Genomic DNA, 72,089 nt, shown 5'->3' on the forward strand with positions numbered 1-72,089 from the left:
AAGGTAGTATAAAGACAGTCTGTGTAAGGAGGCAGGTTGGGGTGGTGGATGAATATGTTACACCATGTTTTTACTGTTTTTACTACCAAGGTAGTATTACTTACTGAAACCTAACCTATGTGACTTATGTACGTAACTTTATTATGTCATTCAAAGGGCGCTTAATTGTTAGATATCATACGAATCATTGTATGTGCATTTTCATGTAGATATGAAACAAATTGTTCTGTGAGGATAAATGGAGGTTCGGAAAAATGCAGGCAAGTGCCAAAAACTGCAGTTCCTCAAATGGCCACTTGAGGCTGGCTCCAAAAGTGAGTTAACGCTTCATGTTAAAATGCCCAACTTTACAGCAGGAATAAATGTGTTCACAGCCTGGTACAAAAAACAGTTTTGGTTCCTTTAGCTAGTTTACCTGTTTGTCTTTTAGTCATTGTTCATGACTAAAATGAACAATGACAGCAATATAGTACACGATGACCAGCGCTAAAATCAACCTGCGTAGTTGTCCCTCCATTGTGACATTAGGAAGTGTCACATTTATCTTGCAAGTGTACTCTTCTTCAGCATTTTGTTAACTTCCTGGATTTTTCCTGCATGGATATTCTGACCAATCAAGAGCAGCTTTCTCATGCAGGAATTTAATTTGGTCTGCTTATAAATGCTGAAGTAAAGGAATGTGTTTGTGTGACCAGTTTTCAAAAATGTAGTATTAAACTGCAGTTGATGTTACCACAGTAACCACAGGTGTCATTAAATACTGACTGAAATATTAGGGGTTGCGACTGTAATGATCCTTATGAATTCATGCCTTTTAGGGGTTTTCCTCCCACAAACACACATCATTTCCATCTGGCTGTCTGTTTGTCTTCACGTCTGTCTCCGATGTCCACAGAGCCACTTTGTAAAAATTCAATAATTGTTCCCAAAAAGTTTGGAGACTGTGGCTTTCTCCAGGGCTTTGCATCCACTCCCCTACCCTCCTCTGCGGCTGCTAAACCACTGATGCAACAAATAGGCAATCCACTCCCTGTGGCCCAGGACAGCTCTGACTCTGTAGCCTCTGCATTGAAGTCCTTTCCCACTGCTCACAGAGGCTTCCTCTGTCATAGAAAATAAAGACAGGACTCCGACATTCAACAGCATCTGAGTATCATGAGAGTTTCTATTCTGGGGGTAGTTTTCTGGAGGATGTAAGCAGAAACAACCATAAAGTCATAAATCACCATTTTCCTGAGAGTCGAAAGTCTTTTTTCAGTTGAAACACAAGTATTAATTGGTCTGTGTTTAAAGGGAAAAAAAATCTATACCTGAAGCATTTAACACCAGTGAAAAACTACTAATGTCAATGCATTGTATTCAAGTCATGAGCCTAGTTTGCTGGAGTAATTTTCTTATTGACTGGCCAAATGTGGACAACATGACCTCTAGTCAAGTAATTACAGTGCAGTCGCAATAAAGAGTTTAATAGTAGAAATTTCCTCAAACGCCTAAAATGTCAACATCAGGTTTGGCCTTGGTGCCAAACAACTGCATTGTAATTTTGTAGACAAACAATTTTGCTCTGAACCTAAACAATGACACAGGGTGGGGGGGATTTATTGTTAAAAAGAAAAACTTACTGTGTGAATATAACAAAATGAAGACACAGGACCTGTCCTGAGTAACTGGGCTTCGTTAGCCTGGGGACTATATGTACTGGGGCTGATGATTAATAGGGAGCAGGTGTGCAGACAGGTGACAGATCAGGAGATGAGTCGGAGCCGGAAACACACTGAGAACAGTTGGTGGGCAGGTGAGGAATAGTGAGGTCTTGAGCCACAGGAAGTCTTAGTAATGCACTGGAAAATAGAGCTGTACTGTTGGAAGAGGATGAATCATGAAACTATGACCAAGCTTTTAGGTGGATTTTGTCTTTCAAAGCCCTACACAGTCATGATGCACCCACACAGGTGTTTCCACTTGTTTCGCCTGATTCGACCTCCTCCCAGGACTGTGTGGGCATGTACAGACTGTGATTGATTGGCATCTGCCTCGCTCTCCTGTTTTGTTGCAGCTGTCAGGGTGAAGTCGCACTTAAAACAGTCTCTGTGAATATTCACCGTATCCTTCTTTCACCTCGATTCATGCCCGTGTGACCAATTCGAGAATGAGTTTCCTGTTTGGTGCGAGCTCAGGAGACTCGTCAAAGTTCACCCTTTGTCCAATTCTGACCTGCAAATTTGCACAGTTAGCCAATAAAAACAGTCCTGCCTGCATATTGTGTGTGAGAATGGAGAAGTCACTCTGTTTGGTACGATTTTAGTGAGTGTTCTCTGCTCAATATTTCTTTATTGCTCACGTCAGACTCATGGCATTTTGAGAAGCAGAGTGTGTGGAGTTTGGTAACGTCATCTATTTTCCTTCATAGCTGCACCAACCTGAGTGAAGGTCTAATTGGACAACTCAAAATATCTGCATATGTGTGCTTCAAGGAGCTGACAAATATTCCTACCTCTCCATGTCTAAAAATCCAGTCCACAGCCCACCAGTGGCTAAAGAAACCTCAGCTGGTAACTTCCCCGTTATCTTATTTTCATTTTCTTGCATTCCAGTAAATCAACTGCTAAATTCATATTTTTATTTTACAGGAAGAGATTGACATTTTGGGAAATACGCTCAATTGCTACCCTGTCAAGAGTAAGATGAGTGTGGAATTAGTTTTGTGCCAAAATAATCAAAAACAAAACTTCTTTAATATCAATCAAATATAAGAATTTGACAGAAAATAAAACTCACTACAGCAAAAAAGTCATATTCAAGATGAAACTTTCAATTTGCAAACAAATTGTTTGTGTAGCCTAAAGGCTCATTCATGCTCAACGTTAAGATACAGAGACAGACAGAGCCTTCTGTCCATACTCTATGTTCATGTTGTCCATATTTATAGACATTTCCTGAAAGCTCGCAGACATGGACGAAATGGAGCAGTGCAACTGGAGATCGTGGAGGCAGTGTAGCTTAGTCCAAGCGAGATACAACTGTAGGAGAAGATGAAGACATTTAAATAATGGCGGAACAGAAGGAATCACACTATAACGACCTCCTCCACCGATGCCTAATTTGTTGTGCTAAACTTTTGACATTGCCCTCTAGTGCCATCTATTGGCTGTATCTATGGGCAGTAACGTTTACAACGTTTGAAATGGACAAATCTGTTTTCGTACGTAAAAGGAGTATAAATGAGCCTTAGCTGTGTAAACTCTTGCTCTTTTACTTCTTTTGTTAAAATGTCCTTTTTCTTAAGATTCCCTTTGCTTCTTTCAGATTCTTCTTTCTGATCAGACTTTTGCCCTCCTGTCAGGCTGCCAGCTCTCTCCTTTGCAGTTCTGCTACAAACTCTCGCGTCTCATGTTTCATGCAAGATAAATATCAAGCCTGAACCAGAACACTGTCCAAAAAGTGAAAAAAAAAACCCAGCCTAACAGCACCTCTAAAGCCCACTAATAAATAAATTGATATCAAATAGCTCTCAAAAGACACGTTAAATAGTGCATCCTCATAAAATGAGAATGTGGTGTTTTACCTTTTATTTTTTCTAATTAATAAACACAAGTTTATGTGTTCCATATTGACCTTTAGCACCCACTTTCAGTGTTATCACTCAATTGAATGGGTGTTATCAGTGATTAGAAGCCTTATAGATAAAGGTCAGAAGGGGCTTGCTACGTCTGCTAGCAGGTACCAATGGCTCTTCATTGGAATCAGTTCTATTAGGTTTCACTTTTAGTTTCATTAGGTTTAGGTGGTTAGCTTTAGAAAAAAGATCATGGTTTGGGTCAAAACAGTGGTTATAATTTTTTTTGTCAGGCCCCTCTTTGGGGTAAGCAAAATGTTCACGCACCCTGCCCCACTCCTATCCCGACAACACACAGACACACTTTTTTACTTTGGACGCTGAATTGATTTTCTAGAGTTATCACAGTCATTTACCAAGTCATACTGGTGAGAAATGCTGGGTTAAAATAAGTATACTATTGACATAAATTACATCACACAATATAACATGACAAAATTACACGCATCAGTTAAAATAAGTCACCATTGAGTTTTAGTTTCACATGGGCCATGAACAACTGTCTGCCAGGTGAAAGTCCTGTGTTTGTTTGACCGAACTATTATCCCTAACCTACTCTCTACCTGGACTTTATACTATTTCAAGAAACTTACTTGTTTGCTACCCTCATACAGCCACTAGAGGTTGCCACCTGATTATAAACACAGGCATTTAATGGGCTGATAATGGCCTTCTGAACCCTGCTAAAGTATGAGGCTGACAACCACTGATAATGCCCATTAAACTGAGGGGTAACATTTGAAGCAGTTGGCTTTAGAGGTTCTGATCGATGAATGTTTGTTTTACCATAGAAGAGAGTCAGGCTAGATGTTTCCCGTTTGCAGTCTTTATGCTAAGCTATGCTAAGCTAAGCTAAGCATCTCCTGGCTTAAGCTTGTTTAGCGATTAAAAGTTATCTAACCTTGGCAAGAAACAGAATGAGTACCTTTCCCAAAATGTCCCACTATTCCTTTAACACAAAAACCATTTGGTCCGTGAGCTTTGGCCTGTGCTCACATCTGCCAACTTCAGTGTGAAGAAGAGTAAAGTGCAGAGTAAGGGCAGTTTTGTCCTAATGATGAAATACATGTTGATGACAATGCTGTTATAGGAGCTGATACAGCATACAGCTTCTCTATACATATTTCAAAAGGGAGAGGACAATCAGCTTCTGCTTAATCACCCATTTTAACACTCGCCCTTAGCTGTGATCAAAAAGCACTTTAAGGGTGTGAGCGCGAACTGTAAGTGTACTCCCTCCATCAGTGAGCTCTTTTGGAAAATCAATGCAGTCATGCCTCAAGTGTGGACTCAGAGGAAGAATATTTCAAAGTTTTAATAATTGGGATTCAACTGATCCCAAGCTGCCTCCCTACAGTTTCAGCTCTTCACATTTCTAAGAGACTCTTTGCATAACTCGGCATGATTGGTTGTGATTTCTCAAGCAGAACCCTGAGCGCCTGACAAGCCTGTGCGACATCGTTGAAAATGTCACAGCGGGTCAATCAGCACGCTGTCAAATGAAAGCTACCAATTACGTCGCAACCAATCACACCGCATGCAGGTTTGAATGCAGATCAGCCACAGTGGAATTTTTTTAAACTGCAAATGTTTTATTTTTTATTTATTTTTTTGCTGCCATAGAAACTGCATGGGCTCTTGTTAAAGGCTGTAGCCCTACTGTCATTGCAGGGAGCACTGAGTTCATTTCGCTCCCTTCCATATCTAAACACAGTTGTTTGGCTACTCAGATAGAAAGAGAGATAAATATTTGGCTATGTCACACGGATGCTCCGAGTGAAAAGGACCCTGAGAGGAAAAAAAATGCGTGAGAGTGCATTATTCGACACATCACAGTGCTAATAAATTCAACGCTGTGTGTGTGGTAAAAGGAGAGTATCAGAGAAAAAGAAATGTGAAAAAGGAATGTGGAAACGCAGTCCAGCAGGAGGCCACTCTATCACGCTGTCGTAAACCTCTATTACAAGGACTGCTCGGCATTGCTGCACATATAAATCACTTCACTAATATGACCGTAGCATGGTGGCTGACCACAGACCCCGACTACTAACCACCGCCACAAAAAAAGAAGAAGAAGCATAAAAACACTTGCACAAAAGCAACACCCTCCCCCCATCCCGCGGTCCAGTTGTACTGACCCGAGAGGCGGAAAGCAATTTCAGCCGAGAGTACAAGCATTATTACAGGTCTTGATGGAAATGAATGGTGGGTTGGAGAGCTCGACACGGTAATGCCTCACATTCCTTGTACCTCTTTCTGGGTCAGGCGTTTCCTTAGATTACCTGGTACATGAATACGTGGCATACATGCACACACGCGTGCTGCTCGGTGTGCGGATACAGTTATTTGAGTTTGTATTCTGCGAGTGAGGCCATCACATGGGTCGTCTAAATTCATTATCGACTGATAATAAGGCTGCTGGCAAGGACGACTTGTTGGCAACATCTTGCCTCCTCGCCACATGATACAGAAATATGATATAGCCTCTGAATTAATTAACTACCACAGTGAGACTATGGGGAATATGTTTACAGGCCTTTAAAGAATGCCATTGGAGATGTCTGTGAGAGATATTTTATTTTTCCTGCCTTTGAAATGGGGGAAATCTGTTCATCAGTCATTAGCAGGCACAGTCTCTTTGAGCAAAAGGACAATAAACACTGAGCCTGCAGTGCTATTGACTGGGCTGGAAATTAATTTGTGTTCCGCTCAACATTAATTAATCACTTTTAAGAATGGTACCTTTAGCCAAACTACACAGGATGTTTTGACATTGGTAGTCCTCAGAACATCCTCGTGTCCAAAAAGCGTCCATTCAGAAATTAATTACAGTCTCGCCGTGGCTGCGCCATCACTGCGAGTGCAAGCTGTTTTAATTAGCACAGTGAGAGCTTAAGTTATTCAGTCAGTTAATTCTCCGTAATGCAGCACAAGCCAATAAATGTGCACACAGTTCACCCGAGTGAAGTGTATATACAGGGAAGGGTTGGTGCATGCATGTAAGCACACACAACCCTGTACACACGTGCATGCACACCCCCGCAGTGTGTGATATACACACAGTATGCAGTGCACAGCTGGAAGGGACACAGAGGAAGAGCAGTGCCAAAAAGACAAGAACAAAAGAGGAAGAAAACGTTGATCACTTAAGTCGTTTCCCGCATTGTTAACACTCAGTTTAAAGAGGTTGATGCGTTCCGCAGAGATAGCTAACACAGCCGTGTCTTTTCAGTGCCTGTGCGTGTTTCCAAATCCCCTTCCCTGCTCTGAGACAATCAATAGAAAGCTTTTTCGCAGTGGACGGCCTGGAATACAAAGGACCCCCGGGTAATAAAAGTCAGTCCCCTATGTCACAACTTCAATCCCTTAGCCGCTGGTAAACATCATTGATGAGTAAATAAAGAAAACATGCAGCGGCCCCGGCAGCCACTTCTGTCTGCAGGTCAGGACTGGACTTTCATTCATCTTCTCCTGTTTGTTAGGAAAAAAAAAACACAATGAAAAGATGTGTGTCTCACCTCAGTGGACATTAGCAACGAGCCACAGGTAACAAATGTGCGCCTTATCGTGACAAGTTGAGGGGAGAGTGGAAAAATTGCAACAATATTAGAAACATAAACTCTGGATTTGCGTCATACGGTGGACTATGTTGTCATTTTTCTTTCAGGCGAGCGTCTTGCCCTTCACATTAAAAAGAAATACAGACTACTGTACATTCAGAAAACAACAGCTCAGAGACATTTGTTTCCCTTGTGACCTGTAACTCTTTGTCTTCTATACAGTGGTGCAAGAAGCCAAGGAAGCCAAGACGTATCTGAGCATGTCAACCAGTGCTCCATCTAAATCCGTCATGTTTAATTTGAGACTTTGCATTACTGTAGGACATATGGCAAACCAGGGCTGCTAAAAGAAGCAGAGATATGCATGAAAAATGACTTTCCAGGGCTCCAGTGGGGATATACATGGTGATACACATGTTAAAGATACTGTACATAGCTCAAGCACAAACTTGAATTATTTATAGCTTTTTACCCATCTCTAATATCATGCAGTTTTAGACAACAGTAAATGAAGCAGCCCTCAGCATGCATAAGGCTTCCTTCACTGATATCAATAGGATTTCTGTTTTCTTATGTCTGCTAAAAAAAAGACAGCATCTGAAGGTCACTCTTGCATAAATTCTCAGTGCACAGATGAACACGCATCATAGGGTAGCCATTTCCATTTGCTGTTTCAGTCAATTTATTGAATATGCATCAGGTCATGATTTCTAATGCTCCTCCAGTCCACGCAGAGGTAATTAAACCGAATATGATCAACAGCCGTGCGTTAAAACAGCTCAACCTGAAACGGCGGCAGAGCAACTGGAGGTGAAGCCGCAAAGAGGAGAGGAAGGCCAGCAGCAGATTAACGGTCAAGGAAGAAGGTAATCAAAGTGACCTATCAAGAAAATTATAAAAAAATAAACTGTTCGCATAACAGGCGGTGTCCTTGAAGCCGTCGTTAAAGCGCTGCCACGAGGGCTGCTTCAGAGAGGTTTTTAATCCTCCTCGGTGTTTTGAATAAGAAATGATTCAATTATTCAGACAAACTTAATTTGTATAGCACATTTCGTACATTAAAATGCAATGAGCCCTTCAGGTGATGAGACAGGTTGACTGGTCTCATGCTTCATTCATGATGATCAGCGGGGCAATTAATAGACAAGCTTCTTTGGTTCATTTCCCTTTCTAGATGTGACATCAGGACATGCCTATTGTTTTGATTAAAACAGGCTGTTATTTAAGAACACAGATGCTTTAATATTCTTACCCAGTGGCAATTAAAAAGTTCACCATGGAGGTAATTCTGTGGTGGGGAGTGACTTTTCACATGCAAAGGGGTTACAGCAGTCTCAATGCACACAGATTAAAATATTCAATTTAGAATAAAGGACTTTAGTCTATGAGTTGGGGTATTCATTTTACCCCTCTTAAAGGGACGGTCCTACATTTTAAATAGTTTGCTTTTCCCCCAAAGTGTCCAAAAATTCAAAATCAAAGCAGCAGAACTAGAGATATCTTTTTTGATCTATATATTCCTTCTCCTTTTCAAACCTAGTGGTCACATTACCCATGATGCAGCTCAACCACCAACAGTTCAAATGGAGATTTGGGTGTGTTATACTACAGTAGCATCTTATTTAGTCTAATGCCACCAGCCTCAAGCAGAGATGAGGATCAACTACCAAGGTCTGGTAATTTTTAAACTGGCCTCAAGTGACATTACTTGAGGTAATTCATCAGCCTTCATGCAGCTCTCTCTGGAGCCACAAAAGGCTTTGTACACCTTTTTCACACATGTAATTATACTAATCAATAACTGGTAACAGAGTCTGATGTGTAAACTTGGTTAAATTCCCCTTTAAATACAAAATTAGAGCCAGGAGATGGTTAGCTTAGCTTAGCATGATGACTGGAAACAGGTGTAAACAGCTTGCTACCCAAAGGTTATGAAAACAACAACAATAAAAAAAAGATAATTAACTTGGTCCCAAAAGATAACTTGTTACCACATAACAATTAACTTGTTCCCACAAGATAAAAATTTGTTCCTACAACATAATAAGCTGACTTGTGCATACAAGAAAATAACTTGTTCCAACAAGGTAATACCGGGATCCTACAACATAATAGAGTAACTTGTGCTATAAGAAAATAACTTGTGCACACAACAAAATTAACTTGATCCCGAAAGATATCTTGCTCCCACAAAACAATTAACTTGTTCCCACAAGATAATAACTGGTTCCCACCAGATATAAACTTGTTCCCACAAGATAATAACCTGTTCCCATAAGATAATAACTGGTTCCCACAAGATAATAACTGGTTCCCACCAAATGAAAACTTGTTTCCACAAGATAATAACTGGTTCCAACCAGATAATAACTGGTTCCCACAAGATAATAACTTTTTCCCACAAGATAATAACTGGTTCCCACAAGATAATAACTGGTTCCCACCAGATGAAAACTTGTTTCCACAAGATAATAACTGGTTCCAACCAGATAATAACTGGTTCCCACCAGATAATAACTGGTTCTGACAAGATAGTAACTGGTTCCCACCAGATAACGTGTTCCTACGAGATAATAACTTGTTCCCACAACATAATAACTGGTTCCCACCAGATAATAACTGGTTCCCACAAGATAATAACTGGTTCTGACAAGATAGTAACTGGTTCCCACCAGATAATGTGTTCCTACAAGATAATAACTGGTTCCCACCAGATAATAACTGGTTCCCACAAGATAATAACTTGTTCCAAGATAGTAACTTGTTCTCACCAGATGAAAACTTGTTCCCACAAGATAATAACTGGTTCCCACAAGATAATAACTGGTTCCCACCAGATAACGTGTTCCTACAAGATAATAACTTGTTCCCACAACATAATAACTGGTTCCCACCAGATAATAACTGGTTCCCACAAGATAATAACTTGTTCCAAGATAGTAACTTGTTCCCACCAGATGAAAGCTTGTTCCCACAAGATAATAACTGGTTCCCACCAGATAATAACCTGTTCCCATAAGATAATAACTTGTTCCCACCAGATGGCTTGTTCCTACCATATAATAACTTGTTCCCACAAGTTAATAACTTGTCTCCAATAGATAGTAACTTGTTCCCACAAGATAATAACTTGTTTCCACAAGACACTTAGCTTGTGCACACACAACTAGCAACCAGATAATGTGTTCCCACAAGATACTGTAATAACTTGATCCCACAGCATAATTAAATTGTGAGCACAAAATAAAGAATATCACCTTTTGGGACATTAGGGGCGCTGTACCTCTGGCTGTGTGAATGCTGTGTATCAGTGCTTATCTGTTAGAAACACACACAGTTATATACAGAGGGGAGTTCACTGTCACTGTTTGGCAAAAATGTCACATTCACAACCTGGATAATCAAATACATAATTCTCTTGTTCGGGCCTACTGCTAAGTCACCCAGTCACCCAAGGGTAAAATCACCTGTTTTATTTTCAACTGTATGTCATGCTAATATGGACTACCATTACTATTACTTATTGTTTAAGATCCCAAGATAAAGATATCATCAGATTATCCTTTTCTCACTCAAACAAACACACAGAATATTCAGGTTTGCATATGTGTCATTGACTTGTACAAACACTGTACACATACAAAATCCAAAAAAAGCCTTTTTCATCCAGAAGAGAACAGATGGACTCAAATTGTAGTAACAGGTACTTCTTCACCTCCTACCACATCACCTGACAGCCACAGTCTACTTTTCTCTCTGTCTCTTTGTTTCCTCTCTCATCCGTCTCTTTGTCGTGCTTCCTCTCTTCCTCACTGCCTGCTCCTCTCTCTTGCTGCTCCTCCCTCCTCAACCCCCGCTCTTTCTTCTTTTCTCTGTGAATTTCTCTCTCTAAGCAGTCACACTCCAGCCAAAACAGATGAGTCTGGAATGTTCCCTCACTGCACCCAAGGATGGATGACAGCAGCCCTCAATGGGATTGTGTGTTTTCTTGCCTCTATATGGGAGTATTTTCTCATCTTTTCCCTCCTCTCTTCTGCAATTCATTTTGTCTCTTGTTTATGTGAGCACCTATGCAGACACAATCTCATGGTCTCCACAGTGTCTCGCTGCCTCTCTGTCTCTATTTTCCCTCTGTTCAGGGACATCCAGTCATCTGCCTCTGAATTAGGCTATTCCATGCCGTTGCCCAATTGCCCAACAGCATGAGGCTCTCTGACTGCAGCAGTTCAACTGAGCGAGGGCCTCAGCCTGCCCTTAAATCCCACAGTAAAACCCCAGCAATGCCATCTGTGTGGACATTATAGCATCATTCTTTCAGCATATATGTCCTGTGTGCTGGGTGTGTGCGGGGATATATCTGAGTGTCCCTGAGTGAAAGAGTGTTTGTGGCTGTGTTTGATCACTGAAGGACAGGTGAACTCTTTACTCCCCCTGTTTCACTCTGATACACAGCCATGGGCACACCTGCCTGCCTCCATCCCTCCTCCATCTATCTTTATCCATCCTTCCTCCTCTCTGTCTCTGCCTCTTCCCTCTTTCTCCCATCCCTCACATTTCTCTTTCCCTTTTTTAGGCTGTACAGTAAAAGCTAGAGACGTACAAGCTGTCCTCTCTTTTCTCAACTATTTATCAGGTCATCTTCGCTTTCCATTCCTCAAATTTTTTGCCCCTCTCTCTCTCTTCCGTCACTTCACTCGGAGCCCGGCTGGCTAACATCGTGAGCCAGCTGTGAGGCTGCAATCAAACGAGCTCCTGCTGGACCCCCTGGGGTTCTGCTGACACTACACACACATGCGCAAACACAAAAAAAAAAGGGATATGTGTGCATGTTGTTGTACGTGCACGCTCTAAAATGCATGTACACACACACACAATCCCTAAACCAGCAGGTTAGGGACACCAATAATGAAGCCTTGGCCAAAATTGTGCATAATTTTGGTACTAATTTGGCTTTGGCTCTGTTCACAAAAGGATTCCCTTATTATTCAAAGCACAAATTAGACTCAAATCTCCTTTAGGATTTTCTCTGCCTCCGGGGAAAGGTCATGGAAGAAATTCTGAACGTCTCTTGCGCTGAATGGATACACACACACACACACACACACACACACAAGGGTACACCTGTACAAGACAAACAATTGCCTACGAGCGCAGGAGTAAACACAACCCCTGATAAACATGCAGGAGAGCAAAAGACCTCTTGTAAATCTATCATCTTGTGAAGCAGCCATCCCTTAATCCCCCTTCAACCCAACCTTTCTCAATGCCTGAGCTACACTTAAAGCTAGCTGACTGCTTGTTACAGGCAGTAAACAGGTATGTCTTCAGTCAGTGCCTGAGTGCGTTGTTATGTCATGGTTGAGAAGAGACCCCCAGTGCGGCTCCATAACCCACTTACCGGCAGTCAGACAGACTGAAGATCGGAGGAGCAGGCTTAGGTGAGTCATGCATCAGCACTGCATTAGCTGGAGAGAGAATTTTTAAGGCGGGATGGGAGTCTATAGAGAGACAGCACAGGGAGCTGGGCCAGCTTTCTGTCTGACTTCAAATTCTGCTCAATGAAGGGTTTCATAAGGACATTCAAACATTGCACAGAATAGACGTATCCATTCCAGTCTAGAACAATCCACCTATATCCATCATAACATACAAGTTCAAACAGTGCAGGTTACGTCATCTGTAGGGCTAAGTGTAAACCTAGTGCTACCTCTCAGCATTATCAGTTTTATAAGATTAAAAACACAGGATGACTTAGACATTTTCAGAAATACAATTATTGGCTTTCTTGCCGAGATTGAGATGAGAACCTCGATATCACTCTCAGGTTTGTAAAAATAATAAAAATGTAGCTAGCTGCAGCCCACAGCCAGTTCGTTTAGCGTAGCATAAAGACTGGAAACACAGGACAACGGCCAGGCTGGCTTTGTAACAAAATTCATTTAGGTAACAAAATGCACCTATTAGTAATTCTCTGGGTAAAGCGGATTTCCCAAAATGTTGTGCTACTCTCTCTATTTTGGCTCAACCCAGTCTCACTCCCAACTCGTCAAACAGACATTTGATAAGTGGCCCTCCGCTAGTACAGGTACCTGATGTACCGAGGCACCCTTTATTGGCATTATGAGACACACTGGACAGCAGCATTTTTTTGATGCTCCGAGCAACTGCTGTCATATAAAGAGTGAGACGGACCACATATGGGGAAGAGGAGTGGAGGTGGATGGGTCAAACAAACTCTGGATTTTCACCTGGGATCCTGCTGTTTTGTCCCATGTGAAACCAAGTCAGTCGAGTTATTTTAATTACAACATAGTGTGCTAGTATGTGTAGCATATTTCGCTAATGACGTATGTCCTCTGACGTTACATTACGTTAGTGACAAACATATTTATTTTAAGCCAAACTGTGATGTTTTTTCAAACCTAACCACAAGGTTTTGTTGCTTAATCCTAAGGAAGTAAACCTAAGCGATTGTATGCATCGACGGCCGTATGCATTTAACGAGCAGAAATTGTATATTACCTGTGAGAACAGAAGTTTATTTTGAAAAACAAAATGCGAGAATAATGCATAACGATAATAAAATGATACACTGTCCCTTATGGTCTAAAAGTGACACAGGAGGGGTATCTAGTTGGTATTGTGTTAGTATTTAACGAGGTGTGAGTGACACTGCATTGGGCTCTCAGGCTAGCTGTCCCTCTTGTTTCCAGTCTTTATGCTAAGCTAAGCTAATTGGCTGCTGGCCCTAGCTTCATACTCATAACACAAGAAAGCAAAAAATTCCCAAAATGCCAAACTATTCATTAAGAGTGATAGACTGTATAATAAAGATGGACGACATAGCAGCTCCTCAAAAGTGAAGCCAATACATCTCGATCACCCCCTGGTTGGTATAGGCAAAAAAATCCTGCCCCCCTTTAAGTTAGTGGATAGGACATGAGCTAAAGTATAAACTCTAAGTACATGACAAATATGGTTTTCCCAGAGATGGTTTCTGTTATTTTAGGTAGTTCTTATCACACTGAATTTTGTTCAAGTGATTGTTTTTTTCTGGTAGCTAAGTTTGGTTTTAACTAGCTATTTGATGCTATAAAAAGGGGGTTTGTTGTTATGTTTGACAGCTGTGCATGTCAATTAGTGTGCTTGCTGTCAACAGTGTTGCTCGCAATTGGTTGGACAGCGGGAACCTGATACTGCCGACATGGCTGCTGTGCAGAATCTGGCACAAATAACATCACCAGCACAAAGTGACAGTGGCCATATTCAGGATTTTTTGGCTTAAGTTTTGTACAGTGGGAGGGAGTGGAGACACATCATCAGTCTTTATATATACAGTCAGTATTAAGAGTCTTTTGTAAGTGCATTTTTTCTGAAGAACTCTTGGTTTAATTTTCTAAAAGGTAAAAGAAATGTGAAAATGAGAGTAGGCTGAGCAACCTTAAGAACCATTCTTGACATCACATCTAAGTATTTAAACTCTTATCAGCGCTAAAAATTTTTTTACCATCCTAATCCAGCTCCCAGGTGACAAGACATTTCCCCTGAGCAGGACAGGCCTGCTTCGGCTGCTTCAGTTATGTCTGGGATCCCCAGTTGTGAGATCAGAATAGGAAACTCATCTGTTTCACAAGCCTAGCTCAGCCTAGCCCTGTCCCATCTCAGCCCAACTGTGACAACAAAGCTAATTACCGAACCTCCAATCCCACAGTGCTGACAGTCTTGTTAGCCTCCGATTTACACTTTTAATTGAATCAAGCGTATCGGCATCATCTGGCTCATACTAAATATATTTGGCTGCTTACAAGAGCCAATATCCACAGCAGTTCAGTTTGATTAAGAATGAGTTTAAAATTAGCAATCCATACTGATGGCACACCTGGATAGGGCCCTATTCACACCTCATATTATGCAATCACATGTCATAGACCCTGACTCTCTCCATCTATTCACATACTGGTTCCAATTGATAGCTGCATGCATCTACATTCAGCATTATCCTCTGTTTTTTATCATCCAGAAAAGAAAATGAAGGGGTTTTATGTGTTCATTGGGTCAAGATAACAATAGAACATGGCCGTTCAGATGTCCGCCCACACAATACTCCTATATTCCTTTATCCTGCCATAATCTTGACCTCACTTTGCAAGACGGCATATGTGTAATGACTGAGGCTACAAGGTCTGCTTGGCCCTACCCCCTTTCTGCATCAGCTCGTAAATCCTTTCCCAGAGTAACTCCAATCCTTGTACCATGAATAATCTCTTCGAATCTCTGCCTGGAATTTGAAATTCTATACATTTTAGCTTTTCTTGACAGTTAATGTTGAGGGGATCAAAACTTTTGCCCTCCAGTTAAAGCAGTTCTTGATTCCTGCTGGAAAAGTCTGATCATGCTCATATTCACTAGAAGTGTTTCAAAACTAGTTTTTACTTGCATTTTTGGGAAAATGGTTATTCACTTTTTTGCAGAGAGGCAGTTAGAATTATTTATAATACACACTCTCCTGTCTGTATGATTAATATGAAACTGTAGCCAGCACAAATTATTGACAAGCCCAAACAGCTAGGCTTCTGTGTCTAAAGGTAACAAAATCTGCCAGCTAGGACCTCTAAAGCTTACCAGGACTTTATGTCTTGGCTGTATAATGTGGCATAGTGGGGCAGTGATTAGCATTGAACCCAGGGTGGGAGGTTCAAACCCCAGGGTGGGGGGAGCCCTTCTGTTTGCATGTTCTCCACATGCCAGCATGGGTTTTCTCCGGGTACTCTGGCTTTCTCCCACAGTCCAAAGACATGCAAGTTAAGTGGTCACTCTAAATTCACCGTAGGTGTGAATGTGAGTGTGAATGGTTGTCTGTCTCTATGTGACCTATCCAGGGTGTACCCTGCCTCTTGCCAAAGGTAAAGTAGGATCGGCCCCAGCCCCCCGTGGCCCCTAACAGGATAAAAGGTTACGGAAAATGAATGAATGTTTAATGTGCACAAAAAAAGGAAACACAAAATTTTGCGACAATTTATGGGGGGTCATCAAGGATGTACAAGGTAACTGGATACAGCGTTGGAGGGCCCCGTCCATTCCTTTAAAAGTTGCTCAGTGGAGTCCACAGCCACAGTTCACACTGTGAACTGAGCTGACAAAAGTTTTCATAATGTTTGTGTTATGAAACTTGCTGTAACTGTCATCAGTTAACCTAAACCTGTATGTATTTGGACTGTGGGAGGAAGCTGGAGTATCCAGGGAAAACCCACACTGACACAGGAAGAACATGCAATCTTCTCACAGTCGACTCAGTTTATTGAATTATAAACTTCCGACTTGCAATGGATTGTAGCAATAAAACCAGGCTTGATGTTTTACTGGTTCCAGTCTTTATGCTTAGCTAAGCTAACCAACTGGCTCCAGCTACATATTTACCAAACAGGTAGAATGAGTGCTATCAATCTTCTGAACTAATTCTCAGCAAAAAAGCAAATCAGGATATTTCCCCTAATATCAAATATATCAAATTATTTCTTGAGGTACTATTCTTGAGCACTGTTTTCCAGAGTACTGGAAGTAAGATACAGGTCCAAAATGGCCTCATTTTCTTTTCCAACATCCTGGCAGGAAGTTAATTATGTACAGTGTCCTGCCTAATAATGTAGTGTCTGATGCAAACTCTATGATATAAAATGGCCATATGGGTTTCAGCGTTGAAAGAGAAGCCTAAAAGCTGTGAAGATTTTGGCAGCCTCTTCCAAATGATTGTCTGCATAGTAGGGAGCGTTGCACGGTTAAACAGCCACTAAACGCATGCTCAGCCCTTGTAATTTGAGATAATGGCTTTGACATTTCAATGTCGGACCTACTGCGAGCCACAGCAAGCAGGCCTCCTGAAAAGCAGGGCACAAAAGTTGGAACAGTGCTGCTGCTGAATCTGTAATCTCTCATCCCATTACTCCTTGTGTTCCAGGAGAGGAAGAGAAAAGGGAACATTCAGCATTTATGTATATATCTGGTTCTAGTACATTTAGTCTAAAAGGGATGCCTGCGGGATGTCATTGAGTTGTAGAAGTGATGGAGGATGCCTAGGTTGAAAAATGCCAGCACATTAAGCTCATTTGAGATTTGAAATCACAGAAGGGTAATTACATCTTATCAAACCAAGACTTCCCTGCAGGGTTCAGACTATAGACTGAGTAAAAATAATGGACGTAGCCACCGTGATGTCACCCACTGGTTTATGGACTCCTGTTCTGAACATGGATGTATGAGACCTGGATAATGCATTGGAGGCCAGACTCTGTTCATTTCTTGAAAGTTGTTCAGTGGCACATGAAGCCATAAAACCTTTATGTCTACGGCATGAAATTACCCTGATCTTCCGCACTGTGGGGCCCATAGAGCAAGTGCACTTGAGACTCAGGTGGCCAATCACAGGCAACTTACAATTCAGAGCTCCACTAACTTGGATGGGAATGACATGAATTAATCAATCAATGAATGAATCTTGTGGGTCCTCTAGACTTTCCAAATATTACCTGACCTGATAGATCAAATTCTGAGAGTGAAAGTCATTTCGCAGGGATATTGTCTTCAAGGCCAAGCACTGTTTTGGGGGGCTTGGTTTTGAAGCCTTGATTTTGGCACTTTGACTTGCGCCATCTTTGGTTTTTAAAGCCAGAAATGACCATATTTGGATGAGAGGGTAGAGATAACCCTACTGCTAGCTACTAGCTTGGTTTGCACATTAGCACATTAGCATTAGCTGTAACAATGCTAATGCTAACTTTTGCAAACAAAGAGGCTAAAACCATTAAAAACGATACTTACAGAAAAAATGGAACATCTGAATCCATAGAGCAAGGTCCTTAGTGTTTTCGGGCCAAGGACCCCTTAGCTGACATAGAGACAGAGACATATATTGTATGAACCAGGCAGGTAAAGGTTGTCAGGGAGAAGGCTGTATTAGGGTACACCCACCTATTTTTCTGTCCGTTTACAATGTACCCACCTATTTGCCCAAAGGCGTTGGAATATATATAGGAGAGTATACCCACTTCCTGGGTAACCTACCCATGTCCCTAGTAGTGCAACCACTTCATCAACTACCACTACACCACTGTGGCTGTGCCTATACTCTGTGAATCTAGGGTTTCATCATGGTTACGTTACTTAACCAACATTGTTGCCATGGTAAACACTTGTCAACGGACAGCACCCACCTGTCACTAAAGTAGCCTTGCCCTTACTTATGAATTAACTTTAAGCATTAATAACATTTGAACGAGACAGTAGACATAGAAATTAATCCCCCATACAGTTTTCATAAATGGGGAAATTAGCCATAGAGACCAAATCTCTTTTTTGTACCAGGCTGTAAACAAGGTCTATGGAGATTGACTTGCTCTTGGAGCCGGCCTCAGTAGCCATTCAAAGAACTACAGTTTTTGGCACTTCCATCTTGGCTTTATTTTTCAGCCCTGGAAGTTACCACTTAGTTCAGACACCCTTTATGATGATACTAAATTGACCATTGGTTTAGCACCAAACAACTGGCTCAAAACATGGTTCAAGGAAGTTAAACTTGCATTTAGAAAAACGCACAAAATTGCCGGCCTCCCACTACGCCTTCAGATGGATTTAAGTAAACAATAATGGAGCAAATGTATTTGCTGCTCCAGTCCTTCTGCTAAGATGCAACTTGGGCTATAAAAGCACATTTATTTTCCCAAATAAATTGCAGGCGAGCGTCAGACACATCACTTTGCCTGTATTAGAAGGTAATGCCCCATGACAGGCTGTAATTACCCACAGACGAGAGCCTCAGCTGTAGAGAAACAGGAAAGCAGAAAGGCAGGAGAGAATTGGTGTGTGTGGTTGTATCTGTGCATGTATCTGAATTGATGTGTGTGTTTGAGTGTGTGCGGCAGGCTCTGACTCAGCACATCCTCACGGGCCTCAGAGGCAGCTGACTCTTTTATTACCTAATCCAGTTTAGGAGATAAATCCGGCCCGTAATCTAATATTCGCATAAATGATTCCCGCTATATACATGAATCCCTGACTTTAGCTATAACCACAGCTCGCAGACTACGGCAATGAAAAGAACGCCCACACAAGACGGCATTTATACTTGTCTTTTTTTCCACTAATTGCCACTGTGAATACTCATCGAATAGTTCATACCTGCCTAATGGTTTGATATTTACAACGCCTAAGCACAGCAAGTTTAGAGTGGTGAAAGGTTGCTCTGGTTCATGCCATTTTCCTCCTTTGCTCTCCCTGTTACGCCTTATGGGTGAAAGCCAATATGAAACATGGCTTCCAATGTCAGCTTTCATCTTTCCAAAGTCTCCCCAAACCTTGCTCTGTACCTAATAGTGCCCTTCAGGCATGAGCCAGGCCACAGCCCTGCTCTCTGAGACCGGTGAAATACCCAGCAGCGCCTTGGACACATGTCCAGCCAGGCACCGGGACTAACTGAGGTGAAAGCTCAGTGAACAAATCCCTCAGAGATACTGTGTCATGTATCGTTTCACTTTCCCTTTACACTCTCATTTTTCTTCTGCTCACAATCCTAATATTTGCCAGGCGATGCTAGCGTTTCCACAGAGCAGTCTGTATTTGTTCAGTGCCTGTAAAGCCAGCCATGTTAAATGAGCCGGGACGATTGTCATCCACCATGTCTTGCTTTCTCCTTTCAATTCCCATTTATTGTTTTATCCTTCTGTTATTTCCATGGAATCAAACTGGTATGTGTTTGTATTCCCTCGCTACATTTCTCATTTATCAGACAGCAATGTTTAATCAGTTTATTATCCAAGTTTAATCTTGACATTGTCAGGCGTAACTCAAATGAGGCACAGGGGGAATAAAGATGTGGAAAATGCCACTTGACCTCTTGGAAACATCACAGTGAAACACAAACTGTAAGGCAGCAATTCACTCCAGAGATTAGGGTTGTGTGGGAGAGAGATCCAACACAGCAAATAAAGTCGGAAATAAAGGATGGTCAATACGAGTTCTTAAGGTCAGTGCACCAATAAAAAGCATTGCGAGCTTCTTGAATTGTCGTTTTGCATGACAAGTCCCTTTTTCACAGCGTGGCAAGGACAATGGCTACAAAACCTGACTGCTGTGTTTGTACAGAGTAAATGACTTCTTCAACTTGAATTAATTTATGTAAATAAACAGGATGAGGCACAATACAGGGCCACTGTCTGGTGATTATATACTTCCTCCCAGCCGACGCACCTGTCTTGCTTCTGTTTGGGAGTAAATGCTTATCTGAAGTCTTTGAAAGTGTTGAGGAAAAGATTCGACAGCAAGAGTGGCAGGTTGGCGTTGTGGTTAGATGATCCTGTAACCAGAGGGTCACTGAGTTTGGCCCCACAACAGTCTTTTTGTCTATCTTGTTGAAAGTCTTTTGGAAGACACTGAACGCCTCCCTGCTCATACTGCAGAATCCTCCGATATAAATAAGAAGCAAGGAAAGGCTATAAACATAACAAAATTAGGCATCCACATTAAAGATGATCCCAAATCCATCGTTGAGGCACATTAAGGCACTAGAAAATTGACAAAAAATTTCATTGTATAACAAAAAAGATAACCAGTAAACCTTTCCAAAGAAATAATTATGCAGTAATGGCAAAGTAGTATACAAAACCATAATATGACACTGCCCCAAAATATAATTAACTTGTACAAAAACACACAATTTGGTCTTTTGCCTCATTATATACTTAAGACATACTTTCCTCACAGAATGACCATTTGAATATCAGTTATTCATGCCATGTTAGCTTGAAAATGCGAAAAAAAAACCCGTTATTTTTCTCGCATGCCTCCGTGGAAAATGGCGAAAATACTGATTTATTGATTGACTGGGGACCACAGCAAAACTGTATCAAAACATCCGTTATCAAACTCAACAAAATGTGCAACATGAGCAAGTGGTAACCGAGTGACAAAAACTGCAGTTCCTAAAATGGCCACTTGAGGCTGGCTCCACAAGTGAGTCAATCTCCATAGACCCCCATGTTAAAATACCCAAATTTACAGCAGAAATAAACATGTTTACATCCTGGTACACATACGGGTTTTGGTCTCTATAGCTACATATAACCCAACTTTTATAACTATTTTTTTTATGGCTTTAGGTCTCATCCAAATACGGTCACTTCTGGCTCCAAAATGCCAAACTCAAGACTTCAAAACAAGTGTCCACAAACCAATGGGTGATATCACGGTAGCTATGTCCATTATTTCATGCAGTCTGTGAGTATAATCCAAGTCTCATTTATCCAATCATATGCTCAGTACTTCCAAAACATGCATTTTTGGCTAAAAACTTCAACAAAAACTTCTTCAAAGCAAGACTCTAGCACTAAGGTTTTAGTGACAATGCATGTCATTAAAAAGTTCTGAGCATACGACTAGATAAGTGAGACCTGAATTATACTGCATGAGTTGTGAGAGCTTGTAAACAGATATATTGATACAGTTTTGCTGTGGTCCTAAATCAATCAATAAATATACGTTTGCTAATTTCCATGGAGGCATGCAAGAAAAACAAACTTTTACAAATTCAAGGTAACACGGCATGACTAACTGATCTACAAATGGTCAATTGTGGGTGAAGAGTTCCTTTATGAAACCATAGTTATGTACTTAATATGGTTTTATCCACTGTAACTGTGGTTGAGAGTTTACTTTCTACTGTTTTTTCACTCCCTAATTTTGGGTCACACAATTTAATATGGAGCAAGCATTTTGCTATGTAACTGCAAGCACATGTCTGCTGTACAGCAATTGCACATGATACAAAACCTAATTTGGGAACAGCTGAACAACCCCTTTGACAGAAGGTCATATCTTATCATGGGGTATAACCTCTGTGCATGTTTGTGTATACAGTTTTATAAGTACAGGAGTATTATTTTTCCTTTCTATTATCACCTCGTACCCAGCAATTAAAACACAAACAGTCAAAATTTGCGTGTCCACTTCCCCCATCATCTAAGAGTGCACCAGTTTAATGCCCTGCCCAGTGTCCAGTATAGCTGGTGGGAACCATGCTAGTTTACACCTCCTGAAGCAGCGCAGGCACACGCTACATATCCAGAACAGGTTGAGGCCACAACACCAGTTGGAGAGATGCACCATGGGATACGTAGCTTTGGGAAAGTGGGTCTTCCAGTGCTTGGCCACATCACTTCCAGTGGGCAGGTGAAGTGTGTAGTCGCTCCAGCGCTTGGACACACCGTACACGGCCATTACAGTCCGTCCCTTTTCTGACCACTGGGTGTTGCTGTCCGGGTTGCAGTTGAACTCCACCCATTCGGCAGTGAAGTCCCCGAGGAGGGGGATATCTCCAACCTCTGGGTCCACCCTAGTGACGGACAGCTCAGCTCCCTGCACGGCTACATAGATGCCCTCAACCCGGCGTATCTCCTTCACCCAGGGGAGGGAGTTTTCAGTATCCAAGACAAGGATGAGACGGGAGCAGTGGCCGGCGTTCTTCTCCTTCCACAGCTCCAGCAACTGGGCCAGGTGAAGACTCTCACCTCCTGCAAGAGATGAGGTTAGATATTGAGATGGAGAAGGGAGTGAGAGAAAGTGTTGGGAAGAAAGTGTTTGAATCAAAGAGTGAGGAACAGGAAAGAAGAGAATGATAAATCCCTATGTTTAGTATTTTAAAAGTCTTTTTGAACTACACAGTGTCTCTGTAGAATGAGCCAGGTTCATTTTTATGTTTTTACATAGCTAAAACTCTGAACCAGACCCACTTATAAAGATATAAAGTGGTTATAGAGTCACTATTGGTTCAGTGTCGTGTTCAAGGACATTTCAACAGGACACATGGCTGTTGATGGACACAGTGGCTTTGCATGGATCAATCATGTCAACTTTCACTTGCGAGACTGTCTGTCTGTCTGTCTAACTGCTGTCATGACAACCCCCACAAACTGCACAAAGACTCTGTTTTCCAGATGGCAGCTCCAAAGTACAAAGATCAGAGCTGTGGTACCTCGCCAGCAGATGCACAAAATTATTTCCGTTACCCCAAAATCATCATTTACTCTAGGAAAAGTGCAAAGTAAGTAAATAAGAGCCGAGGAGAAAAATGACTCCTACTGTTGGCCACAGAGCAACTCAACCAAGGCCGATGATTTATATTTGGATATGAAATTGGGTTCTTTCCACATGGCTAAAAATCTACAACAAGCCGATTTAGAGACACTGCCGTTGCATTACTAAAGCAATTTGCAGGCATGTATCCACCGTGATAACACCAGTAAAGACAAACTGCTCCTTTAATGGATTCCTGTATAATTTAGGACTGGACAACACTGCCACACTAAGTCTTTATAACTGTAGTGAAAACAGCATTTGAAATCTGCGACTGTTCCTAATTGGGATCTCTGCCAAAACAAGCCCACTTTTTCAAAATGTGTACAATTATCCCCCGAACAGCGACTGAGAACGTCCCTTCAGGATGGTGACAAAGGGAAGTGATTATCTTTTCAGTGGGGTTTTTTTTTTCTTGTTTGCAGCAGTACGCGGAGATAATGTGTCAAGTAATCTTTGAACAGAGGCGCCGGAGCTGACACGGTGTTAACCTGCTGTGATTCTCATTTCTGTTGAGGGAATGCTCGTGTCACAGCAGAACGTCTAAAACTTTCACAGAATCTTCTCTACTGGAACCAAACTTCTGTGCTGAGTCCTTCACAGATATTCTTTTTCCTGTCTCATTCGTCTGATCTGTGCAAATCGGACTCTGACTGACAGAGAGGAGGGGAAATGAAAAGAATGGAAATCAGACTGTAATGCAAATTCAGTTTGCAAGGAGAATACCATATCTACCTAATGCCATCAAACGGCAGCTCTGCAGTAAATACTGCCTTTTTTATTCAATTTTTGTTGTGTTCAACTCTGAGTCAAGTCTGCAGTAATTAGTGTGAGAGCTGGCACAGATCTCACACTGTTGTTATCCACTATTCATTTTTATTTCACTATCTACTTCTGTACTGTTTGTTGTAGAAACTTTATTTTAACAACGTATGCTAATGTCTTTATTCTATGAAGTTTCAGTGATTTTACTTTTTTTTTTTTTTTTAGCAAAGAAAAATACACAATAGCAGAATATGGAAGGATTTAAAGTTCAACTACAAGCGCAAAGGTTACGTGATGTCAGATGCCCCATCTGGAAATGCTTACTATATTAAAACATGGTTCCAACAACGCCACCATGTGATAAGTAACATGTCTTACGTTTTGAATAGTAACTCATTAACCTAGAGGCGTAGCAAAACAATATTTGCCAATGTGTTCCTTGGATAATGCCGGTTCAATGGGTATAGACCAAATCACAATGTTACAGTAGCTTCTGGGTTGAGAACCGATGCATTTTGTACATAAAATCAATTTCCACTGAGCAAACGCCACCTGAAAAAGGCCCAACTAAAAAACATGAATATCGGTGTACGCTATTTTTAGAATATTTACACCACGTTACCTTGCTGTTTCACAGCCTTTCTTACGGGGAACCGAAGTCGATATCTCAAGGCTACCAGACTTCATTGACAAAAACGTAACATTTTACTTCGCAGAACACAACCGGTCAACCGCTGCCTCAGTTGGTTAGTTTGTACTGTAAAGCGGCGAAAATATTCCAAATACAGTGTACACTGCTACTAGTACTGAGTTTTTTAGGTGGCTAAAATATGTTTTGCTTTGGTCCCCATCCACAGCAGTACATTGCTTTGCTTCCGATAGATTTGGTTTATCAAATAACAATGATAAGTTGTATTTTTATAGCACTTTTCAAAACAAATTTACAAAGTGCTTTACAAACATAAAAAGAAACGGGCAAAAATTAAAGAAAGACACGAGAGGGAGTAGAATAAGTGAAATAATACAATAAGGGAATGCCTTTGTATATAAATAGATTTTAAGATATGACTTGCAGATAAAAGTGGGTTCAGGCCATTAACCTCGTGAAAGTACATTTATGAAAGTGTGTTTTTAAGAGGGATTTAAGAGAGGATAAGGAATTTACAAGTCTGATCTCCTCAGACAGGAGGAGTGGTGAAGAGTCGGGCCCCTAAGAGAAAAGTCGCCGCCAACCTTGGTCAACTAACTAGCCTTGATTGTGGAATGGCCAGCAAAAACATTAGCAAAGCAGCACCGTACATAAAATAAGTAAAGCAGACACGTCAGCTAGGTCAGGCCACTATGACAGAAATAAACAAGTTTGCCGATTTCACATATCTCTGAGTTTCTCTGAGTTTGTTTTGATCACTGACTGTTTGTCTGTAATTGGATACCAAACTTCTAAAGGCCTAGCATGATGTACTTAACTGGCCATATCTCCTCTGTGTTAACCTGAATTGCAACCAGATTTGCTAATGTTGTACGTACAGTCAAACTGCTAAAGTGTGTAACATCTCATACAATTCAACCCACAGAGAACATTACAGTAACATGAAAACCTGACCTACAATTTTGATGACTTCAATCCAATCAATCTTGGATCTCTCTATTAGCATGTGCATGTCCCACCTTGTAGCCATTAGGAAAGCACCACTATACTACTTATTAAGTACTGTATCTCTATAATGTAATATTCCAGGGTAACCAAATTCAGCAACACTGTACAGATACAGATGCTGAAAGAATCTGTAGCGTTTCATACAATTTCACCTGTTGGTGGCGCTAAACAACTTGAAAAACTGCTATAGTAGCAGCAGCCACAGCTGAAAGCAGCATCAGCCAACAGCGTCTAGCGCTCACACGCATTTTCTTCAGGGAATGCACATTCTGTATACTGACTGTTGATCTGTGTTAACTATTTGCCAAGTCTGAGAGATGAAACTGATATCCATCTTACAGTTCACTGTGATGATTGGCAGTGTTAAATATAATCTTTTTTATAATATAATCTTTTTTGTTTGTTTACAAAAGCTGTTTTGACCTGAGGCCACTGCGTGACTCTTGGCATCCTACAGGGAAGCTTTCATAGACAAACCTGCTGTGAAAAATGCATCAGCAAATGCCAGAATAAATTATTCTTGTTCTACATGGAAGTTAAAGTAACTGTGCTCATCTTCTTAATTGAATTAAGATATCAGGAACATGTAATGTTCAATAATAAATCATGATGCCTATTAATAAAGCAGAGTTTTTTTAGGGAGCTATTATTGTATAATAACACTGCGCTCCCCAACTTTTGTTTGTCTGATGTACGTTCACTGCCCTGTCAGGTCACCTTGACTACCCCTTCATGGACACCACCCGTCATATTCCAAGTGTGTTCATTTCAGTGAATTTTAAACTGGAGGTTATTTAACACTGTTAACTATGCAAAAGTGGAAATGTTAGATTGTTTTATTCAACAAAACTGTAAAGGAAATGTTTAGGTGTTGCACCTGATTCAATATGCAAGTATTTATTTTAACCAAATTGTAATCTACACATTCCCTAGCAACTGCAGAAGTACCCCTGGTTGACAATCCCTGTAATTATAGGTCAACTCTACAGGTGGTGGAAATGTAGCTTGGAAGAATGGTTTGGTTTGTTTATTGGATGGCAGGTGTTTATCAGTGTGGGTTGTATTTATTATAATCTTCTGTTAATTGTCGCTGCATGCACTTTAATGTGACGCACATTGTGTTAACCTATAACAAAATATGCTAAATATGCTAGCATGCATCTGAAGATCGTATCCTGAATAACTGAGGGGATGTAACTGTGAAGACTTTTCATTTTTCACAAAGGTACAGAATATGTGGGGTTCTTACCAGCCAGAGCCCAAGACCCGGTGCCTTTGTGTGTGTGCCCACTGTAGAAAATCAGATAGGTGTCATGACGGGGCCCGTCCGCTGTTCGAAGCTCCAGAAAGTTGCGCAGCTTCGTCTGCACGGTCTCCATCGTAACACCACTGGTTGAGTAGTCGCAACCAAACGTCTGGATCATGTGGTGGGAGAAGAGGCGCTGCACGTTGTTCAGCATACCTGTTGAGCGCGTGTTCAGCTGTTGTACCTGCTCAGGTGGCAGGAGAGTGGGCTGGCCATCAGCGCTGGACAAAAGAGAGAGATAAGAGCATGTGAGGAAAAGCTTTTTTAATCTTTTTTTTTTTTTTCCCCCATCTACTCCGAGGGAGACTTGAGTTAGGTGGCTTGTCAGAAGCAGAGAGACGGGGCGCAAGCAAATGATAGATGAATGAGTGAGAAGTTGATAGTCTGACACACCGGGGAGAGGAGACAGAGAGCAGAGGATGAGAGGAGATGGGGGGGGAGAGAGATGGAAGGAGTCGGAGTGGTGGATCACTGCTGAAGGAAATGACATTAGCCTCAGGGATGTAAAGGAAGTCAAGAATGAAAGGAGAGTAAGAAAATGGGGAAGAAAGGAGGGGATGTAGAGGAGAATTGAGCAGGGTGACAAGAAATGAGAATGGGAACTAAGGTTAAAGATAGTTGAGGGCAAAGTGATTTCATAAAAGTGTGTGACTGATAATAACAAGTGAATGATAACATGGAGGGGGCACACACACAAAGTCAAGGCTAGCAGCATCTCCGTGCAGCCATACATTTTCTTTCTCTTTCTGGACTTGATGTTATTCATGGCCAAGCGGATGGCAAAGTTGTATTTCACTCTTACAGACATCTGCATAACTGTGCCATCACATTGTGCTCTGTGCCCCCATTATCACCTTCAACCTCACTTTGAAAAGGACAGGTGAGAGTTGTCTTTATCTAAATATGGACACTCGTGGTAAGACAGCTTTCCATTTTATATTATTTTGTGTGCTTTTGGAAAGATAGATTTTATAATTTTTTTTATCATATTTTTAAGTACAGACAAGTACATTTCATCATGAATGCAGTTGACTCAAGGGGATACTGTCCTTCAGCATTCTTAGACATTTCCAAAGCTTTCGACACAGTTGACCTCTCTGTATTGTTACAGAGGCTGCTTAACATAGGGCTGTCCTTAAAAACCATTCAGTGGTTTGCAGAACTACTTCTGTGTTTTGAAAGCAAAGTGTTCAAGTCGATCGTGTATTTTCTAGCTTTCTGAAAATACAAAATAGTGTCCCACAGGACAGGGGTCCATTTTGGGTCGTATTTTGTTTTCAATTTATATCAGTGATTTGCAAAGTTATTAATACAAAATTTCATTTTTATGCCAATGACACCTTTTTGTATAGTTTTGCCTCATCTTTAGTGAGTGCGATTAAAGATCTACAACCTACTTTTAATCTTATTCAGTGGAATCTCTCGTTATTGAGACTCGTACTTAACCCTGACCAAAGTTACATTATTGTGAAGATCAAAGAGGACAGCGGATGTTGTATAGCAGATTGTTACTTTAAATAATAAGGTGATTGAATGAGTCTCAACTTACAAATACCTTTTTTTCCCCTAGAAAACAATCCATCTTTTACACATCATATCCAGTGTTTTACAAGAGACTCTGGGTAAGGCTGGTTTTCTTTTATAGAAACCAATGCTAATTCTCTTCTGATGCAAGGAAACAAATCAGTTCAAGTGACACTTTATCAGCAAGTGATTATGGTGGTATTTTCTATATGAATGCAGGTTCATCTTACTTGAAAATGTTAGATTCAGTTTACCATGCTGCACCGCAATGTGTCTCTGATTCGGGTTTCCAATCATTGCAGTTTGTATGAGAAAGTTGTTTGTCTTCTTTACGCAACCGTAAAATGGATCTCTTCTTCTTCTTTATGAGGCCACATTACATGAACTGCCTTCTTATTCATGTTCCCTACTGACTAAAACTATTAGTATCAACTATTGTACATCATTCTTGAACTCACATTGTCTTTGGTGAAAATGCTTTCCCTCATCTTGAATCAGCTACAAAGTCAACTAAAACTAGATTATATTTAAGGATGGGAAATTTTAAAAACAGTTGTAAGAATTGTTTGGCTGCTGAATGCACGTCTGGATACTGAATGCTGCCAATTTAATTCTTAGCTTTAAATTAGCTGTTTTAAGTCAGTTGCTTGTTTCTTGTATGTGGATTTTTTATACTTTTTGTTTCAACATTTTTCTGTTGTATTTTTGCTCTGTTTGTTCCTTTATGTAAAAGTTTTTAGGCTGCCGTTTTGGTCAGGACTCCCTCGTTTAAGAGATTTTCAATCTTAATGGGTATACTCCCGGTAAAGTAAAGGTTAAAAATATAAGAAAAACAAGACAACAACATTCTTGGCATGATGTAAACGTCTGTTATAAAGATGCACAAAACTTGGCCAGAAAATGACATGCTGCAACCTTTGCATGGCTTGCCAAGCTCACCGTTCACCTAAACCCATCTAATCTTTTCAGATCTCGAGGCACCCAGGGGAGTGAAGGCTTGTAGTTTCAGAATTCAGACCACATCTTTCCCTGTTACTCTCTCTCTTTCATCCTTAAAAAAAATCCTGTCCTTTTCTCCACAGCTCTCTCAAAGCTCCACCCCTCCTTCAACCTCTTTCACAATTCCTCCCCTTCCTTTGCACCGTCTGTCCCTTTTTTTTTTTACCCCTACCCTCCCTCACTGTTTACAACCTCAGCCCTCTCCTTGTGTTTTCTCCCTGTCGTCTCACCCTCCCTGTTTTACTCTGCGTGCCTCCCCTTCTCACCCCTATCTCTCTAATCTCCCTGTGGGGCTCTTGTCATTGTGAAAACATGATCTGCAGCCATCAAACAGCCTATTATACACTGCTGCATTCTCATCATGCTCTCAGTCCTCCCTATGGGCCCTGCACATACGGCCTCGCATACAGAGCATCTACAGCTCCAGTAGGACATGGGCCTGCATCCAAAACCACCTGGAGAGTTTAACATTAAGGCTGGCATCCCCTGAATGCTAAACCTAACTATCTGCTTAAAGATTCACCATACAATCAGTGGTCATAAACATATATACCAGCCAAAAATCTCCAAAGGCCAGATTTCAAGACCTGAGGGGCCCTCGATGATGCAAACACTAATGTAAAAGTGATGGCTAGCTCTTGCTGTTTAGGAGGAGGAGACGTGTCGGCATCATCAAAACTAAGTAAGCTATTTCACAAAATGCTTGGCCAACTGAGAGAGCACAAGGAGAAGCAGCAGCAACAGCAGCAGCTAATGGCTAGCCGCTCCAGCTGAACATCTTAGTATGCTGCAGAGGGAGCACTGGAATGATCCCTTAAGGGCCCAAACATTAGCACCATGTTTATGCATAGTTATTGGCCTATTTATCCAGTTGGTTTTGTGTTAACCGAGGAGGGAGCTGGAATGAGTGATCACATTTACCAGTGCATGTGATGCCAAGAAAGACTTCTGACGTGGGGCGAAGGCGGGCCAGTGTGTGTTTATACATGTAAATGGAGTGTTTTGCTGCTGCATAGTCTGTTTGAGTTGCAATTACAGTAGGAGTAATAGAGACCTAAAACAAATATGAAACATTCAAGTACCTCTGAAAGGATTACCCATTAAGTTAATTAACAAAAGTGATGAAACAATACATAAATTAATTGATTAGTAGATCAACAGAAAATTATTTTGATAATGGACTAATCAAGAAGTACTTTTTGTATCAAAAACACCAAATTATCTCTGGTTGCAGCTTCTTATGTGTGAAGATTTGTCTTTCCCTTTTCTAATGTAACATTAAACTATGTAATTTTGGGTTGTTGGTCAGACAGTCCAGAGGACAGCATCTTGGGCTTGATGAAATAGTCACAGGTATTTCCCACTATTTTCAGATTAAACTGACAAGAGATTAAACAAACAAGACTAGGTTAACACAAAGTATATGTCTGCACAATGTTTGAAACACTAGGGGGCTTTTAATTTGAAATGAGGAGTTTTAATTTGAACAGGAATTGGCTGTGGCTATATACCCAGTCGGACTTTCGTTGGCTGGAGCTGTACCCGCTGATAAAACTCATTTTCTCTCGATTTAACACAACCCTCTCCTCTTCATCTCCGGCCAGGAATGTACATCCTCGCACGACCAGTGGTGGATGAACAGCCTTTGGCCACTATGAGAGCCAAGCACCGCTGATAATGATAGTGCGTAAAATGTCCTATCGGCACTAACACATCATATTCACTTCAATTTCAATCACATTTTATAGATTTAACAATGCCTGGTGCCACCCCACTTACTTGAAAATGATGCTGTTACTTGCTGCTACTGCATCATTTAACTGATGTTTGTGTTAGTTTGTCTTTGTGAGTGTGTATGCTTTTCTATATTCCTGTGTGTCCCCTCTCTTCAGTACCTGCAATAAGCTGTAGGTATGACCAGGGCATAGCCGACACAAGTTCCCCCCAGGCAGCTGCCCAGCTCGTGGAACAAGCCGTGGGTCAGAGACTCCAAAGGCAGCACCACCAGCAGAGCGCTGAGAAAGAGGCCGTTGGAGGGCTGCAAAAAAGCAAAAGAATCAGAGTCACTTTCATTCATCACTTACAGCTTGTACCGCAGCAATCAGACCAGGCTAATTGGTGGTGACACTTGGCAAGACAGTTATACAATACAGGACTGACACAGTGTTATTATCCCAGGACAAAACATGACAGGACCTAACTAAATGGAGACACAATGCAGAGTATGACAGCCGACTAAACATACATCACAAGGATCCATTCAAAACAGAATAATTACTGCAGTGTATGAGCCTGCACTTTCTGGACTGCCTTGATTCTGTAGAATAAATGATTCTATCATCTTGTCATCTACTTGAAGTTTCTTTTCTCCATACAGTACTAATCGTCAACTAACCACACACAAAACTTAATTCTTGCACATTCACTTATATACTCAAATAAATAAAGATAAAGCAGATGTTGTGCCACAGAAAACTGTTAGGCTTTAACTGCAATCAATTGCTTGAGTCACTGTGATGGTATGCTGTGCAATTCAGCATCCTCAAAAAGCTACTCTGATTTCATAGCATAGCAATGTATCTGAGAACACAAATCAATACCTGCATGGTTAAGTGGAACCACACTCGAGTTTGCAGAATATATTGAACTGCCTAAGGTATGCCCGAGGTGAAAAATGTGTTATACTCAGGCACTGAACTTTTATGAAGTTGTGTACCCCTTAAATGCATAACGCTATATTGTCCAGCACCTGAGTATAGTAGTATAAACAAAGAAAGTATAAACAGTATAAAGAGGACTCTACAATATAAAGCAATCCAGCAGTGGTTCTCGCAGATTGTGAATTGGTTTGCAGTAGTAGACCCCAAGGTATAAGAGCAGCGGGATGCTCATGAGCAGCTCTGCGCTTAAAGGGGAAGTACACCCATTTTCAAAATTCATGTTATCCAAAAATATTAGTAAACATGAACAACTCTCTCCTAAATTAAAAAAAACTACAGTGCTAAAAATCTAATTTGTGATGTTTGCTTCATAGACGATGATTTGAGAAAGATGTTCAGACATATTGTATGGTTTCCTTGAAAATAAAATATTGGATTTCTTAGTTTAAGTGGTGTTCCCCTTTAACAGCATTGCATAGGCTGACTTCCTATTTGAAAAGTCCTCTACACAATAGCACAATTATACCACTTGTCATTCAGTCCATACTTTCAAATCCATTTCAATGCAGGTTTCTAAAGGGAGCTGTAAGACATACAACATCAATAACACTGTCTTTAAATGGAAAAATCTATATGTGGGTCTTCCGTTATAAATTCAATGAAATGCAGTGAATCCAAGGTAACACTACAAACTGTGTCCTTAAACATCTTCATAGAGTTGAGTCAACACCTCTCTGAACATTGTTGGTTTCAAAGGCTGTATTTATTGCTGAGATTGCATGAAATTGTACAGACGCTGCTGTTATTTAGTGTGTGTGCATGAGAGATACATGGCTATAAGTGGTTGTCCACATATATATATTGTATACTGTGTATACGTCACCAGTGTAGGCACATAAAAGGCTGTGAAACATCATAAACACACACAACAAGAGCGAAACACTAACTTCCTCATATGTGGATGCAGACAGTCCCCTGTTTTCTCAGGCAAATTTGCAACTGACATCAACAATGTGCAGATCTCAAATTAGGACTCAGGCCCATGAGACTCTTACAAGGTAAACGTCTAATAAGGCTAAATAAGTTATTGCTGCTCTTTATGCAAGTAGATAGGGATATTAAAGTCCTAATTAAATTGGTTCCGCATGAGAGCAGAAGTGCCTCAGCTTGGAGAGTGACTACAAACCACACACTGCCACTGGCATCTCTCACCAGACTTTATAACATGGGTGTATGATATGTTTATAGAGGCCTTGTCATGAAACTCAAAGTGCTGTGAGAGGGAGAATAATAGCAGCCACAATTTTCTAATAGGTTTTCTATTAAAGTATTAAAATTCTAATATGACTATAATGATGCTTGCAATAAAAATACAATAGGGCAATGAATGAAATACATTTTATCTTCATATGCTTTGCAAACTTTCTGATAATGATAATATTTCTGACATGGATAATAAAGTAGTAGTAACCTCCCTACCTGCCAGGACACAGCTCCCATTATGACTGTTGACAGGATACTAAAGAACACCAGCCGTTCTGAGATGAGGCAGAAGTGTCGGATGCCCCTGGAGGCCATGACTTGGTTGAGACTCCGGCTACTGGATCGCTGCGCCCGCCAGGCTTTCTGACACTCACTCAACTTGGTGTGGAAGCCCCATATTGTCATCAGCAGAATGATGTGGCAGATGGACCAGAAAAGGCCAAAAAGGCAAAAGCCTGGGATCACCAGATACCAGAGCTCCAAGTAGCCAAGCTATATGAGGCAAGGAAAAAAGTGTCATTGCAGCTAGCCTTACATTTTATTACTGAGATATAGAAAATAATGTATCGCCATGCAAAAATACTGTTTCATAAGGGTTAGAAATTGTAAGAAAAGGACTGGGTTTGAAAGTCACACAGAAGCCCTAAAGACTCCCGTAATGGAAATGTCAATTTTCTCACAAGACAATTTTTGCAAAATGCTGAGTGTACCTTCAAGGCAGCCAGGACAAAGAAGGCCAGCTCAGTCACACTCAGAGGCAGCAGAGACAGCCTCCTCCACACCCTCCCCAGGGAGAGCACTGGTATCCAGCGCTCACTGGGCCCCAGCCCACTGAAGTACACGTCCAACACGGGCTCGCACAGCAGCCTGCCCAGGTAGCAGCCTAAAGCATAGGGGTTAGCTGTGATGCCTAAGGCTTGGAAAAACACAAGGGACGTAATCAAGGCAAAACTGACCAGGTTAGGTAAAGCCAGAAGGGATTTCATCCTTAAGTCCACAATAAGAGCCCCTAGGGCCACCACCAAACCAATTATGGCCACTGACTTGTGAAGAAGCATGGTGGTGCTGGCAATGCCAAATCCCAGGAGCTCCAGTAGCTCAGTTGACGTTAGCAAAGTGGGTTTGTAACGGATGGAGCTGCATATTCGCTCAGTTACAGCCCAAACTGTTTTCATGACAACACTGGCTAAGAGAAGATAGTTGGCGACCAGCTCCTTTACATTTGAGTCCAACGCGGGGCTGTTGAGGAAGCACAGAAGCCCGAGCAAAAAGCCAAACCACAGATGGAACAAGCTGAGACTGGCTTTCTCCATGGCAAAGTAGTAATGGAGGATGCTGGCAATCCCCAGGACAAAGAGGCCCAAGATGAAGATGACAAGGATCATCGGTTCGCTTGTGACCTCCCAGCGTACATACATGCCAACGCATACTGCCACCAGGAGGTTGACGCTGGACAGGTAACCCAGGCAACGCACTGATGTGAACATGTCCACCTCCTTGGGTCCATCGACCGTCAGCTCCTCTTCCTCCTCCTCACGATCCATGGTTGCTTTGATAACACTTAAACAAATACAGTCACTTTGATCCAGTCAACTTCTCTAGGGTTGCACAGGATTGCAAATGGAGGGCCACGCCTCTGGATGACATTCTCCAAAATCAACCCCTGAGGACAAATTAAAAAAAGCAGTGTTAATCAAATTACTACATATCCATTCATTATAATTATCAATACTATTATCCTATTGTCTGTTGCTATCCAGACTTATATTTGTCATTCTTCTTGGTTATTAATAGCCAGATAAATTAGTGAACTACTTGTTCTAAAATCAGTTTTCTCGTCATTTACACGGAGCTAATAAAATGTCTTTCTAGATGGATACAAGTAAGCTACAGCATGATTTACTAGACTTAATTAAACATAAAACTAAGATGGTTAAGACAATAATAAGCAGCAAAATAGTCGAGCTAAACGTATAAAGTTGCTTTCACCGTCTCAACCGATTTAAACAGAGACTGCGGCCCTGCTGTCAGTTTGTGACGATGTGGCACCGCTGGAAAGTTTGCTAACTTCAAACTAGCTAATAGCCTCCCTGCTAACTTCTCGTTTTCGGTAAGCCAACTCGCTGGTTCACGTTTAAATACTGTATTTTCTACCGCCAAAAGAACGAGTAAAAGCTCTTGCAAAAACTGCAATGTAGGCACTGTGAAAAAAACTGTAGATAAAGTCTTTATCGTGAAAATGTTGCTTACATGTTATTTGTTTGGATGACAGCAGCTACGCTTCCGGATTCCAGAGTACGGCATCTCGCAAGTGTCAAAATAGTCAAGCCATCGCTTTTCAGACTGGGAATATTGATATACTTTTTCCAGTAGATTTGAGTACAATAACCGGCGAAAACTTAACATCAAGCGGTAGAATTTCTTAAAGCGTCGCCTCGGTCCAACTGTAATGCTGTGCCAGAAAAAAGTAATGTATTATTTCTTTTAATGAGACTTCCACCAGCATATTGATGATTTTATGTGGAGAAAATAGATGCTGTATGGAGTAACGTTAGGGGGAAAGCATATGGACAGAAATACGGTAAATCAGAAAAGGAATACCCCAATAATCAGAAGAGGTTATTATGTATATTTCATAATACTGTAGCCTATCTGCTTGAGTGTTAAGTCACATAAGAGGTTGTTCTGATGCTTACTGAATATGTGATAAGCCTGGTCAGATCATACTTAAACTGATTTTCATTGTTAATCTGCCTTTGTTAAAACTGTGGTAAAATATGAAAAATAAAATTATGGCGATATTAACAGACACAAGCATTGCTATATTTTCAAATTAAAAAAAGTACTGATATTTTTTCCCCTAGCCAAAATACTTAAGTGTGTAATTGTCCACCACAAAGGCATCCTTTCTTAACACGTTTGATAAATTGTATAGAGTTTATCACTACTTGTATTTTCTGTTTAATGGGTTAGGGTAAAAGCTTTTCCAAGAGCTTTCTTCCGCTGATAAAAGTCAACAGAGACCAGTTTAATTTATTGGAGGTCCTACTTTTTTACAACATAATATCAGGCAAGGCTATAATATAAGATACATATATTGCGCCTATAGGATAGCCCAACCCTAGCCTTCAATTTGGCAAATATTATAGGCTTTTTTCCTTGGTTTTCTTTGCCACAGCAGACAGTACTTGTCATTGTAGGACTTGCACAGGTGGAACTAATAACAATTACAAGGGCTCTGCTGCAGTGATCAGTGGAGTTAATTACACCTGGGCTTTCTCTGCCACAACTTGTCAAAATGTGTGTGTGGAAAAAGGCAGGATTGATGTTCATGGCAGAGACCCTCAAACTTTGGACATATTGGGAAAAAACTCATCAAACAAAAAATGTTGCTGTTAAGCACTGTTACTGGCTTTGATTGCAATCATTTTTTAACTTAAGAAAGCTCAGGATGTTACTAAGGAAATGCAGTATTCATGATTCAACATTTCAGAAATATACAAAAATAAGTCATGCATGCTGGCTGTTGGGTTACATGAGGAGCTTGATTTTATATACACTACTGAAATATTAAAAAAAAAAATCAGGCAAGACACATTATTATGAAGAAAATACTGTTGCACAAGTAGCATCTGGAGGAATCAAATTGACTCTAAAATCATCTGTAAAACGTCCAGAATAGTAAAATTCCTGTTTATGGCTGCATATTTCTGACTATTAATACCAATGAAAAACCTTTTACTTGCTCCAATCCTGCAACTTGCACCACAAAAGTCTGTATCATGGGCTTTGTAGACCAAGATAAACCCATTGGCCTCTAGGATAAGAAGCCTATTTACTGCATTACTGAGGAGAAGCCTGTTAAAAGGTTTATTTGGGATTTTCTACTGATGCAATGTGATAAATGTAACGATCAGGGGAACATCAAGAAGCAGGCTTACTCAATACCCGCAGGGTATACTAAAGCAACCCGATGCATGCATGTGTGTGCATTTTTTATGCTTGTGCTTTATGTGTTTGTGTGTGTATATGTGAGCATGCTGCTTTGATCAGATGTTGACATAAGGCACAACTGGGAACACACAGTGCTTTAGCCCCCTCGACTGCGTACACACACAGCCCGCTATTCATACAATGTTTATGGCTGAGAGTAAGACATGAACACTGAATTACAGTGATATATTTGTCCTGAGCAATAATCTTTAAAATTTAATTCACCAGAAAAATGAACGGAAATCCATTTTGAATGGTGGATCCTCATTGAATAATGCTAACGAAGCTAAAAGAGAATCTCTTTTTTGTCCAACAGAAAATATTTCCCCCACAGAGGCTGCAGTTTCATTGTGTAACATCCAGTTTTTTTGTTGTTGTCTGTGCCTGTTTAGAAATGAATATCATTTCAGAATCAGATGGTGCAATGCTGTTTTTGTGTAGTAAATTAAACTTTAATTCACAGTTTAATTTTGCACTATATGGAACCCTAGTTAAGAAAAGCATTAATGTATGAAAGACCTCTGCGCAGCTTTGATGAGAATGTTCTAGTCCACTGAGTGAGCTGCTCTCAGTTCTTACTGTGAGCAGAAAATTGTTAAAAATGATGCCATACAGAATATTTGTGACTTAAAATTGTGCTTGTTTTTTTTTCTTATTCAAGCTGATTTCTACAAAACTTGTCACCCCTACTAGCTGGTTAAGAGAAGTGAGGTGACAGCATTGCAACCATGAGAGGTCCTTAAGCATACAGTCATAAATGTGCACACAACATATTAGGCTGATAGGTCCAGTAGTTTGCCAGACAGACAGATACACACTAACACATACAGGCATGCAAACACAAGGCCAAACACATGATACCCTCCAGGCTTAGCCATGATGGAGATATAGTGGAGCTAACTGATTGATACTAATCCAATCCTTTCTAAAACTATGCAGTAGGAGTATTATAGTACTGTGTCTCTTGGTAACCAGGAAATGGAGTCCCTTTGGTCCCAAGATTACAAAATATCAGTTGGTTATGTAAAGACACACCAGTGCTGTGGACATGCACCAGGATTTGTAATTTAAGAGGAGTAAAACAGGTTTTGTGTATATGCATGTCCACTGAGATTTAGAGCAGTTGTATAACATTACACAGGGAGAAACTTTCCTCATGAAGATAAGGCAGCTACTTATAGGAGAAGGTTTTAGTTGATGATGACCAAGAGGTCATTAGAGCCTCTGTTAATTCCTTCCAACATCCATTTATTTCAGGATAAAGAACAAGATAAGTAATACGATGAAGAAGTCACCACATTTATTTAATTAGGGCCTTAATGTTGCATTCATGCATAATTGAGGAATCCGGTGTTCAAATAATTTCCCAAAACTGTGGTGTGTGTGCAGGCGCCGGTATAATGAGCTATCACTAAGAAGTAGGGCACACAACCTGATCAGAGCTCGTGAATGGAGCAGATATGATCTCGTGAAGGTTAAAGCGCTGAATGGTCTTCATGAATACACAAATACACATACAGAGAGGGAGAGGCAGAGAGAGTTAGATTTAAAATGGGTAGGGTGACATGAGGATAGGAGTGTGTGTGTGAGAGAGAGAGAGGAGAGGGATATAGGAGACTAAAGGAGACAGGTTCATCTGAATTATGCAGAGGCTACCTTCATTCTAATGTCAGACACACCTCCGCACCACCTGCATGTGCCTGACTGCACAAGACTGGCAAATTTAAACACACACACACACACACATGCACCATTACACACATGCACACACTAAATCTAGCCTGAATTATAAATATTAATTTACATCTGTATTCTAATGTCAAATCAGTATTCAGATCCTGCTCTCTACTACATTAATGTTTTGTCTGAGATGGGACGTGAATTCCGGGCTCTGCCATGAAGGTTGAACACACTACACATATTTACCCCCCAACCATGACACTTTTGGAACTCGATACCCTTGAGGTATCGACTTAGGATGGAAGTTTTGGTTAACTTGCTTTTGATAGCCTTAATTTTAAGGGGGAAAAAAGCAAAATGACATGAAATACAAATACTTTCCTTTTAGTCAGGTGCTCCATTGACTCAGTTAGCCGTAGCGCTGCATTTAAAACCACTATCCATTTAGAGGTGGTGAAACTTTAATGTTTAGTGATGTAAATGTCTTGCCTTTTATTTTATTTTGTTGTATATCAGCTTTGCTGACAGACAGCTGGCTAGCCACGTTAACATGTGGAGGCATAGAGTCAACTGCCCACCCACTGGTAAGCTAACATAAGCCTTGCCTAGGTTGGGTGGGAGCTAGCTATTCAGTGATTACAGCTGGTAACAGTGCTCCAGTGGTGGAACCACATTGCTGCAGAAACATGGTGGTAGACATCTGGTTTCCCCCCTATGGCCAAAGGAAAGTAAGTGGCTTCATTTTAAACCTCAAAACCCCTTTAGCACTGTTAACTATGTTAGTGCCACTAACCATGCTAAAACTTCTAACTGTGCTAACAGAGCTAACAGTGACAACTAATGATGATAAAGGGAGTCTGTGGCTTAAAATGGAGCCACTTCCCGATGGGGCAAACGGGGGAGACCGGAGGGTGGGAACAATGTTTCTTTAGCAACATTGTTGGGTTGGGACAGTGTTACCTGCGGTAGTTGCAGAATGAGTGGAGCTGCTAGCTAGCTCCCAGCCAGACTTGGGTGATGTGCACTGCAGTAAACCTAAGTGCAGCAAAATTAACCTATAGACCGGCATGCGTAAGTGGTCAAAATTATTCTTGGAACTGACATCCCTAGTAGTGAAATGAACCAGTAGTATCAAAACTTCTCCCATCAAACAATACCCGCATTCCATCCTTTTTGTACCACGTTATTCACCTTATTTTCAAACATGGAAGTAAATAGTGATCAAGCCGCTATACCCTTACCGGAGCTAACGGTGCAAGCTATTTTTTTTCAATTTTCAATTGTTTATGTTAGTCAATCAGTTAGTTAGTTAGTCTGTGTATTTTATATAGATAACTGTGCCCACATTTCTGTTATCTGGTAATTGCAGGTAAAAATAATTCCCCTTAAACGCGAATAAATCGCATGTCAATCAAAAACTATGTACCAAAAAAGCACAATCTATCCCGAGTGAGACAAACTGCTTGATCCCCCGTCTCCAGTGTACCAACAGAGAACCTGCATAACCGAATCAGCGAAAAATCACACTGTGTTACACAGCCTCTCTACCTGAGCAGCGGAAGCTGCGGCTCGCACCCTCGAAACACAGACATACGGTGCTTGTGCATGCCAGCCAAACGTGTGCGCAACTGTGAGAAATAAATGTGAGGTGTACGCTGCTTTTCTATCTCTTTTTCCTTCTCTTTCTTTCTTTCTGTCAGCGACATACACTCATAACACAGGATGGTTTGTTTTTATTGACTGAGTTGATTATTAAGCCATAGTGATGCGCGGATCGGCTCTGATAGCACCCGAATCAGCAAGTACGCATCAACCATCCAGCCATTACAACATGATTGGCTAGCAAAGCAGTTTTGTGTTGCTATGTGTGGTATTTATTCAGTTTTGGGAAATCACGATGTCTAGAAAGCATCAGTGGCTGCAGCTGACAGGGACAGCTAACACTAGCAGCAAAGCTAACATCAGGAGGTCATCTGTTAAAAGCCTCCCGTTGTCAGATATAACATGAAACTACTCCAGTTAGCTCAATCATGTTGTAACTAAGACATCCACTGGAAAAATTTTTTTTTCACGGACCGTTTATTGAGTTATTACAGACACAGCTAACGGCTAACGGCTAAAAGCTAACGGTTAGCCCAGCTAATCTATGATAATCATGTTATTAATTACAAAATGTGCACAAAGAAATAGTAATGTTTGTTCAATCATTGTGTTTATAGACTTTACAAAATGAAAAATGAAAAATGTGATATGTACATACATACATATGTATATGTATAGCTAAACTCAACAAGGCGATTCCCATTTACACAGTGATCAAGAGTGCTGGACCGGCAGTGTCACACAAAAAAACAGAAGCTGGATGCGTTCTGTTTTGCCTCTGTGTTTCCGTGAAAAATAAGGTGAATAGGAAAAAAGACTATCTGTATGGTTTTGCTTGCACTCCAAGCATTCTTCGATTTAATGTAATGGGTGATTTGCCCACTATCACAGCAACCCATAGAGTTCCTGGAATGGTGAAGCCAAGCATGGTATATTTGACAGTGTGCAGTTCAGCATGCCGGGATGCCATCAAAACATACAAGAGTAAGGCTATACTACACGCCTGTAGAAAATGAATCCATTCACACGATGGCTACCAAATGAAGTAGAAAAGAAAGAGTATCAAATGAAGTACTCTGTTGGTATTGGTTTCACTTTAAGGTTACTGGTGTTAGTATAGGTACTGATATTGTAATTTTTTAAACTGTTCTCAGCCCTCCTCTACACCCTTTGTTTTTCCTTCATTACATGGAGGATGCTCTGCTTCCTTGGCACTGAACGTTGGCATTGGAGGTAACTGTGCTGCAGAGTCATCGTCCAAATACAAAGAGACCTGTGCAAAAACATGAGCTGTGATTTGAAAAGCCTTCAAAGAGTGGAGGACAAAAAAAAAATCTATTTCTACTCTTTGGGTCACTTGGGATTTCATCTATCAGACTTTGTCAGCATCACTGAGCAAACGTCTGATATGTAGCCATTTAATTACACAGTACCTTTCTGTATCCTTCATCTTGACGCTGCAGAGTTTGGTTCAGAGGAACTGAGATAGAACTAATTTTACATAAAAGAGCCATCTTTGAATGTAGGTCATACGGTATAAGGTGCACCGGTTCATTGGCTCCACGTCATTTGCAAGTCAGGTGATGGGGTGCATCAGCGTTCTCCTTCATATGCTGTAACAGTGCAAGACACACGCAGAGGCCCTCAGCCGCCAGGAGAGGTCTGTTCAATCACGGTTTCATCTTCAGAGAAATCAATGTGATGGAGCGCTGCACCCAAAGTGGATGTTAGGAGAGGCAGACAGCATCAGAAGCCTAAATCAAAAGCCGCCGGTGCTTAGTATATCCATCAAGGCTGAAATGAATTTCGGAAAAAAAGGCCTGTGACTTGAGTTAGAGGGAAAGGAATGGGAAGAGAGGTTGATGAGGGAGAGAGAGAGAGAAAGAAAAGAGGGATATAAGCAGATAAGGCCACTAGACTTGTTGACTTTTGCTTCTCCTGAAGGGGAAGCAAATGTCCTTTCCTTTGAAACAGGCTCAAAGACAAAGTTTCATTGGATGGTGGAGTCAAAGACATTATGAGGGAGACGAAGCGGGAATAAGAACAAGCAGACCAAATCTGAGAATATTATAGTAATTTTCCTTCCTTCTCTTTCCTTCCCAACAGCAATATTCATGAGGGCCTGGGACTTTTTTTCCTGGGTAGACAGGAGGCACACTCAGTATCGCACAGAGAGGATGTAAAAATAAATCCCCCCTTTGCTGATTAATGCTGAAAGGAAGTGAAATCCACCACTCACAGTCACTTCCTGCTCAAAAGGCAAACCATCTTTGCGGTAAAAGGACAATGCCTTATCCGTCAAGACGTCGTGCCATTTTGCAGGGATCAATGCCAACAGCTATTACGCTGCTTCATCCCCTGTCAACAGCACAGACATGATGCCAGCACTGAAGATAAGACACGCAGAGAAGACATTCTTCATGTCACAGTTACAGTAGATGAGGAAGTTGTTTGGATGAAACAGGATATCATGTGTGAAAATATCTCTGTAACAAGAGGTTTCATATGACAGAACAGATGGGAGCTCTCAGCTTGATATTAGCTTATACCTGAAAAGTACAGGGACATTCTGCTTCTCCATGAACATGAACTTTGAATATAATGACCAGTTGAGGGCAATCATACATTACCAATCTAATTTAGTCCTTTGCCTGAGATCGCAGAGTGAAGCAGCAATGACTTTTTAATAACCCGACCTGTTCAGTCCCACTGAGCTGTGACGATGAAAAGTCTGATTCATTAATTGTGCCGACGGGGGGAAAATTACAACTCAAATAATGAATCTGTTTGTGCCATTGTGAGAAATGCTGTACACTCCCTCGAAGTCGCCTGTGCACCTCCGCCAAATGGATTTTCAGTCCGTGATCAACGGTGCTGATGATAATGGCATTGTTCATTAAACACACATGGTTTCACAAATGAGGGATTTGACTTCTATCTCTATCGGCGAGCTTTAATGTGCTTGTGTTGTAATTGGCCCGGATTAGTCAGCGGTTTGTCAAGTGTGAACGCAGTCCAGTTGCGCTCGCCTCCCCTCGGCAGATGGATTGGAGACAAAGATTTGGTCAGTTGATTTCCCTCCACTCTTTTCTGCAGTACACCCACACCAGCATAAAGTGGGCTCGTAGAGGAAAATATGCCAGAGAATTGGAGTCTCACTGTGCTTTCTCAGGTTTAACAAATCAGCATCTGTTGGCCAGTCTGCCAGCCAAAAACCCACTGACTCCAACCTAGATAACAGAAAGAGAGGAGGAAAGGGGGCTGAGGTCTGGGAAATAGAGAGGAATCGTCCCACTGCTGAAATGTCATTTGCTGAAATGTAGGCTACAGCATTAAAACTGGTTATGGTACAATTTGTCCAATAGAAGCACTGTGCCTTTGGCCTAGAAGTGATTCTGCTTGGCCTATCTTTTTTTTCCTTAGCCATACAGCAGCTCTTCAGATGACAGTGTTGGCTGGTTACACCCCTACTTTGGTCCGATTAAAATATTTGAACAACTATTGGATTGCTTACCATCAAACTTTGTATAGATTTTCATGGTCCCAGAAGTTGAAGCCTAACGTTTCCTTAAAGGGGAACTAACGTTTTTTTTCAACCTGGGCCCTATTTTCTGATCTACTTTTGTCTAAATGAGTGATAGGATGTTCAATATTTGACATTTCTCCAGTACGAAGCTAGGACTGACCTGCCTGCAGCCCATGAGCGCATGCTGGATTAAATAATAGGGCACTCAGACAGCGTCAAACAACGTCAAAATACGTCAACTAAAAGTGCATTTTTTTCACACAGATAGGCTCAGATTGTTGGTATAATTATCCGGCAACATAACGAAAAGGAGAAATGAATGTCTTTGTTCACCTTTAGCTGGATTCAGACATGTTCCTCCGCCTGTGCTGCTCCCTCTCTCTCAATAAATATGGGCAGTCATCAAATTCAAATGGCCCATCCAGATCCAGTAAGTCAAAATCAGGTTAAAATTCAGCCATGACTACTCCAACAGAGTAACTCGCGTTTGTAAGGTCAGTCCAGCGCTAACTTCCTGCAAACAACTCAAATCCCGCGAGACATGAGATTTCAGAGCCAGGCTTTCACTCTCTGAGTGAGTGTTTTGACTTGCTACAACAAACATGTCTGAATGACTTCCTTCTTCTGAAGCTGGTATTAAGTCAGAATATGTGTCTATTCCTCGATTACCTGCTAAGTTATTCACAGTCCTTTAGTCTGTAAGGGTCCACCAATTAAAAGAATCAGAATTGTTTTTTATAAAAATTAATCCAAGTTATGAACATTGATTCAACAGGATAAAGTGGTGTTGTGTTGGTATCCCAGGTGCCGTTATCCTCAGGTGCCGTGAAATAAATTGCGTAACATAACACATAAATGATATTTTATTTGAAGCCTAATATTTATACAAGTGATATTCATACTGGTTCAAATAAACAATTTGATCATATCTCCGATCTTTTCTGAGCAACAGTTTTGTGTCAAAGGAAAAAAAGGCCTGTCCCAAATAAAGACCTGCTGAGTTTAGTGATTTAAGCAAATAATAACTTGGGCTACTAATTTAAGTTTTAGGGTGGTAAACCACATCGTTGCTACACATCGGTATGTGAGCATGTTAGCATGCTGACGTTAGCATTTACTTCAACGAACCACCTCACAGAGCTGCTAACTTGGCTGTAGACTTTACACCTGGTATTGACATGTGTTTCGTTGATCCAAACATAAGTGGACAGCTAAGACACATTGCTGTGCATGTCTATCATCATGCATCTCCAGCTAAGTATTCAGATTTCTGTTCTGATGATTGTTGAAAGAAAAATATAGTCACATAAGGTCAAAAGCAGTCGGAGTGGTTTAACACCCTTGAGCGCTTGCGGTTACCCCCACAGTTCTCCCCACACTAGTGTTACACAAACCTTCACAGGAAACGCTGTTCACCAGATCATCTGAAGTGTGATGACTGAGCAATGAATGACTCATACTCAGAGACAGAGAATTGAGTAAGTGTCAACACTCACGCAGAATTCGTCTTGGTGTGAAGAAGGTGGTGTCATTTTCAGGACTGTTGATGAGCATGGTTAGTTTATTTGTCTGGCAGAAACCAAACTCCTGGAACACATAACCTTGGAGCAAATGACCAGAGAAAAGTCGCATTTATTGCTGGGGACATAGACACACGTTGTTTTTGTATATGTGTGCAAATGTTATGAAAATGCTGCTGTAAATGTGTCATCCACAACTAGTGGTGGCATTAGGGTTAGAACACCTTCTGTGCCTTCTGAGCTGATGATTCACTCCTCAGAGTGCAGCTTCACAGAAGATACTCACACTACTCATCATCATCATCTCTCTGTCTCTCTCTATAACACTCTCTCTCCCTCATTGTGTCACTCATGCCATTTCTGTGTCACTCCTCCTCTCGCTTGCATCTCGCTCTTCAAATCATTTGCTCACTCTCTCCGTCTTTAATATGGCACACATACACGCACGCTTACACAATGTCAAGGTGAGTGAGTTAAGTACTTTTCATGCATCATTAGAGCAGTGATAACAGCATGGACATAAAGAGAGAGATGCCTGGTTGGCCTGAAAATGACTTAACTTGCATTAACTGCAATAGATTATTATTCTGGAAATGTCATGTAGGTGTGTGGACAGTATAATGCTAATTTGGGATATGAAAAATAGTGAATGAAGCCCGTGCTAGGTAATTTGTAATCAAAAAGTCACTAGAACTAGGTGCAACCTTTAGCTGAGGAAGTGGTAAAATTTGACCGACAGGAACTTGTATGAAGAATTTATGATGAAACGTAGGTGACAAAGCAATGTCCAAAATTAACTTTTTGACTCACCGGCCAAGGTGGCTGGTTGATGAAAACATCCACAAGTCAAGGACGTTTTTTACCAGCCAAAATAATATACTGCCTTTTATGTCACATAGACATTTGTTTCAGTATATTTCATTTCATTTCATTTCATTGACATATCAAGGTATAATGTTGAATACAAACTTAAAGAAGAGGCCAGAGTAAAAACTGAAGCAAAACTATTTTAGCATATTGAGCAACTCATCACCACAGCCTCAGCATGTGAATAAGTTCCCTCTTGTAAGCAGCTATGCAGTGTATATGGGCTTTTATTGTGAAAGGTGCAAACTAAAGAAGTGAAGCTAAAATGCTGCTGCTGTCAATGTGGGAGGGAATAGTTTGCCATCTTGATTCAAACTATGGGTTTTTATTGCCTTTATAAGTTTGGGCGCAATGCTAGCTAGCAGCAGTGATAGAAGATAGATACATAGATAGATAGATAGACAGATGGTGATAGTTTAGTGGATCAGCCAATGTACATAAACAGTGCCACAAAACTAGAAGCACTTGAATCGTCAGTTCAGCGGCACCATTTGGACACCTGCACGAGTGTGTGGCTATGGCTTGGCTTTGGTACAATCATTGGAGAAATGTGACGGATAGTCTTCTGAGATTTACTCACCAAGTGGAAAATCTACCCGCATTTGGCGCTTGGTGGGTTTCAATTTTGGACCTTGTGACAAAGTAAAACTAAATACAAAGAACATGGATTTTCAAAACAAAGGCATTTGACCAGCCAAACACAGCTGCAGCTAATGAAGTTCTTAACGACTACAGTCTTAGTGCTGTGTAAGCTGTCTTGAGCCTAGTCCATATTTACATGGGTATATTTGAAAAGCATGGTTTTTGTTATGCATATTGGCCTTTTGTTCACATGCAAACTGCGATTTAAGTCCCTAAAAACCTTGTCCAAGGTGAAGATTTTCAGAAACTCAGATTTCAGTGCTGCCATGTAGACAGGTAAAACTGAGTCTTTGGCTGTTGTCTTCTTCTTCACAAGGTGTCACAAATGAAGCAATATTTAGTACATTGGCGAACATAACTAACATAGTTGCCTCTAACCACATGACTTTTTACGTGTTGACACATAAATGTACAGTTACTTTTTTTTTATTATACTGAGGAACAGAGTTGTCAGAATGCACTATGGAGGTCAATGCCACTGGTAGCCATCCAGTAGTAGCTTTAATTCAGGCTTCTGATTGGCCAACATGGTTACTGTCATGACTGCCAGTTGGTTTGGCATCTTCTCAACAGCCCCTCAATTGTGTTTTTGCGTTTTTCATTTAGACAAAGATTATTTTTATGACTGTGTGTGGATTGAAACCCTGTTTTCAAAAATATCTGTGTACATGTGAACACCTTACTAGCACCTTACTGGCATAGGTTACTGACACACCTTAATGGAGTGTCAACTTTATCAGCTACACCTGTGCTTTTCCTGCTCTGACAAGTCAAATAGCTGCTGTGAAAATAGCTTTTTATATTTCAAAACCTTGGTACTCATCTGCCTCTGTCTGGCCTTTTAAGTGACTTAAGGGTTACAAAATACAACACAGATATTGTTGCAAAAATGCACAACCTAATTAATATCATAACAGTGCAGTCACTGAGCTGTCAGTGAATCAGACACTTGATCCAAGAGTCTGCTTAGTCAAGTTTTTTTTAATTATTTTTCTTTTCTTACACATCCACATAAATTTGAATAATCCACTGGTGCAGCAATACTCACATAAATGTGTCCTTGATACCATCTTTACAATCTGTTGTTGTGTTCTGGCAGTTACACAAACTGATTATTACATGCATTTCTTTAATTTTCATTGCAGCTAATATTGCAGATTTCACCGCAGTTCTCCACTTTCAATACATCTAAGCACTGTACTTGGCACAGTACAATAAACACAAGCTACAGCCTAGACAGAAATCACTTCATGGAGAGCACCTGTGTAATCTGCACTGGTACAGAAATAGTCCTCTCTGCTGTAGCCATGGAACATCAAGTCCTATCAAATCAGTGAGGAACTCTGTTACACAGTATGAGACTCTGCCACACAGATACGTCATTCAATTATCTAGTTACATTTCTGTGCACAATGCTAGTAAATGAATGCCATTAATGTCTTAATTTGATGACTTTCATAGGAGTCATGGAGATGTCAGCCAAACACAGTCTTTACACGCCCACAGAGTCCCGAAAAAAGGTCTAATTTAGCCAAATAAGTGAAAACACCTGTGTGGGTGAACTAAAGATTTTGTGGGACAGAGTTTGCAGGGTGCCCGAGTGTCACAGTCCAAGTTTCTTAGGTCGTGTTTTTATTCATTCATTCATTCATTCATGTTATTTATTTTTATCTATTTTACTTTGAAACTCACATCTCCTCTCATTTCAGATCACTTCACTTCCTGCCCCTGAGTGTTTTCCCTCCCTTTTGATGGCTTCACCTGTGTCTGATTGTCTGTCCTGCCCTGATTAGCCTCACCTGTGCCTTGTTATCCCTCCCCTCACCACAGTATTTAGTGCGCGTCTTGTTTTCTCTCTGTGCCAGTTCATCTTAGCTCCTTGTGTGTCTAACGTTCCAGCCTTTTGTTTCCCTGTGCCTCTTTCTTGTTTTTTTGGACTTAGCTTGTATTTTGACTCTGCCTCTGCCTTGTCCATTTGGATTTGTTTGCTTCTACTGATTGTCCTGTGTGTGCCGAACTTATCTTTTGACCAGTAAAGACTCATTTACTTACCTGAACTGCCTCTTGAGTCGTGCGTTTGAGTCCCTTCTCTCCTGGTTCACCAATTTTAACAGAGTGAACGGATGCATTCTGCTGATTTGGTTGAGGCAGTGCACAACCAACAAATACACACAGGATATATGAGACAGCCATCTTAAGCACATTAATGCACAGATAAAAGCAAGTACATCTCTGGCCTCAATGTGACTCATGAAGGAGAGCTTTCAAAGGGTTTTATGCTCTCAGCAATGTTTATGTCCATGGTCAAATGTTGTGTATGTTTCCTTGTGTATGTTTCACAGCCTACTGTTATACTCTTTAAAACCTATGCCCTCAGATTTGTGAGCAAGACTAGATTTTAGACACCGATATCTCCACAATGGCTGAATGGATTTTTATCATTCAAACTGCATTTGAAACTTCCATATCCATTTGTTCTTTGTAATTTGAAGTGTGAAGGCAGCCTCTCACAGTCAATCAACTGTCACTGTCTGACAATGACATCAAAAGACATTGGACCCTGGGAATTTAGGGATGACCCCCTTTCCACTTTAACATTGGCTTCTTTTTTCAGTTCTGGAGGTTGCCACTTTGTTATATTACACCAATATGTTACCCAACTACAATATACACTGCTCAAAAAAATTAAGGGAACACTTAAATGACACACCAGATCTTCATGAACAAATTATTCAAGTTGAAAATCTTTACTGATGTACATTGTATAATTTGTTGAGAACAAAATGACGTAACAATGGTAAGTGGAAACCAAAATCATCAAAAAATTGAGGGCTGGATTCAAAATCACATTGAAAATAAAACTAAAAAAATTTAAATCACAGGCTGATCCAACTTGTGTGAATTTTATCATGGCAACTCATAATGTGACTCAGTCGTGTGTATGGCCCCCGCGTGCCTGTATACACTCCTGACAACATCTTGGCATGCTCCTGATGAGTCGGTGGATGGTGTCCCTGGGGGACCTGGATCAGGGCATCAGTAAGCTCCTGGACAGTCTGTGGCGGTACTTGGCTGTGTCAGATGCGGTGATGCATGTTGTCCTATAGGAACTCAATTGGATTTAGGTCAGGGGAATGAGTGGGTTAGTCAATGGCATCAATGCCTTCATCATCCAGAAACTGCCTACACACTCTGGCCACATGGAGCAACCCAGGGCCCACTGCACCAGCGTAAGGTCTGACAATCGCTTTGAGGATTCCATCCTGGCACCTAACAGCAGAGTACTGTTGGTTGTGACATGGAGGTCTGTACGACCCACCACCAAACCATGCTGGATGATGTTACAGGCAGCATAACGTTCACCACAGCGTCTCCAGACTCTTCCACGTCTGTCACACGTGCTCATTGTGAATATGCTCTCATCTGTGAAGAGAACAGGGCACCAGTGGTGGACCTGCTAATTCTGGTGTTCTCTGGTGAATGCCAATCGAGCTGCAAGGTGCTGGGCTGTGAGCACAGGTCCCACTAGAACGTCAGGCCCTCATGCCCTCATGGAGTCTGTTTCTGACAATTTGGTCAGAAACATGCACACCAGTAGCCTGCTGGAGGTCATTTTGTGGGGCTCTGGCAGTGCTCCTCTTGTTCCTCCTCACACAAAGGAGCACATACCCGTCCTGCTGCTGGGTTGATGCCCTTCTACAGCCCTGTCCAGCTCTCTTTGTGTAACGGCTGGTCTCCTGGTATCTCCTCCATGCTCTTGAGACTGTGCTGGGAGACACAGCAAACCTTGCTGTGACTGCACGTATGGATGTGCCATCCTGGAGGATCTGGACTACCTGTGCAACCTGATTGGGCTGCAGGTGCAGCCTCATGCTACCAGTAGTGACAAGGACAATAGCAGAACATAAAGCAGAGAAGAATCAGTCAGGAAGGATAAGGAGAGAGCTACTGTCTGTGGCCACACATGTAAAACCATTCCCTTTTTTGGAGGTTGTCTTGCCTCTCCATTGCACCTGTCTTCACTTTTATTTGCACCAAAGCAGGTGAAACTGATTCACAATCACTTGTGCTTCCTAAATAAACAGATTGATATCCCTGAAGTTTAACTGACTTGCTAGTGTATATTTTCGCACTTTCTTAACATTCAGAATCTTGTTTTAATATTCACAGAGAAAGTGCAAAAGGTTACTGGATACTGACTGATAGCTAGATGTCAAGCATTTCAGCAATCTAATAAAAGTCAGTCCTAAAAACACCACATTTTATGTCGGGTAGAATCACTCCGGGTAAATGTATTGCTTTATGCACTGAATGTCAGCCGTACTGACAGCAGAGGCTGACAACCAAATATGCACCTCACTTGCTCACTCGGCTACAACACACTGGCAGGAAACTAATATCAAGATATATCAAGCAATTTGAAAAAAAAAAGAAACAGCAAATAATAGTCATTTGCTCAAAAGCTATGTGGGATTAATATGTTCCATCAGCTTTTCCATCAACATTCCTCTGATCCTAAAGTGCTACAGAAAATGAGCTTTTTATTGGCACTGAAATTCAGACATGTGCTTTGCTTGAACCTTGCAGCTGACATGCCAGCAAGCAGTTACTTTTAAAAACAAGATTAATGTTAGTTGACTAATATCAAGGGAGTTCAGGCCCCTTTGCTGAGTCTAAATATTCCAACACGTGCGTATAGTGCATAATTTTCCACTTTTTGTGGAAACTCATTATAAACATCAAGACCAAAATGCTTACTGCTCTATGTAGGCTGCCCTTACATCATGAAGATTCAGAGGGAATGCTAAATAAGATAATTAGGCTTGGCAACGGGCTAGAGAGTGTAATTATTTCATAAGAGGACTCACATTTTAAAGTCAGCAAATTACTAGATGTGAGCTGTCTGACACAGTATGGAGCTATCATTTGCGGATAGACAATGCCAGGTTGTAAACAAACGCAAGATATTTTCATGCTCTTTCACTTCCCTACGCATTTTTAGGATTGAATCATTGCCATGTAAATTTAAAAAGCGCCCTTTCATTGAGCCATCAGTGCCACTGTCATCATTCATTTTAGCTTAAAGTAATATTTGTCGATTGTATGCATTCATGCAGGTACTGTATGCATAATTTAAGGGCCTACACGGGACCGTTGTGCGACCTCCTTTTCTCTGAGTCAACAGCACATCATAAAATGCTCAGATGTGCTGTCAGAGCCATTTGCAGTGACACATGAAATTGTCCTGAGTCATTCTCTTTTCCAAGCTTCGAGTGGCATTAGAAAAGGAACGCCAATCATCGCAGAGAGACAGAGAGAGAGAGCAAGTGACATGTCGAGCAGTCGCCACGGCAACCTTCTATCACGAAAAAAAAAAACCCTTCCTGAAACAGCTGTTGTGATCTTGTTTGATTAAGCATGTGTTTTAGTCATCGTGAGCTCTCAGCCTAATAACAAGAGGTGGATCAGGGAATAAAAAAAGCTGGAGGAGGAGAGAAGGGTGAGGAGGAGGATGGAGAGAAAAGAAGAAACCTTTTTTTGTGTCAACCTGAGAGATCACTTCTCTTAGACTAGATTAGGAGAACACTTGAAAGAGAGCAGGGATTTTGCCAGAGTGTGAGAGAAAGAGAGGGATGGGGGCGTCTGGAAGAAATGAAAAGCAAAGAAATGAAAGAAAAATATATGACAAGCCCCGAAGCTATATGAGGATTTATTACAAAGTTCAACCCCAGTGAGCAAATAAGAAACTGCAGTTAAAATAGAACGCTTGGTGTATTACCTCACGTACTGAAGGTACTTTGAATATTACATTCTACTCTATTGCTGAGTCGGAGCATTCAGAAAAAAAGCACAAACAAAATATGTGTCTGCACAGAAATTGCTTGGGGGGGCTTCGAGAGAGAGGGAGAAGTGGCATTAACAGCCCATTGTGAAAAGTCTTTTCTGGAGGGGTTAGAGGGTGAAACACAGTAAAATCAAGCCTTGCTATTATTCAGTACTGTTTTGTTTCCCTTTTCTCTCTGTATCTCCATTTCCCGGCAGAGCTATCACTGGCACGGTTCATCTGCTGCAGAGTTTCAGTCGTAAAACAGCACAGTGTTTATTCAGACCCTGGCTTTCTCCCTTTTTACGAGGAGCTTCCATTCTGTATAATGAACCAGCAACGGCGAGATTCACAAGTTTGCCCCATGAAAAAAGGAACATAAGCATTATTCTGTGCTGCTTCATTGGCAAATTGTTGACTAATGAATTAGGAGCAAGTGTATGAACAAAGCATCATTTAATTTTTAAATTTTGATGAAACCTTTTTTAATTGGAAACAAATGGCCAAGGGCCCTGCAGCTGCCTCAAGGTGTTGGTTTCAACCATCAACATGTTTTTGCGCACCGACTGAAATGGGCATATCAAAAACTGTAAAAGTTCAGAAAAAAATTTGGTCTTGGGGCCATTTCACATCTCACTCATTTGGTCTGGACCTTTGGACCTTTTAGTTTAAGCCAAATCAATATTCCAGGTGAAACCTCATGCAGACCACAATCTGAACCAAACAGCTAAGCCTTGGTCCATTGAAGAGGTGGACTTGGTCTGGATCCAACTGAATCACGTTTTGGTTCATTTCTGGGGTGAGAACATTTTTGGATGGTTTGGACTTTCTGACCTATTACAGGAAGTTTCGGGAGGCTATCGTCAAGTGATAAGAGTAGTGCGTAGTGTGTGGTCTAACGACAGAGAGAATGATGTGGTGGCTACACTCAGAGCAGACAGCAATTGGAGCAGTATAGTTATTAAGTGGTAGTAAATGTAGGCTACTGTACAGGTTTTAGTTTGTCCATGAACAACGCAACATAACAAAGTGGAGAGTCAGTTAAAAAAACTCACAAAAACTGTGACACTTGTCAATTAATTTCAGAAAGGATGAGAGAGAGAGAGAGAGAGAGAGAGAGAGAATATGAGAGGATGGGTAATCCATCTACAAACCAGTCAATTTTGAGTATAGAGATGCAAGGTGATAAGGACAGGACCTATATCATGTATAGTTCTTTAGTGCGCTCACATAACTGCAATGTGAAACCAAAGCTAACTGGATAAACTGTACACAATGTAACTGCAAGGCACACTGTTTACGTTCAACAATGTTATAAAACACAACGGAGCTAGCTCGCCCCCCCCCCCCCCCCCGTGACTCTGTCATGAATGAGCGATAGGTGCTAGTTACCCTAGATTTACACACCTGTTCAAGGGATAGTACACCCAACATGAAAATTCACCCATTATCTACTCACCCTCATGCCGATGGAGGATAAGGTGAAGTTTTAGAGTCCTCACAACACTTCAAGGGGAGAGGGGGAAGCGACACAACTCCACCTAATGGAGGCTTACGGCGCCCCAGATTCAAACGTCCAAAAACACATAATTGAAATCACAAAATATCTTCATACTGCTCGTCTGTAGTGATCCAAGTGTCCTGAAGCCCCAACATAAAAAGTTGTTTGGAAAAACGTCATTGTAGCCTGTAGCTCTAACTGCCTCTCTGGGCACCGCGTTCACGTGTGCGCGCTTGCGCGAGACCGTGAGACATGGGCACTGCATTCATGTGTGTGCTTGCTCTTCCCTGCGGAGACCGGACTTTTTCCCAGCATATTCAGAGGACCTGTAGCTAGCGGATCGTGAGGAGATGTTAGCTGTACGTGACAAAAACTTCTCAAGCTTATGAAGACTTAGAGAGCCTTGATATGCAAACCTTGGTTCAGACTTTCAGGTGTGAAAATGTTCTTGTTTACTCAATGTTTTTTGACTTAATTAAGCTGTTGTGTGTTGTGACAAAACTAAATACTAAACTATTTTCTAGTTGGGCATTACTTTGCAACCTTTCATGTGACAATGGTGTCATTCATTGGCGTAAGGGGATTACAATATAAAATACAGTGGTTACATTACAGTTTCTACTCCTATGATGCTTCATTACTTTGACATTTGGGGGTTTTCTACCAAAAGTTTGACGAAGAGTTCATATCTCCATGCAGTAAGTGCAGGAACTTGTACGGTATGCGTTAGCTTGTTGATGTTTAGCATCAAAAGAGGAAAAATGCACCTCCCTGTGGCTCCAAAAGGTCTAATTGACATGTTGTGTCTTTTAACCAGCTTTCTATTGTTAGAGTTTGAGAGTGTATGAACCATGCAGCTTCTATGTGACAACAGGCCTTCTGGACGTGCTGCATGCAGTCACCGCGGCTAAGCTAACGCAAGTTTTTAAAACTGTGGGCTAACTGCTTGTTGAAGTGCAATGCAAACACATGCTTAATCAAACAAGATCACAACAGCTGTTACTGCATGTGTAAAATTCAGAATTTAAGGCTTAGGGCTCATTTATGCTCAATGCTAGACACAAAGACAAAGACAGACGTAGCCCTCTGTTCGTGCTCTACTTACCTTTTGTCCGTATTTTCTGAAAGCTTACAGATACGGGCAAAATGGAGCAGTACCACTGGAGATAGTGGAGGCAGTGTAGTTCAAGTGGAATACAACTGTAGGAGACAACAAAGAAATTTAAATAACAATTGAACGGAACAAATCAGTGAGATAGTAAAAAGAATCCTCTTACCATTTGTCGGGATGCATGTAAGTAGTGGCCCCACAGACCACCGCTGAGCACCGCTACAACAATGCCTCCATTAAAAGGTAAAATATTCCGACCTCCTACACCATCCCCTACTGTAGTTTATTGTTGTCAGAACCTTTTGACTTTGCCCTCTAGTCCCAAGTATAGTATCTATGCCATTATAAAGAACCAATGGAAGTATGAGGACAGTGACGTTTACAATGTTTGAAATAGACATCTATTTTGTATGCAAAGGGAGCAAAATGAGGCTTTAGGAGTAGGCCGGTTTCACTGAATACATTTTGACATGGCAAGGCAGGGAAAAGCACAGATGTAAATTATTAAATTAATGATGGCTCAGTTCCATTTAAGTATTGCTTTGGTTTCAGGGGCTACTTTAATCAAACTGAGTCATCATTAATGTTATTAGTAACACCTGTGCTTTTGCTACGAAGGCAAGTAAAAATGTCCTCTATGGAAAAGGCATGGGCATTGGGTCCTTTGATAGAGCCGTGCTGAGTTAAAAAATTAATGTGATAAGTCATGTTGCGTTAACTAATTACCTTTGTTGCTGAGTTATAATTAATTGCTTTTCCAATTAGTAATTTATAATGAGTAGGAAAAAAAGCATTTCAGAAAAGCTATTGAGAAAAGTTATTTAGTATTAGCACAGATATAAAAAAAAATTCAAACGATACCTTGTTGCCAACATTCGGGTCCTGATACCAAACTCTGGCAACTTTATATTTTTCTACCGAGGCTCATCTTTTCCTTTTTCCCCTCTGTGCTTTCTCATCTATACCACTGCCCTCTCCTCCTCCATCATACTTCATCCCAGTTTCTACTCTCCATCCCTGGCACCCATCCGTCTGTCCCTCTCTTCTTCACAGCCAGAAGGCCAGTGTTTGATAATGACATATCAATCTGTAATGTACTCTGGTCATGACTCACCCACAGATGGCTGGGAGAAATGCACTTTTTCTCCCCCCGCAGTGCCCCAGTTACCAATAAAGAACTGTCCGAGACTGTCAAGCTGTGCTCTTTCTTGTGGTGGGATATTGAAATTAGGTGATTTAGTTGCTGTGGAGCGACGGGGCCAGGGCGCTGGCACTCTCACTCATAATTTGGAATGTGGGGCTTCTGATAAGTCATAATTATATGCAGTGCCCAGGAAAAACACACAGAGACATGGAGGGAGCCGGATGTCTTGCTGGTGTGCTTTTGCAACTGGCATACGTGAGAACAAAAAAGACCTTCCATGTGTTGCTAGGACCTTAAGAATGAATTTTTCTTAAAGTATGTTTTGAGTCTACCATACAGGTATTTGGGAGAATATCTGAAGGAGTAAACAGCTCAAAAATGTGTGCCCTTTATGCAGGTATCCAAGAGGCTCTTAGGCTGTGTAATGCACTGTTTGTATATTTTCCCACAAAAAGTAATGCACCAAAATTTGTACATAACCTACGCAATCATGAGCCGGTGATTGGTGTAATCCATGTATTTGGGAAGGCTGTGATTACATGACCAATGCGCTGATGGGAGTAAGGATGGAAGCAGTCCTCATAAAAAGTCAGGTTGGGGTAGTAGATGGGTCACAAATCAAAGGACTTTCCCCAAGACACCGGAGTTAGGAACTGTGTAAACTTTGAATGAACTCTTGAGTTATTTTAAGGTACATTGTCACTATGTTTCTATTCCTAAACCTAACCTACGTAACTTTACATTAAGTACATTAAGTAATTCATGGGCATTAATTAATAGGATACCATTCGAACCACTGAGTGTGCATTTTCAGAGGATATCATACGAACCGTTGTATAAGGATACGTTTAGGGTCTTGGATGAAGTAACGAATTACCCCAACAGCCTACTATACTGGCAGTAGGAGTGGTTTTGGCAAAATGTAGCATGTAGTATGCAGTACGGAACCAAAAGCAAAATCTGCAGTATGCCAAAAATACCCACATGCCATACTGATTCGACCACTCTACCTTGCCTACTGTGTCCCACAATACAAAATGCTGGAATGATTGCAACAGCTAACATTTTATTCTTACTTAATTTTGTGTAAGGAGAACAGTTCACAACTGTGACGAAGCTACAGCCTGTCTGTAACAAACGTATAACTGCTTTGTCCTACTACATATAACAAAGCTGTAATTTTTAAGCTACTTTGATATCCCAAAGACAGCAATGTTAACCTGGGCAAGCTGTAAATAAGAAAACAGCATGACGTACATAATTCAAATCTAACATAATATTATTAGGGCCAGAGCAGCACACAAAAGCCCTTATCCACTAGTGAACCACCACTATACAATAGCAGTGGTTTGCTATTAGCCATGCATTTTTTTCCCACAGCCTGGCCTAGCATGCTGCAAAATAAATTGATTTTACAGTTTCATACTGCATACCACTCATAATGCGTTTATCAGAAGTATAAAGTAGGCGTTTTCTAATACAGCCAATGACTTCGACAGTGGATTACTTAGATGCAGAGGAGTGTGTGTAGGGGCTATCGAGAGGGAAATGAAGCGTGATGGGAGGTGACAAAGGACTGAAGAGGAGATATAGCAGGGAAGCAGTAAAGCCCAGCTCTGACAGCGATAAAGATGAGACTAAGATGAAGAGGAGGCTGAGAGGAAAAAACATGGATTACTACCAGTTCAGCACATTTGACTACTGGTATGGGCATTTTAAACAAAAACAGTTACAACACAGTTTTTTTGGTTATTGCATAAACAGTGACTACTTCAAAGCTGGTGTTCTCTTTTCATTTATAAGGTGCTAGAGAAGCAGGACGAAGATGAGGACAGGATGCCACATGGCACTGTTGAGACATTGTTCTGATCTCCACTGCATTAGAACTGACAACTGCTAATGGTCATCTGCTCTCTGTCACTTCTGATGTAGCTGCTGCACAGATTCACACCAGATTGTTATGGTACTAATAGTATTATAATTACCTCAAAATGCCCGAAGATTGTTTACTCGCCTGTGGGTGGGCTGACACTGTGGGACTTTGACAAAATACAGCAAAAAATTTATGCCATCCCCTGGAACCCCCCAAGCCACCCGACTATCACCGCTACCCTGCTGCTGCTGCTGCTGCTGCTGCCACCACCACCACCACATTCAACAGTTTTATATAGTTTCTGCATGTTTTTCCACAATAAATTTGCAGTCTCTTACTTTATGTCTACACAATTTATTATGATTAACCACTTCCTTTCTGTTGTGTGCATTCAGATTGTGATAAATAGACCAACTGTCCCAGTGCAGATATACCAGCTGGTAGTCATAAACAACTCAAAATTACTACTGTATGTAAGGCAATGCTGCAAGTCAGCTACAATGCAGGTTTATGCTCAGGAGTCATCAATCAACATGTTGGAGGCTATTATAAAAACCTCAGCATGGTTAGATGTGTACATTCAGTGTACATGTTCCAGTCCAAAACAGGAAAATCTGAAAAGATAAAGTCACATTTGCTTTTCGAAATTGATAGAAAGCATCAAAATAATTCAAATGATCTAATTTTTTGCATAATGTTGCAAAATTAACTGCTCTTTTTTTAGCAGTTCTTCTCCAAAACATTTGCTTTCCTTTCCAGATTGTGGGAAGACAGCACTGTGGCATGCCTGATAAGTGTGTTAGAGGAAAGCAGCCAGATAAGGGTTTGAACCTGCGTTTCACTTCCATATGTGATGATACATCTTCATTTAGGGGGAGGACAGGAAGTCTTGACTTGTTCATTAGGTGGCACGCCAAGACTTTGTTAATGATGACAACGCACAGTGAGCCATACATTTAACAAATGTACGGAAATCAGCATAAGCTCATTAATCATATTTGCAGAGAGAGATACGGGCCTCACTTGACACCCAGCTTTACTCTTTCTGTCTGTCCATGCAGGAAAAGTTGGATAAATCCCCTTCTTGTGCATTCCCAGGTTCTTGGATTTACACAACTCAGTTTGTGGATGATTTACATTAAATCTTTATAACTCTAAAAGCTGTGTGTGTGTGCAATGGACTGAGAGAGGCAGAAGGGAGGAAAGGATGATGCTAGAGAGGATGTACTGCATGCATCAGACTGCAGAAGGCTGCATTAAGTTGGTCTCGGGGCAAGCACTCTGCAGTGATGTAGCTGGACCAGGCTGTAGCAGGCAAACTAACAAACAACTACCCGAGTGCGCAAGCCAGACTGCTTAGCTCTGACTGTCTGAAAGCCTCCCATCATGGCTGCGAAGCTCTCGTTTAGCTTCAGTAACGACGTGGGCCGTACCACTGGAAGCTTTCCCAGGCTATGTTATAACGCTGATGTTCTGAACTGGGGCATTTGCAGTGGATGTGGCTCCAGTATGGCAGCCCTTTCTTGTCTCGTCGTTAAAGCAGATATATTTTCTAGCAAACAGAAAGGTTCACAGAGGGTGCGGGATGACAGCACTAATTGGTGGATACCCGTTTGTTTGTTCTGGAAGCATCCGTGATAATAGAAGAGAATTCAAAAGAGGGGTGTGTGTGTGTGTGGGGGGGGGGGGGGTTGGAAGGAAAGAGAGGTGGGAGTGGTGGACGTGGGTTGAGACAAAAGCATGTGTCACAGTCTTTTCTGTCTGTTGACTGCGATAAGCATGTTTAGGTCGTAGACCTCAGAGCCAGCTGAAGGCAGCCCGGACATAAAGGATGCGGCAGTTCTGCTCTCTGTGTTTTTTCCCCTCCGCCATAATGTTGTCATGCCAAATCTTGCTTCCCATAGTTGCAGTGAAAAAGAAAACATCATTTGTTTTTACACTATGTACAAAATCCACCACCACACCACAATGAGCAACAAACCCAAAGGTGAGACCTTGGTTGTAAATCAAGGACTGTTTTCAAAGGCTTGTGACCCAGTTTAAGTAGCTGTATTGTATTCAAAGTATAAATTAGCATTTTGGGAAATTCCTGAGAGTTAGACCCAAGCAGCAACCTACAGAGCTGAAAAATGAAGCCAATGCCAAAGTGCTAAAAACTGCAGTTCCTTAAATGGCCACTTCAAGGCTAGCTCCAAATGCGAGTCAGTAACCATAGACACCCTATTAAAATGCTCAGTGTTACAGCAGAAATGGGCATGTTTACAGCCTGGTACAAAAAAAACAAAATAGTTTTGGTCTCTATAGGTAATTTACCAATTAATGACAACTGTACAGGGGGTAAATATTTATATATAAGGCTTAAAGTTTCACATAACTATGTGCATGGGTGCTTTGAGTGACAGGTGGGTGCCATCTGTTGACAAGTCGCTACCACTGTGAGAATGTAGGTCAGCTAATTTAACCATGGTGTAACCCCAGATTCACAGACTATAGGCGTTGTCATAGCTGTCACTATTTCAGTGTGTTTTCAGTTCATAAAGTTGTTTGTTATATTTTGGTAGCCTAAAAGTGTTTGTCTGTGGCAAAAGTACCCTTAAGGAGTCAGATGTTCAGTTTTTCCGGCAAGTACATTTAGTTTGATGGTTTAAAGCCTGTTTTTGCTAGTAAAAATTAGCATTAGTATTGTCACAGCTAACGAATGCTGTAAATGTACTGTGCTAACCCATGGATGTATTAAGATACCTGGATACAGCATTGGTGGCGGGGCTCCATTCATTCCCATGAGTTGCTCAGCGGCGCATGAAGCCAAAATGGTTCAGTTGCTGCATACGAAATTACCCAGATGATCCAGGAATGATTGGCACTACTTTCACACTGTGTGGCCCATAGATTAGGCGTACTAGAGACTTACAGGTGCCGAGAATGACTGAGTGTGGCCGAGCATGTTACTTCCGCCGCCCAAACAGCTAACTTTCAGTTTAATGCTCTGCTTAATTCAGTGGGGATAAAATGATTTATAGACTTCTGAAATGCTATCGGACCGAATGAGTCAAATCCTGATAGTGATACGAGTCATTTTGCGGGGGGTTGTGACGTTAAAAAAAATGTATGTATGTAAATGTATGTATGTATTTTTGGGCCACAGGGCACAGACCCTAGAAACTACAGTACCACTGTTTGACCACTACGAAAATTAGCTTCAAAGTCTGGTGCACTTCAAGGAGGGGCTGTGCTAACCAAGCTAGCAGCTAGTGATTGAGTTATTTCCACCCTCTTGTCAAAATATGGTCAATTCTGGCTCCGCAAATTCAGGATGACGATGGCCAAAATGGCAAACTCAAGGCTTCAGAGCAGGCGTCCACAAAATAATGGGTGATGTCACATTGGCTACGTCCATTATTTCATACCGTCTATAGTTAGACCCCATTTACATGTAGTCACTTTATGCATCGTGATAGCTGCTTCCAGTTTTTATGCTAAGCTAAGCTAACCAGCTGGCTTTAGCCTGATATTTTAAGTATAGACATGAGAGCGTTATTGATCATCTCATTTTAGTCTCTGCAAGAAAACAATGACACATATTACTCAAAATGTAGAACTATCCCTTTAAATGAAAGTGATCAGTGAGGTGAAAATGTATATGGTAGTGTATGACTGTTTAGATGTTAAACAAGGAAGGAGAGTTGCTGATAATTATAAAAGATTAGGGACATTCATTGCTTCCACAATGGTCTCAAGGTAAGAAAAATGAATTTTAACCTGTGTGTGTATTCATCTTCTGCCATGCCTGCAGTGCTCTGCCATCTCAGTCACATCTAGTTTTCGACTTTCTATTTGCTTTAGTGCCGGCCAGTGCCCCGGGGTTGAGAGAGAGGAAATAACTCAGCACGCCCAGGCAGAGTTCAGCAGAACAAAAAACATTTGGGTTAAAGTGACACTGTGAAATTCTGTTGGCTCTGCAGCATTATACCACCACCAAACTACAAAGCTTGCAGCTCGTAGGTCGAGGCCAGGCCCTTTTTTCTATGAAAAGAAACCAAAAGAGGAAGAGAGAGGAAGGAGAGGGAGGGAGGAATTTCCTTAAAAGCTTTGACTTTTTTTTTTTTTATCCCTTGGCAATGTAGTTCATAGATGGTTCATTTCCAGAAAATTTGAATAATGGTTTTGGACAGCATCTATTGAGAGCACACTGGAGGCCATGAGTCCACCAAACTCAATTACCAACTGTTCAGAAAATGTTCAGTAATAGTGATAGTAGGGAACAGGAACATCTTTTTGCTGGCTCCCTTTCCAACGATTTTGTGTGACTAACATGTGGGACTGACACTGTGTTATGTGTGCTGTTAAAAAACACACAAGATCCTGCCAGAGATTGGAAGTGAAATCAAATTCTCATCATTCAGTTTAACAAAAAGAATATTCAGTTTGTGTGTGGACAGCAAATAGTCTGACGTGCTTGCTACAGAGAAATGTGTCCATTTCTCCCACAGTACCTTTCTCCTGACGACTGTTTTATTTGTTCACCAAGCAGCATCATCACTGACTCTCCCACTGAGGGGACTGCATCTGATGTGATTTGACCGATTCCAGACCAGTCACTGTTTTGCTGATGTGTGTGTTGCATGTTTGAGCATGTGTGGGTGCCTTTATGTCCATGTAATTTGGGCATTATCAACCTTGTGTGCTCAAACAGTGTCTTGCTGTTGCAAACATTTATTCCCAATTGTGCTTGGGTGTCATTAGGGAACAGCGGTGGCAGATTGCTCTGATGAGCCCGAGGATACAGTGCTGTCTGCTGATGTGCAGCATTGATTGCAAATGAGGTTCCAATGCAAGGAGCTGCATGTCCTTTTTGAGAAAATATTTATGAAGAGTCATCATTTGACGTTTCTGGAATGTGGAGGATCCTGTTTGACAGGGCTTTAACATTAACCCCAGTGTGGGTTCAGGATGAGAGAGCCATAATGCATCTGCTGTATATGACCTTGTCCCACACTTTGGCACTCACAAGACAGTCCAGGTATGTTCTGCTGTCAAGTATAATTACATGTCACACGGCTGGAAATACTTAGCTGAAAATATTTTAGATGACCTTTTTCGGTAGTGTATGTTGATTACTATAGGTAGGCAAAGGGTGCGGGGTTCATCATAGACACACCTGCACTTGATGCAGGATCGTGCTCAACTGTTTTTCATTGCTGTGACTTGAAATGTTGCTGTTTGGGGCGACCCCTAGCCAACCTGGTAGAATGTGCGCCTAGGCTGTGTTGTTTGTACCAGGTTTGATTCCGACCTTTCAAAATGTAACTGTTCAACTGTTCAACTGAGCTACATTACGTCAGCTTTTCTAGCTTTTTCCGAATTTCTTGAGGGGGATGTGTACTATTTACATCTCAAGGCAGTATAGCCAGCAGCAAATAATCAGAGTCAAAATACCCATGCTAAGTCCATAGAGTTTATATAAAGATGGATGACATAACTGCTCCCCAAAAGGGAAGCAAAGACATCTTGATTGCCCCCTGGTGCAGAATAAAGGTCATAAACCCCTCCCAGTCCATGTGAACAGATAGGACATGGGCTAATCTAAAAAAAAATCAAAGTACATGCCATAAGTTTGGTTATAATTTGTTGAAAAAAAGGGATGTGACATCATGATTGAAAGCTGGGATTAACTTGCAGTTAAGTCAGGCGGATGTATGGTCAAGATCCCCATTGCACAGCTCCATCCCCACAACTGTGCAGAATCTGGCTCCAAATGACATCACCAGCACGAGATGGCGGTGCCCGTTTGGGGCAGCTGTTGCTCAGGAGGTAGAGCCCAGCATCCACTAATTGGAAGATCAGCAGTTGGATCCCTGGCTGCTCTAGTCTGCAAGGTGGCACCTTAAGTGGTAGCTTTGGCTACCAGTGTGTTAATGGGTGAATGTGACTCACAATGTAAAATTGCTTTGAGTAGTTTGGAGTAGAAGACTAGAAAGGCACCATACAAGTGCAAGTCCATTAGCTGTATCCGGGTTTTATGTTTATACAGTGGGAGAAAGTGGAGACATGTCATCCATCTTTTATATGGTCCATGATTAAAAGAGTTGTATGTGACATATCTATGATTCAGAGTCTGGGGTGCGGGTATAGCCTTCACATGGAGTTGGCTGAGCTGGTGGCTAGCACCTAACAATACCTACTCAATGAACAGCACTTAAGTGTCCGCCCTATGTAGGCTAAGTCCTTTGTTCGATTCCAACCTGTGGCCCCTTGCTGTGTGCCATCCCAATTCTCTCTGCTCCTTTCCTGTCACTCTTCAGCTGTTCTAAAGGTGATAAAAGCCCCCCCAAAAACTTAAGTAACAAATGAAAAAACAGCGCTAACACTGGCAACATTGTTGTCAAGCTAACATTGTTAACCTGGGGCAAAACCGAAGAGTTATAGGTGTTTCCACAATGCCACCGTCCCAAGATCAGCAGTAATCACCTCAAGAGCACAGTGCAGAGTAGCTGGGATTAGCTGGCCAGTGGGCACACACATATAGCATGGCTGAAACATCTACCACAACAAATAACAGAGAAGCTAGGATTACAACAGACACAGAGGTAGCATGGCTTCATTCTCTGCTCAGGATGCTATTACTCCAACTCTATCTTTACATAGCAGGTGGTGGTTTGCCTTTAGATTAATGCTCTGAATGTCGCACACAGCTCCTTAAAGTCCTACACATTGGCATGCAGCGACGTCTTGTAACCTTTTTACTCTTCAGAAAGCAGTGATTTCATCACATTTGCTCTTCGGAAGTCTTGGCTTCAGGTCATCAGACCGATGGATGATGCGTTCCAAGATTAGGTCTACTCCTATTCCTATAGTGCTAAAATTCCAAACGTGAACATCTACTTTCTGTTTCAAAGTCTTTAAAGTAGTTAGGTTGAAGTACAGTGATTTCATGCTATGCTTTTTAAATCTGTACTGTAGAATGTAAACTCTTCCAGTCCACCAAAGTCTACCAAAATACAGACGATCTCAGGAGAGGAGATGACCTCAGTGCCCTCAGTGGTAGTCAGAGATCTGCCCCATACCATATCAACAAGGTCTTAAATACACTAAAATGTTCAAAGTAGCCAAGCTAAGCAACTGAAAGTTATTTTTGCTGGATAGATACCTGCAACTCATGGCTACTATGAAAACAATGTCAAATTGAAAGAGTGTAGTGAAATTAAATAGCAATTTAGTCCTATTATCAGAATTAGGCCTACTATCCTCTAATTCAACAATGGCTACTGTGGGATCATTATTTTGTACTTCAACTACTTTATGAGACAAAATGTCACTGCCTTTAGATGTCAAAAATCTGATGATGTGCACTTCGGTGTATTTTAGATTTACCATGGCATATTTTTTAGCTGCATCCAGTTTGTTTAGGATGAGTAATGTGGAACACTGCAGTGAAAACAGTTCCCTAAAAGCTTAAGTAGGCTACATCTCTAAGTTGAAAAAGAAAATAAAAAATGTAATGGTCAAATAAATCCAATATAGTATCATTTCATGCCTCCACTGTTCATATTTACCTCTCCTGGTTTGGGGAATTCTGCTGGATGAAAAAAGCAATGTATTTTGAAAAAAACAAACATTGCCTTGAGGTATTCCAAAGAATCTTTGAGGTTATGAAGTTGAACATTTGAAGTTACTTCCGACCTACTTTGATGTTTCTTTACCTGGCTTTTGGTGTGACTGTTTGTAGATTGCACCTAGATCTCGTGGTGAATCACAAGGGTTACAGTAATTGGGGCTGACATTGTTCAAAACCGTTGCTCTGAATGTAATTATGTTGATGATTTATCCGTCAGACAAATCCCCACACACACATGAATATCACACAGACTCATACACATACAAACATATACGTATACATGATACAGTACCTGGGGGAGATGTTCGTAGGCACAAAGAATCACTTTGCAACAATTTATCCATGAATCAAGTTACAGTCGGCTCCACCTGTCACAGCATAGAAACAGCACGGTGTTACCTCCCACCAGGCTCTGGGGAGAAGGACTTACAGCAGATGGATGGGCTGATACAGGAGGGATCTGGTTCATAGGATGGGTTTCTATATGCGGGCTGAGAATATAGGTCAGTAACACATTTACACTCTTTTATAATGTTGAGCTTTTATACCAAGCACTCCAAATTACAACTCCCACTCTCCCATCACGATCACTTTGTTGCCAAGGTGATGAATCAGAAAAACATTTTAAAAAAACAAAACAAAAAAAAAAAACGGGGAAAACAAGAACAGCAAAACATTTTCAGCTCAGCAGAAAAAGAAAACTGGTTTTGATTGCCTTCTGTATTGAAGTTTTTCGAGACACGGGCAAGTGTGGAATAGACACATCATGTAGATTATTGATTGTAGAACCAAAACAACAACCCTGTTTAGTTTCTGCCACTTCCCTGTCTCTGAGTGCTCCCGCAAAAGAGAGAAGACAATCCTTCATTTTTAATTTTTTTTGTCTCCAAACAGCGTCACGATAAATCTCAACCCCCCTCCTCCTGTGTGCTGCAGGGGGAGGCTGTTTTGCCGGCTACTCGCTGTGGACTTGTTTATGCTGTACGCTGAGCTGTGCTTACTACAGAAAAAGGAGGATAAGAGAGGAAAGAAAAGGGATGGAGAGAAGGAGTCAGAAACCAGAGGAAAGGGGGGGGGGGGTTGACAGAGAGAGCAAAATGGAAGAGAGGCATGGAGGGACAGCAAGAGTGATGGAGGCAGAGGGGGCCGTGCTGCAGTGTTCTGGCTGCTTTCCAAGGGCAGTGTTGCTTCTAGTGAACAAACAAAATACTGGTCTCAGCTAAATATAACATTTCCCTTCGTGCGCAAGCCTTCAGAGAGGTGGCGGAGGCAGGAGAGGGAGGCTGTCGTATCGCTGCGCAAAGCCCCCCTGACCTGCAAGAGGCCACCTGAAGCAGAGTGTGGCGTTAATAACACGGAGGTCAGGATCTGCTCCCCTGTTTGACCACCTCTTGGGTCTTCCTCCAGCATCACACCTCGCTCCTCTTCCTTTCTGTGTCACTCTGCCCCCTCTTCTGCTCCTATCTCTGTATTATGCTGAAATGAGCAGAAGTTCCCCCCTCCTGTCCCCTGTGTTAGTTTATCATGCATGACAAACGGCACAGATGACTCCCCCCTTTCCCCTAATCTCAAATCTCTTTCATTTTCTCCCCACACTCCCTTTACATCGCCTTCCTCTTCCCCACTCTCTCCCTCCTTATACTTTCTTATCTCAGTTTGTTTCTTTTTTTTCATCGACACAAATACAGAGCTTTGAAAACGAACTACCGCTGCCGCCGATGGACATTAATAATTTACAGGACAGCCAATGCGGCAGGAGAATGGAAATTAAACATAGGTTTTAGCCTGTGCATGAGAGGCGGGAAGCCAGTCATGCATGGCCTGTGTGTAAGTGTGTGTGTATGCAGTGTGGGATGGTGGAAAAATGAACACAGCAGCTACACACACACACACACACACACTCTATAATGTTTTATCATTACAGCAAAAGATATTGCAATTTAACTCCCCACAGGTATTTGTTAGAGACCAGGAGCAATGCTGGCAGTGGCTGCTTTCTCAATTGGTGATTATCTTCAATGGGGTTACTGTGGTCTGTACACAAATGCTCACAGAATATTTTCATTTCAACTTCGCCTGGAAAGCAAACCGCTGCCAATTTACTCAGCCCATGTGCATCTGTGTGTATATACTGTGTGCTTTATGAGCCCATTCCTTACGGTCCTGCCTACGCATGTTTGCATGTTTCCTCTGAGCTGTTTTTCCTGTGAAGCGAAGACTTCGAAGTTTTTCAAAAGGCACAACATGAGAAGGGAGGAAGCCTGAAGTTGGTGGCGAGAAGGCTTGGAGGCGTGGGGTTGCACAACACAGGCGGAGGCAGATAACAGTACACTAGAGGCTTTGCCCAGTGAAGACTCAGCCCCACTCCTCATCGCACAACTCCAATCCAGCCTGACTTTCGTGGTGAGGAAACCCTCATGTGAGGAGCCGGTGAGCAGCACCATCAGCGACACAAATCAAAATACAAATCCCTCCAGGAGTTGGATCTAGGAATGACATACTTATTTAGCATCGCTGTCTGTCCGGTTGTACTTTACCATGAGCTCAGTGGCAAGTCAGGTTGATACCCCCCCCCCCCCACTTACACAATAAAAGATACACCAAAGGTAAATAAACACGCTGGTTTCGAGGCATTATCAAGCACAACACGGGGGTAATTTGTCAGAATTGAATCAACAGATGGCATTCACTGTGAACGTGTTGATCAGAGTTAAATTGAGCCCAGGAAATGTTCATGGCAAGCAGCCACCACAGGAAGGGCTAAATTAATCACGGGTAGGAAATTCACACCTCCTGAGTATGTCAGCCACTTCCTGTCTTTAGACAAATACGCAGGGAGACAGACAGACGTCCCGCCACCCTCCGGCTGGCCATGACAAGCTATGCAAATTGACATTCCTGCGTGTATAATAGACTTAATGATGAAATGCTAATGGTATTTTGAACTGCCGTCTCGCGTTTTGATGTGCTCTGAGTAGACAATGCAGAACCTGTGACCTCCAGGTGTGAACGATGATATTTAGAGGAACAACACTAACCTTCCTCAGAGTCTGACATCCTTATACCCTGGATGGAACAAATGTCTCGAGAAAATAAAATCCTCCTGAACACTTGGGACATACCTCAGGCACTATCAGGCATGCCTGTCATGAAGTGACAAAGGACATAGACGGTGCATTTTAAAGATAAAATCCACCAATGTATTCCAGTTTCACTTAGACTGTTGTCATTTGGTGACACGTAGACTCACTGGATCATCATTCTTCATCTCAACGTCATATTTATTTGATGTAAACTGATCCTGAGGTCATCTCTAAATGATTTTGATAATAGAAACGGGCTGGTCTCTGCTTGGTAGTAATGACTAATCATGTTTGAGTTGTTTAGTTGCCTGCAGGTTAACAGTCCATGTGGAGAGCAAAAGAGCTGAAATGCATTCGACGAAATGCAATCTTGGAACCCATCAGCTATTGTCTGACATTGATTACCCTTTTTATTAGCTTTTCAAGTTGATACACAAACTATAAACAACGAGTGGCGCACGAAAAAGGAAGATGTGGCCCAGATATCCACTGGCAACACCACTTCTCTTGAAGTATTGGCCTTTGACACTGAGGTTATGTCATTGTGAGATGATAGCCGATGGGTTCCGAGATTGACCCCAAGGTCCCAAACCCAGCAAGGGTTTTACATCCCATACTGTTGTCACATACTGTGTTCATCCTCATCCACATAAGCGCAGACATTCTCCTGATGATGCATCTTAACATCCTTACCATGTAAAGGGAAATCTATCCATGCCCACATCCTCAGGGATCCATTTTTTGGGCTTTGGATCACCTTTCTATGACAAGCAATGCTGAAAAATGGCCTTTATACGTCTCAAATGTTATATTCCTTTTCATTTTGTAATATGTTTCAAAACTTCAAAAATGAGCTGTGATTGACCAATCATATCTTGCAAAAGCAAATGTTGCTAAGTGCAGCTCTTTTGTCAAACTTTGGATTTCTCAACATGTCAAAGCAGCGTGCATGTGTTACTCATAAGGGCAATACTGGGTCACTCAAGAGATTGGAGGATGGAGCAGACTTGAAAGGAATGTTTTACTCATTCATTTTATTTCAATCACCTGAAACTTTTAAGCCAATTCACTGAATTAGCTAGCTAGCTACAGCTCATGCTCAGCGTCCTCTGAGGGGGATTTATATGTGAATAAATGTGTATATGGTTCGTGTGTATGTTTACATGGATGACACGCAGCAAAACAGGTTGCAGGTTGGAATCGTTACCGAGTTGCTGCAAAGGACTTAGCCTATATGGCGTACACTCTACCAGTTGACCCCAAGTGGTTTTAAACACAAGGCTAATGTTGTGAAATGGTCACGGTGTGGTTAGATTTAGGCAACAAAACTAGATTAAGGAAAAAAATGGTTTAGACTTAAATAAGTATGTTAGTTACAAAACTAAAGTCACGTACATAACATTATGTTACCTGATGTCATGTACGTAATGTGCTATAACTGACATCACAAATGTAACGTTACTTACAGTGATGCTACATCAGTTAATGTAACTTGAAATAACTCATCATGACTTTTTCATTTTATGTGGGACACAAACAGCGCTCTCCTGGGTTAAAGTCCTGTGTTTCTCTTATCCATCTATCCCGTCAACCTCCTCCCTACACAGACTCTGTCACTCGTTATACATCACCTGACTTACTGCTTTGCTCCTGTCACAATACTTACAGCCACTAGAGGTCACCAACTAACGATAAACATAGACATGGGTAGTAATAAGCTACTTGTGCAAACAACCTATTGTGTCGTGTTTTAGGGGAAGGCTAGTCTCGTATGTATACTCATACAGATTTGTGCTTGTCCATGTGTATTTGAGCCAGCCTTGCATCAAACAGACACTACAGTATTTGTGTTCATAACCATGTGCTGTTTGTCACTGAGGGTTAAAGAAAAGATTTTAATTAAATTGTGTATTGATTGTCCATAGGTGAAGGAAGCCACAGATGTTCGCTCAGCATTAGTGTTCCTTACTGTATATGGAAGGCAAAGGCATACAGTTGAAAATACTGTACTGTATGTCTACTGTACCATCAAGTGTGGGTTTCTTAAAGAGCTTTAACATGTGCAGCATGGTTAAATAAATTAGATAATTTTCCTTGCAAATTAGCCTATTTTCCAGCCTCATTATATTCAATCATATAGAGAAATAAATAGTTAATAAGTGGGATTATCTCGCCACATTTGCAGAGTATTTTCCAGATCCTAAGACTGAACATGAGACCAATTGCTTTCTGCATGAAGTGGCATCTTGGAGACTGACACAACAGTTGGGTGGCGTGTGTGACATCGCTGGGCGCAGGTTAGTGCATGGGTGCAGTCGACAGCTGCCCACACACTGCAGTAAAAGCCAAATGCTCTCTCCTTCTCTCTCTCTCTCTCTCTCTCTCTCTCTCTCTCTCTCTCTCTCTCTGTCCTGTTTATTTCAGGAGCTGTGGTTCAATTTTACATTAGGAGCTGCAGCCTGACAAGGTGAGGCATCTGTACACATTAGCGAGGCCGGAAATTTATATATCAGATTAGAACGGCAACATAAATAGAAGGGTGCAGGTATAAATAGATAATGCCAAATAAATGCAGTGGCGTGAAACAAGAAAGGATGAGTAGTCAGTCTGATAGAGCACATTTGCAGTTGTTTAGATGT

The 72,089-nt window shown here is 41.4% G+C and overlaps 1 protein-coding gene across 2 annotated transcripts; it reads right to left on the reverse strand.

Moving 5' to 3' along the window:
• Positions 1-19,963: 19,963 nt before the first annotated feature.
• tmem168a (transmembrane protein 168a) lies at positions 19,964-35,776 on the reverse strand. Of its 2 annotated transcripts, none has more exons than XM_033615150.2 (6): positions 35,720-35,776; positions 34,180-35,132; positions 33,686-33,961; positions 31,442-31,584; positions 26,967-27,244; positions 19,964-22,733 (listed from the first exon to the last, which is right to left on the reverse strand). In XM_033615150.2, exons 2-6 carry the CDS (start codon positions 35,011-35,013, stop codon positions 22,183-22,185), a joined length of 2,082 nt encoding a protein of 693 aa, XP_033471041.1. In that variant the 5' UTR covers positions 35,014-35,132; positions 35,720-35,776; the 3' UTR covers positions 19,964-22,182. The 2 variants fall into 2 exon arrangements, with proteins under 2 accessions (XP_033471041.1, XP_078021238.1); XM_078165112.1 differs by lacking the exon at positions 35,720-35,776 and adding an exon at positions 35,459-35,602.
• Positions 35,777-72,089: the final 36,313 nt, after the last annotated feature.

The sequence above is a fragment of the Epinephelus lanceolatus genome, chromosome 23 (assembly GCF_041903045.1).
Source record: "Epinephelus lanceolatus isolate andai-2023 chromosome 23, ASM4190304v1, whole genome shotgun sequence".
NCBI classification, from domain to species: domain Eukaryota; kingdom Metazoa; phylum Chordata; class Actinopteri; order Perciformes; family Serranidae; genus Epinephelus; species Epinephelus lanceolatus.

Excerpts from the sequence above, each read along its gene's own strand:
- tmem168a (XM_033615150.2), bottom strand. The coding sequence starts at position 35,013 with ATGGATCGTGAGGAGGAGGAAGAGGAGCTGACGGTCGATGGACCCAAG. Across the intron at positions 33,962-34,179 it reads TTGTCCTGGCTGCCTTGAAG|CTTGGCTACTTGGAGCTCTG; the intron begins GTACACTCAGCA and ends TGCCTCATATAG. Across the intron at positions 22,734-26,966 it reads CGGGTCTTGGGCTCTGGCTG|GAGGTGAGAGTCTTCACCTG; the intron begins GTAAGAACCCCA and ends CATCTCTTGCAG.